Source organism: Uloborus diversus, unplaced genomic scaffold, assembly GCF_026930045.1.
Source record: "Uloborus diversus isolate 005 unplaced genomic scaffold, Udiv.v.3.1 scaffold_13, whole genome shotgun sequence".
NCBI lineage: Eukaryota > Metazoa > Arthropoda > Arachnida > Araneae > Uloboridae > Uloborus > Uloborus diversus.
Genome location: NW_026557987.1, coordinates 2,192,382 through 2,264,470, shown reverse-complemented (window position 1 = coordinate 2,264,470; position 72,089 = coordinate 2,192,382).

The window sequence follows — 72,089 nt, the reverse complement described above, 5'->3', positions numbered from 1 at the left end:
TCGTTTATCAAACTTCAAAAACTTCAGTTTTACAACAGAAAAATACTTTAAACTTTCGCTTAATTTTTTTAAATTGAAGTTTTGCTTCAAAGGGTTTCATTTCCTCAAAACACGATGCCAACATTGGTCCTTAGATGCGTGGGACATGGACGTCCTTTCACTAATAAGAACTTCCTCCCGAACGAAATTCCACACAAAGTGATAATTAGATGCTTCACTTGCCAAATCGATTAACTCCATAAAACAAAAAGTCGAGAAAAGTGGTGAAGAAGATGGTGTTATCTTTAGGAGTGAATGGGCCCTCGTGTTACATTTTTTGCCATTGGAGGATCAGAAATGTACTGAACCAAAAGTTTAATATTAATTCACATTCTACATTGATTAAGCACTATTAAGGCAGAAATGAGGATTTTTTTAAAAAAAGTTGAGTTAATCCATTTGGCAACTGAGGTATCCAATTATATCGCCTCATTTCATAATGGATTTCAGTACTTGTTGGGTTGTGAAAAAAAAAAAAAAAACGAGCTGATGTGTGCATCACATGACTTCCTTTTACTCCAATTTAATGTCATTTCCCCATTACTGGCATTTTTAATGTGATTCAATAGTCTGCTCTCTAAATATCACCAACAGTGGCCAAATTGAAACAGATAAAAAGAAGAAGCATGGCCGAATTTGTCGCCAAGTTGGCGACAAAACTTGGCGACCAAAAGACTGGCGATATATTGCAAAGTGTCCGCCAAATTATAACACCACTTGAGTTTACATCGAAATTAACAATCATTTTCCCCCAAAAAGGGACAAAAGAACCCTTGAGAAACACCCGAATGTAACCAAAAGGGGAGGTGCACAAGTAGACCCCACTACGAGTCTATGTACAAAATTTCAACTTTCTAGGACATACCGTTCTTGAGTTATGCGACATACATACGCACGTACATACAGACGCCACGAGAAAATTCGTTGTAATTAACTCGGGAATCGTCATTATGGTTATTTCGCGTGTCTATACGTTCTTAGACACTTATCCACGTGTGGTCGAGTGGAAAAAAAAACTCAACATTCATTCGAGGACGAGCAAAATGGAAATGAAGGCCGATTTTTGGGTGAAAATTTTTTCGCGAATACTATACTTCCTTTTTTGTAAAAGGAAGTAAAAATGACATTTGGACGCTTCATTTGGCAAATCGATTAACTCCATAAAACAAAAAGTCGAGTAAATTGATGAAGAAGATAGTGCTATCTATAGGAGTGATTGGGCCCTCGTGTTACATTTTCTGCCATCGCAGGATCAGAAATGTACTGAACCAAAAGTTTAATATAAATTCACATTCTAAGCATTGATTAAGCACTACTAAGGCAGAAATAAGGATTTTTTAGCCTACTTTCCCAGTAAAAGTCAGAAAAAGAAGAAAAAAAGCATGAAAGAAGGCTTAATGCATCTTAAGCAAAAAAAAGTCAAAAATAAATAAAATAATAAAATAACTATTGAAAAATTAAAAATTGGAAAATAGGGTATTGAGATGGGGAAAAATGTCTGTCGGTCTGTCTGTCGGTCTGTCCCCCCCCCCCCTAATAACTTTTGAATGAATAGTCCGATTCGAAAAAACTTTGTTTTTGTTCGTAAGATCTCAGCGAGGACACCTCATTCCAATATTTTACTTTTTGATTTGAACTATTTTTTGTTAAATTTTGAACAGTTCAAAAAAACTTAACATTAGCACCTACGGGGAAATTCAAGGAAATTCTGAACTGTGAGGCGAATTTGCTTCAAACAAACTTTGTAGGAAAAAGCGTTTGATGAAATACTTGTATATAAAATATCTTTTCGATTTGAACAATTTTCCGTTCAATTTTGAACAGTTCAAATCCCTTAACATTAGCGCCTACGAGGAAACTGAAAGTCAATGTAGATTCCGTACTTGAAGGCGGATTTACTTCAAACAAATTTTGTTGGGAATAACTCTTGACGCCAAGTCCAGATATGTGAATGGGCGCTCGTGTCTACCATCGCAGGATCAGAAACGTACTGAACCAAAAGTTTAATATAAATCCACATTATAATCATTGATTAAGCACTATTAAGGCAGATATGATGATTTTTTTTAAAAAAAAAAGTGGAGTTAATCGATTTGGCAACTGAGGCATCCAATTACAAGTTTTGGATGAAGTTAGGGAAAGACTTACGAGTATTGTCGTAACGAGTTTACTCGTATTCTTGTTATACTACATTTATTTGGACTGGAAAGGGGGGTAGCTCACTTTCGGATCTGTCTATACTGGTGTGACATTTTTACCCTTTTCATCTTAATCCGGGAATTTTAAACTTCTGCTTTTAATTGTGATATATCCTCATATATTTAATAGCGAATGATCACGTAACGCTGACGACATCATCAATGAAACTCGCGCCATGCAATGATAATTTGATAATATTTTTTGGTAGTATTTGAGATGGCAGGGAAATGCTTTATTTTGACAGGGCGGAACTGGATCTTTTAACTTGACCATTTTACTGGTAATACTGTCATTTTAGGATAATGAAAAACGTAAAAAAATGGTCAACAATAAATGCTATCTACTGGAGTTTAGGGTTCATTCACTGGAGTTAGGGTTAAAATTTCAAAATATCACCAAACAGGCAACGGCTTCGCTCAAATATAGAAGCAATTTTCATCCGTCATATTTTGACGAGCGATTTTCTAGTTGTAATATAAAAAAAAATTACGAATCATAATATTAAGTATCAACTTTCTGAAAAAAAAAATTTTGCTTGAAAATTAATGATTTGTACGAATTGTGGGCGTGAATGAAGTTAAATTCTGGTTCCGCTAGCAGGAAGTTAAAAATCGTCTAAATTTTCTCAGAAGGACGGAAGGGGAAGACGTAGAAGTGTATAAATATTGTGAGAAAACTTTTTTCGTGCTTGAAAATCAATGATTTGTACGAATTGTGGGTGTGACCGAAGGTAAATTTCAGCCCCGCTAGTGCCTGGCGAGAAGTTGAAAATCCTCTGAATTTTCTCAGAACTACGGAAAGCGCACACGTAGAAGTGTATAAACATTGTGAAAGAAGAAAAAACTTTTTGAAATAAGGATTAAAATAAATACTAATTACAGTAGTGTCTCGAAAATCCGAGTCCCAAAAATCCGAGGTTCCACTTATTTTGAGGTGCTTTGTTGATATTTTTAAGGTAATGCTTTTTACAAACAAAAAATGTTTTAATCTGAAAATTGAAATATTTTTCTATGCAGAGCGTCCCTAACAACATACAATAAGGTAATAAAAAGATATTGAAATTTTTTTTGTCAATAACACTTGCCAAGAAGCATGAAATACTCATTGACTGTGAGAGATGGATAAGAGATGAGTTTTAAAAAGTTAGAAGTAAGTTGATGCAAAAAAAAAAAAAAAAATAATAATAATAATAATTCGAACTTTGACATCTTGAATTCAAATTATGTTTTTCGCAATCATGAGTGTGTTTGTGTGTGTGTATGTAGGCGTGTGTGTTGTATGAGTATGTGTGTGTGAAGGCGTGTGTGTGTGGGTAGATGTGTGTTTGTGTGTGTGGGGGTATGTGTATGTGTGGGTAGTTGTGTGTATGTGTAGGTGTGTGTGTATGTCTTTGTGTGTGTAGGTGTATGTGTGTATGTATATGTTTAAGTGTAGGCAAGTAAGTGACGCAACCTGGAGACTTTTCTCGCTAGAGGAGCAGCATCGTGAGGCGTCCGGTCGACGGTGGTGCTGCAGAGGGAGGCGGCGGGAAAATAAAATCATAGGACATCAAAACAGTCAAGTGAGAACAATAAGCAATCGTGATTGCTCAAAAAAAAAACTTTGAAATTAAAACGATTTTTGTCTCAAAGAACGAACAAGCAGCCGTTTTGGAACGTCCGATTGCAATTAAAAAGGGAAGTGCAAAACTTGACGCTGTACGAAGCGTATATATGAAACTTTATCCTTCTATGACAAACGTTTTTGTGTTGTGTGAGGTACATATGTACGCTCACACATAGACACACATTTCCCGACAAAACTCATCAAAACTTATTCGAGGACGATCGAAGGGCATTTTTTGCTTACTTGCAAGCTTACACACAAGCACGTGCAGACATCAAGGAAAAAGAAACAATCAAAACTCATTTAGGGTTAATTAAAACATAAATTTATGTTGATTGAGTGATACATTTTTCGGGGAGATGAAGTACAGTAGAATCTCATAGGGGATTCAGGTTGTCCGAACTAAAGAAAATACGGATTAAACAAAATAACCTATGAACTAAGCCAAGGTACACAAGCAAACTAAGGCACACAATAAAAATTGCGTTTTGAATTCAAGAAAATGAACTTCAGACCCAAATAAGAGAAAACTAAATGCAATATGCACGTGCATAATTTTACTTACAACGAACATCAGTTAGACTAGTTAGACTAGACACTAGTTAGACATATTTATACAGCATGTGTAAATGGCTGTCCGAATTAAGCGAAGTCCGGTTTAATAGGGTCCGGAATGATGAGGGTTTAGAGTAGTTTTTATTCAATAAATATTCTTTCTAGTGCATGCCTTTATAAACCCTCTAGTTTTGCCAAATCGATGAAGATTCTGTGCTTCCGTAAGAAAAAAACTTCGACATTACATAATTTATTTCCAGCACACTGTTATTAAGGAACAAAAACGCTTTTGGGGTTCCTGAATCTTATACAACAATTACGCAAAGGAAATTATGCAGGAAGGCAACTTCTCTGACAGAGAAATCAAAAGATATTTTAAACGTGTGTTTTAGTAAGTGTAGAAAACCAATCAAGCGCAAGTCATTTTTCGGCACTCTAGGAAGAACTATCTTTCGGGATTTTTGCCTGAAAGACAGGGAATTTTTCAGTTGTAGTTCTCCAACTTTTATGAAGTTTTTTATGTAAATGTTAATGGCCGGATAAACAAGGTCCTTTTGCTAAAAAACAGGACAGCTCTTTTGTTTCATTTTTTATTTGAAATTTTGAACTAAATTTGTCATATCTTTCATAAATGTATAGTTAAATATGTTATGAATTACTATTTTCATTATAAAATAATAAAGGAAACGGGTAATAAATAAAATTCAGCTTCTGTCAAAACGTTCCAACTCATCTACTTGCTTTTTAATTTGATTTTGTGTAGCGTTTAAAAAAAGTAAACAATGAAGACGATAAAAAATTAAATTAATAGCAAATAAAGATAAAGAATTGCCGAATATAAACAAATTATTATATAGCAGTAAAAATAACTGTTTGAGATGAAGAAACTTTATTTTACTTTATTCGATATTGCGTTGATCTGTAACTTCATTTTTTTCTGCAGATATGCTGTATTTGTACATGGACATTTTGAATGCATTATACATTGGTTAAATTTAAAACGATGCGTGCCGAAAAAATTCTCTACTCAATAAACTATAAGAGGCGCTGCTGTCTCTGGCCAATGGCTGATGAAAACGATAAGCCAGACAAGATAAGCTAGAAGATAAATTCACTTAGACTTGCCCAATAAGAAAACTGCTTTGGCCACGCCAAATCGCATTGTTTTACCTTTTTGGCTGATTTCTTAAATTACCACGAGGTGGCGTGTCCAAGCTTTAAAACTGCGAGTTGTCTAAGATCCCATATTTTCGTTACGTTAATTTTGTCAAATAGCTTGTAAGAAGATCTAAGAAAAATGATTTGATTACATCTTTACAAAGATAATGGTTAAAGATCTCCAGATAATTTAAGGAAAAAAAAAGTAAAAGAAAATTAATGATAAACTATACGTACAGCGTAAACACTTTTGATCTTGACCTACACCTCTTTCGCATAATGCATCACTTAGCGTAGGGCACCAAATTTGAATAAACGAAACTTAATTTTATTTGTTTAACTCCAAAACTACTTACTAAATCACATTGAACTAATTTTTCAGTGATCAAGGCTTTATACGCTCTTTATTTTTAAACAAATAGGATAACATTTAGATAGCAGGTATTTAAATTGTCTTTATTTGTTCACAAGTAGTTGTAAAAAAAAAAGGAACCTATTTGTTAACTACCCATATGTCTCACAATTTCTCTCTCGGTAAATCTAAGTTTAGAGCCTTTGAATATATTTATTCATTCTAATTGTCGTCTGCCGAATGGAATGAACGGTTCTTTAACATAGTTTTTAAAGAACGAGCATTTTTAACTGGTATGTAACCTTGTTTATTTACGTTGCTGCTTATTTACGTTGCTATACTTCTGATGTCATTGAATAAAATTACATTTTTATATAACATACAGTTCACTCAATTTTCTTGTTCTGCTAACGTGCCATTAACCGAAACTAGTCATCTATATACTTAACATTTTTTAACACGCTTTTATTAGCTTCACCTGTATGTATGTATGTATGTATGTATCTTGTAACTTAATCTTGCAGCTCAAATTTCGCCCACTTCCAGCGATCGCATTCTTTTGAAATTTGGTACGCAACCTCAGACCCGATGACAATGCAACATTAAATAATTAAATTAATTAATTAACTCTTTTAATTGTTAGTTTCCTCCAATTTTAATCAATATTTTGGCCTAAATCCAACAATGTGAAAAAGGAAAAATTTAAAAAAATACATTAAAAAATGCTCGCAAAAATTATTTCAAAATATATACAAAAACCTTTAATTTTTCTGCATCAGACAAAATTTGTTCCAATGTTCCAAGGTAATTAGAACATGAAATATAATTGTTTTTAACTCATTTCATGCCAAAATTTAGGTGAGCCTTCCATTGGAAATTCATTGCTGATCAGACCATTGTTGAACAAAACTTTTATTAAAATGCATCTCAAATTTTCAAAATAATGTAGATATGATTTCCGCACATATACTTCCATATTTTTTCGTAAAACAAGATAAATTAAAAAGAAGAAAATAAAATAATAGTTTAAAAAACTAAAAAAAACACGCTTTCGTAACAAAATGAACTAAAAAGTGAAAAATAATCTTTGGATGATAGTAGTTGACCAATCAATTAATTTTAATGTAATACAAAAAAGCGTGGGGGGCTTCTTATCACTTGTCTTGAATTTCTTCCTTTTGTTGTCCAAGCAAAAATGTAAATAGACAGCACCCCACGATTTTCCGTATTACATTAAAATTAAGTGATTGATCAACTACTATCATCCAAAGATTATTTTTCACTTTTTAGTTCATTTTGCTACGAAAGCGTGTTTTTTTAGTTTTTTAAACTATTATTTTATTTCCGTTTAACTCCTTGATTTCTAGTCCTGCGATTTCCATGGGAAATGTAAATGCAACAAAATTTACTCATTCCCACGTCTTCTACTTGCATTATTGCGCATATTCAAAACCTTAACCGCAGTTTTTCGTTTTGATGTCATAAATTCATTTTCTGACGCGTTTATATTGACAGCGCGTCCTTTTCCAAGGCCCATACCTTCTTATTCAATCACGGAAAAACTTTGAACACATTGTGATGTTTGTTGTTAAAAATAAACAAATTAATTAATAAATGAAACCAATGAACAAATAAATTATAACATGAAAAAAAATGTATTTAATGCTCAGAAAGCCAAGTAAGACTTTGTCTTAAACCTTGTTTTAACTTATTACATTAACTAGGGGTTCCCACACGGCTTTGCCCGCAGTAGAAAATTAAAAGGTCATTTGGTTTGCCTGTATGTTTACAAATAATGGATGATGAATTTCTCGCCAATTGGTTACGTATATTCGCTCTCCCATTCCACGTCATGATAATTTTCGTAATTTACTCGTTCATCTTATGATAATTTTGCTCCGGAAAAGTTCTTAAAATTGAAATAGAAAAAGAACAAAATCGAATTTTCGAAAAATCGCTTCGAGGTGCACACCCACATGCTACAAACTAACTTTGTGCCAAATTTCATGAAAATCGCCCGAACGGTCTTGGCGCTATGAGCGTCACGGAGATCCAGACATCCTCCAGACATCCAGACAGAGAGACTTTCAGTTTTATTATTAGTAAAGATTATAATTCTGCTTCTAACATAATTTGAGTAAATACTGTATTTATTATAAGCAGGGTACGTGCATTAAAAACATAAAAATACATACACTATATGACCAAAATATTGGGACACTGTCAAAAATTCATTTTTTTCGGATTTCTCAAGAAATAAAAGACCAATTTCTCTGCAATTGCTTTCACATAAAAGGTATTCCACATTTATCATTTTCCAATAAAAATTAAGTCTACTATTCATTTAAGGGACCAGCAACAAATTGAGGAAAAAAAGGGTTTTAACAATTTTTCATTGTAAACAGCTGGGAATGAGCTATAAGTTTCAGAAAGAAGTTAAAAAACTATCAAGAATTTATTTTTATATTTCTGTGAAAGTATCTCGTACACCCATGGATAAAAATAAGCATTTCTTTCAAAAATGCAGTTTTCCTTGAAGGTTTTTGGCTCATATCACGCAGAGTTTTCCGTCAAACGTTACTAAACTTTCAGAATATTTGACAGCATATTAGAAAAACATAATAATGTAACTTGATGTTAAAATATTGAAAGTTTAATGTAATATGAACGTTTAAAGCAATTAAATTTTTACTGCGCATGCTCGAAAGATAGTAATTTATAACTTTCATAATCCAAAGCTCAAATATATCCTACAACTCAAAAAAAAATCCACCTAAATATATTTAAAATTTAAAACGTTATCAGCCACCTAATGAGCCGAATTTTATAATTCTTGGACAAGCAACAAATGGTAAGGGGTCGTTCACAAACAGGCAACACTTTCCTGTCATCGTTGCAGAGTGATCCATGATAAGAACGGATTATTTGCAAACGATCCCTCACGGTTCGTCGTCTAGCCAAGAATTATTAAAACTCGACTCATTAGATCGCTGATAACTTTTTACATTTTAATGATATCAAGGTGCAATTTTTTTAATGAGTTGTAGGTTATATCCATTGAGAAGGAATAGATGGAGAGAGTGCAACCCTATTATCCCGATACGGCAACAGTACCATGTGACTTGGTGAGCAATTTCGAGTTGACCGTAACCGCTGAAGAAGTTTTCATTAGCTGAAACCATGCATGATAACAACCTTTAACTGTAGAAGGGAAAAATTAGATTTATAGTAATAGTGCAGTATTCTAGCATTGAAACTGTGAGGAAAAAGCCACACCTGGAGAACCAGTAACTTTTCCCTAACATGTACGAATGTTTTTTACTTCTAAATAAAGAAAAAATAACATTTATATGCATTCAACGAGTACATATTCCACAGTTGCCTATAATTTTTAAATTATTCTACTTATTTTACCTATAAAAGTTATAAAACATTGTATATCTTGAGTGCAAATAACATTTTAGTTCCATAAAAACACTTTTTACTTAACTAGTAATTATTTTAACGGCTCTTAAGCATTTTGTGTGCATTTGCTTTGTTGGCGAGTTATCTTCTCGCCAAGCTCCTGTAAACAGCAGATGCGCAAAAATAAAGATTTGCTATTTTTATGCTTCAATTTAAATACTAGTATGCCTGCGTATGAAATCATTTCAAAACATTGATTACAATACATATGAATCCATAAATTTTCAGTCAATAACAGAACACTTTAAACTATTTGTACATGCCGGTCATTTCAGGGAATAAACATCAAAATACGTGAAAAATGCAGTTACATTATATTTTAAAATCGAGAAAGAAGTGGGTAGAGGGAGTTTGAATGATAGGCCTGTATTTGTACACTGTTAAAAATTCAGGAAGATTTTCTGGTAATTGTTACTGCAAAATTGCATCGCCGACGCATCGCCGATTTTTACGGTAATTTATACCGGAGAAATAAGCGATCCCAGCGCCAATTGGTTGCTGCGGCCTACCGAGGATACCGTAAAATTTTACAGTAACATTTGATTTTTACGGTAATAGTTACTGGCAACATGGATGCCAGTAACAATTACCGTAAATTTTCCGGAAAATTTTTAACAGTGTATCCGTTATTTATTTATTATTATGCGGTAAACGAGTTGGAGTCAGAGTTGCTCTGATTTGTAGCTCCGACTTCATAATAAGCGCCGTCGCGTAGTCTGAAAAATATTTAATGCCAAAACGCGACAACTTCCCAGCCAAACAAGTCACCTGACCTGGGAAACATTGGGTCTCAAGCTTATTTCACTGAGACATTTGCTATGGCTCCCTCCATTAGTATTCCTTCTCAATGGTTATATCTGGTCTTTCAATTATGAAAGTCTTTTTATTGCTATCTTTCGCGCATGCGCGTTCAAAAATTAATTGACTTAAACGTTCACATTTCACTAAATTTTCAATATTTTGACTTCAAACTTTTGTGTATTAGGTTTCTCTAATGGGTCATTCTTCAAAAAGTAACTTTTCTGTCACACGCCTTTCACACTAAAAACGTTAAAGAACAATTCATTTAACAATTATCATTAATTTCATCAAAAATATATCTATTTGAACCGTGCCAACAATTTTTTAATAATAATTTTTATTTCAGCATATTTTTGGTTCACAATATGTGAGTTCTCACCTACGTGGCATATCACGCACCTTGTGTGACTGTTTATGTTGCTTAATAACTTATTTAATTAAAAGTATATACTTATTTCTTCATTATTCTTTTTACAAGTGTCTTAAATACTAATTGTGTAAGTATATTTTATGTTTTAATATTGTGTTTTAACTCGTTTTAGTTGGACAAGGATTCATGTCACACAATAAATTCTCACCTCCGTTACCTAAACACAAAATGCCATTCCTCAATAACAAGTGGCAGTAATGACATCAAACTTTATTTACCACTAGTGGCACCCTCACGGCCTTGCCCGTAGTAGAAAAATTAAAAACTCTTCTGGTTCGCTTGTATATTTACAAATAATTTATGGTGAATTTCTCGCGAATTGGCTTGTGCCCATGTTACGGTTCCACGTTATGATAATTTCGTAATTTACTCGTCCATCATTTTGTTCTTAAAATTGGAATAAAAAAAGAACCACATCGAATTTTCGAAAAATCGCTTCGAGGTGCACACCCCCATGCTACAAACTAATTCTGTACCAAATTTCATGAAAATCGGCCGAACGGTCGAGGCGCTATGCGCGTCACAGACATCCATCAGACATCCTCCGGACAGAGAGACTTTCAGCTTTATTATTAGTAAAGATGGCCACACACTTTACTTACAGGCCTCGTATATGCAACCAGATTCAGCCTCACCATAAATTACATACTCCAAAATGTTGAATACATTGTCTTCCACCGAAAGTGAAAAGCCAGAGGCTCTGGTACGTGCCACAAATATGAAACTAAGATTTCTCAAGATTCGATTAAAGCTCACAGCTCCTCAATAATTTAATAGACGAGATCCTAAAAATAATATCATCCGCTCGCACTGTATCAATCTTTTCTACTTTGCGTGGAGATAGAAAAAAAAATCATCACCGAAACCTCATCAGCCGTTAGAGGAGAGGGGATGAACGGCTCACCCAGTACTAGAGATAATGTATTCTAAATTTCGAGATAAAACTTCAGGTAAAATCATACTTTTTTTTTGTTATCAGTTATAGATCTTTGGTTAACTACTGAAGTCGGTGAAGAACATTTACACAGGCTGCAGCATTAGTTATAGTTGATACATAGTTCATATAGGTTGTACTCAAAAATTTAAATATTATCTCACACTAACTGTGAGTTGTTTTGATAATAATCAATCAGTATTTTAAAACGTACGTTTAGCATCTAAATACATTTTCTAAGTTTTTAGTTAAAATTTTGCATTATAAAGCTCAAACAATATAATATCAATGACATGAAATACAAATCTCAATTAAATAAAAAAAAAAAATTAATTTGAATTTTGACATTTTGAATTCAAATTATGTTTTTCGCAATCACGAGTGTGTGTGTGTAGGCGTGTGTGTTTGTGTGTGGGGGGTATGTGTGTTTGTGTGTGGAGGGTATGTGTGTTTGTTGTTTAGGGGGTATGTGTATGTGTGTGTAGATATGTGTGTTTGTGTGTAGGGGGTATGTGTATGTGTGTGTAGATATGTGTGTTTGTGTGTAGGGGGTATGTGTATGTGTTTGTAGATATGTGTGTTTGTGTCTGTGTGCAGGGCATGAGTGTGTAGGTGTTAGTGTTTGTGTATGTGTGTGTGGGTTGTTGTGTGCATGTGAGTGTGTAGGTGTTAGTGTTTGTGTATGTGAGTAGGTGTATGTATGTGTTTATATGTGTTTGTTTGTACGTGCGTGTATGTATGCGCGTGTGTGTAGGATGGATGCAATCAGGAGACGGTTTTCGCTAGAGCAGCAGCATCGTGAGGACCCGATCGACGGTGATGCTGCAGAAGGTGCAGGAGGGGAAAATAAAATGATAGCACATCAAAACAGTCAAGTGAGAACAATAAGCAATCGTGATTGCTCAAAAAAAAATGATATAAATAAATGAATAAGTGTTGGTTTTCGTTATAAGGTGGATAACCTTGTATCGCACACATTTTTTGCTTCTACTGAAATGTTTGCATTTTTAGCTAAGGGGTTATTTTTCTAAGCAATGAAACACGTCGTATATTTGTTACGACTTCTGCTCCCCATCAAAAAGCTCACTTTATAAGCAAAGGTATTTGATAAAGAGGTTTCTTGACGCTCCGAAATAAGTGTTGTGTACGAAATATGCTTTGTGATTTTTGCTCTTCCAAATTGGTTTACTCATAGATTGGCTTCACATAAAACACATTTTTTCTTCTTAATCTAATGATGGGGGTGGATAATTATTATTATTGTTATCATTATTATTATTATTTTGTTATTGTTTTTTTTATTATTTTTATTTATTACTTGTATAGCTCATACGCATGGAATCTGCTTTATTCACTTGTTTCTGAAATCTTATCTTTTTACTTCCTTTTACAAAAAAGGAAGTATTGTATTCGCGAAAAAATTTTCATTCAAAAATCGGCCTTAATTTCCATTTTTATCGCCCCCGAATGAATGTTGAGTTTTTTTTTTTTTTTCGACCCGACCACACGTGGATATATGCCTAGGAACCTACAGACACCCGAAATATCCATTTTGACGACCCCCGAGTTAATTACAGCGAATTTTCTCGTGACGTCTGTATGTACGTATCTATGTTCGTATGTGTGTATGTATGTCCCATAACTCAAGAACGGTATGTCTAGAAAGTTGAAATTTGGTACGTAGACTCCTAGTGGGGCCTGGTTGTGCACCTTCCCTTTTGGTTGCATTCGAATGTTCCTAAGGGGGTCTTTTGCCTCTTTTTGGGGGGGGAAATCATTGTTACTTTCGATTTAAACTCAAGTGATGTTATAATTTGTCGGACACTTGGCGATATATCGCCAGTATTTTGGTCGCCAAGTTTTGTCGCTAACTTGGTGACTAATTTGGCGACTTTTTTTTTAATTTTAAATTTTGTTTCAATTTGGCAACTGTTGGTGATATTTAGAGGGTAAACTATTGAATCATATTAAAATTGCCAGTAACGGGGAAATGACATTAAATTGGAGTAAAAGGAAGTCATGTGATGCACACATCAGCTCGTTTGTAAAAGGAAGTAAAAAGTGTTGATAGTTTCGGAAAAAAACATTCTGTAAAGTTATATATGTGAATTCAAAATCCCCGTGCTCCAACTTACTTAATAGTGTGGAGAAGCGGTTGATGATATATGATGCAGTTTCAGGACCGCACTGTTGGGAATGTAATACCACTTAGAGACGTAAAAAAACAACATTTTTAAGCAATGAAAACAAACTTGAAACTCAGAGTAACATTGAGAATATTAGGAGTTATCAAATCCTTTTATTCTTGATATTTTTCCTCCTACATAATTATGTAAGGTAATTTTCAGACGATATCCTTTCTAAAAACTATTGAATGATCTCAGTTAAAAGCTGTTTCTAAAGTAAAATGTAACAAAATCTGAAATTACATTTGGTGAAGATGACACTTGGCAATATTTCTGTATGAGTTTTCTACAACATATGATTTTCTCAAAGAAACTAGTGCACACTATATTTTTTTCCGTCCCATTAAAGATAGAATCTCGGTGATCTCATTTTATAGTTGTTCATTCCAAAATGAAAGATATCATTATACATACGATATGCTTTCATTTCAAAAACACGACAGGAGCAAAATTGTGATGGATAATATTTTGAATTCCTATTGTTCTATAGCTACAGGGTAACTAGAAAAAAGCGCCCCAAAAGTTAAATGAAACGATGACCAAAAAATAAATAAATAAAATAAATAAATAAATAATGAAAAAAAAAAAATAAAATAAAAAATTAATTTGAATTTTCTCATCTTGAATTCAAATTATGTTTTCCGCAATCACGAGTGTGTGTGTAAATGTAGGCGTGTGTGTTTGTGTGTGGGGAATATGTGTGTTTGTGTGTGGGGGATATGTGTGTTTGTGTGTGGGGGATATGTGTGTTTGTGTGTAGGGGTTTGTGCGTGTAGGCATGTATGTTTGTGTCTGTGTGCAGGTATGAATGTGTGGGTAGTTGTGTGTGTGTATGTGTAGGTGTCTGTATGTGTTTGTGTGTAGGTGTATGTGTGTAGGTGTGTGTGCATGTGTTTGTGTGTGCGTGGGTGTAGTTGTGCATGTATGTGCGTGTGTGTAGTTGTGTATGTATACACGTGTGTGTAGTTGTGTATGTATGCACGTTTGTGTAGTTGTGTATGTATGCGTGTAGGATATTGACGTAACCTGGAGACGGTTTTCGCTAGAGGAGCAGCATCGTGAGGAGCCGGTCGACGCCGACGGTGATGCTGCAGAGGGTGGCGGGGGGAAAAATGATAGCACATCAAAACAGTCAAGTGAGAACAATAAGCAATCGTGATTGCTCAAAAAAAAAAAAAAGTGCATATTATATAAAGAAGTTTTCGTTCTAACGTCCTCTGAAGCACAAAGAAACTAACTAGAAACAAAGACGAACTAAGAACATTCTAAGTCAAAACCCTTCTTCTTCAGCAATATATACCCGCTCTAGTTCTAAATATCAAACATTTAATGGAACCTGTTCGTCTTACAAGCAAGATCCATTTTTCCCCGCAACTAATGTCATTTCATTTTGCTCGGCGATACTACGTTTCCCATTCTCTGTTTTACGCCATTTTACTTAACTACTTTTCCGCCAGCGTTTGAATGTGTCAAATTTAGAGTTATGATGCATATTCTTCAGAAATAAGGCTGCGGTTGTGATGAACGGCTCACCATTTTAAAAAACTAGATCGAATTTTCGAGAACGTAATGGATTTTCTCTCATTTTTGAAAGCAGTTTTTCATGTTAACGAAATAACGAATCGCTTTTTCCATTCGAAATGAGTTATTTGCGTTTATGGTGAATCGCTAGTGTTCTCATAGTTTGTTTGTGGTTAAATTTTTGAAATGGAGATTGCTGCCATATTTTTACTTCCTTTTACAAAAAAGGGGAAGTATAGTATTCGCGAAATAATTTTCACTCAAAAATCGACCCTAATTTCCATTTTGCTCACCCCCGAAAGAATGTTGAGTTTTTTTTTTTTCGACCCGACCACCCGTGAATATATGCCTAGGAACCTATAGGCACTCGAAATATCCATTTTGACGACCCCCGAGTTAATTACAACGAATTTTCTCGTGACGTCCGTATGTATGTATGTGCGTATGATTTCAAACTCAAAAACGGTATGTCCTAGAAAGCTGAAATTTGGTACGTAGACTCCTAGTGGGGCCTAGTTGTGCACCTTTCCTTTTGGTTGAATTCGAATGTTCCTAAGGTAGTCTTTTGCCGCTTTTTAGGGGGAAATCATTGAGTTTTTTTTTTTTAACCTGACCACACGTGCATATATACCTAAGAACGTAGACACGTCCGAAATATCTATTTTGATATTTCCCGAGTTAATTACAACGAGTTTTCTCGAGACATCTGTATGTGCGTATGTATGTCGTATAACTCAAGAACGGTATGTCCTAGAAAGTTGAAATTTGGTACGTAGACTCCTAGTGGGGTCTTGTTGTGCACCTCCCCTTTTGGTTGCATTCGGGTGTTTCTAAAGGGGTCTTTTGCCCCTTTTTGGGGGAAATCATTGTTAATTTCGATGTAAACTTAAGTGGTGTTATAATTTGGCGGACACTTGGCGATATATCGATAGTCTTTTGGTCGCCAAGTATTGTTGCCACATTGACGACAAATTTGACAAATTCTTGATGTTTTTTGAGCAATCACGATTGCTTATTGTTCTCACTTGACTGTTTTGATGTCCTATCATTTTATTTTCTCACCAGCACCCTCTGCAGCATCACCGTCGACCGGCTCCTCACGATGCTGCTCCTCTAGCGAAAGCCGTCTCCAGGTTGCATCCATGTCCTACACACACGCGCATACATACACAACCACACACACACATACACACGCACACACATACGCACCACACCACAACTCACACACAAACACATACACACACATACACCTACACACATACACAAACACATACACAAACGCATACATACCGACACCTACACACACAACTACCCACACATTCATGCCTGCACACAGACACAAACACATATGCCTACACACATATACACATACCCCCCACACACACATTCATACACACCACTACCCACACACTCATGCCAGCACACAGACACAAACACAGATGCCTACACACACATACAAATACCCCTACACACAAACACACATACCCCTACACACAAACACACATACCCCCCACACACAAACACACTCGCCTACATACACACACTCGTGATTGCGAAAAACATAATTTGAATTCAAGGTGTCAAAATTCAAATTAATATATATTTTTTTAAAATCTGGTTTCAATTTTGTCACTTTTGATGATATTTAGTAAACTATTGAATCACATTAAAATTGCAATAATCTTTACTAATAATAAAGCAGAAAGTCTCTCTGTCCGGAGGATGTCTGGATGTCTGTAGGATGTTTGTGACGCGCATAGCGCCTAAATCGTTCGGCCGATTTTCATGAAATTTGGCACAAAGTTAGTATGTAGCATGGGGGTGTGCACCTCGAAGCGATTTTTCGAAAATTCGATGTGGTTCTTTTTTTATTCCAATTTTAAGAAAAAAACTATCATAAATTACGAAATCATCATAACGTGGAACCGTAACATGGGCACAAGCCAATTGGCGAGATACGAAATTATCATAGCGTGGAACCGTAACGTCGGTACAAACCAATTGGCGAGAAAATTCACCATACATTATTTGTAAATATACAGGCAAACCAAAAGACCTTTAATTTTTCTATTACGGGCGAAGCCGTGCGGGTGCCACTAGTGGAGAAATAACACTAAATTGGTATAAAAGGAAGTGATGTGATGCACACATCAGCACGTTTTTTTATCCGCTCTAATTGGAAGTGGACGAAATATAAGCAACTGCAAATGTTTTGCATCAGACGTCTCAAATGTTTTGTATTAGGCATCGCAAATGCTTTGAATCCACTAACGATGAATAGAAATCCAATATACGAAATGCCGAAAAAAGTAGGAAAATTTTCTTGCGTGGTTAATTTTTTTCTCAGGCATTTGTAACTTGTTGTAAACAAGTATATGGAATTTTTATCTCAAATTTGGAACAAACAGCATACCAACTGATTGAACATTTCTATTTATACATTTTTAGTGGAGGTAAACTATGAATATTCGAAACTAAAAATTTGGAGCTAAATCGATAGAGTTGATAACACTATTAATCATTGAATATAATCATTATATATTCAATTATCATTGAATTAATCATTGGATAAAATCATTGAATTTCTTAAATTTTAAATTCAAAATCAAGCAGTTCATTTTTTTTTTGTCCTTAACTTACCAGCAACACTTTGTTCTGTACGTTTTTTTAGATGCGTAACATTTCCTTTAGTTCAGGCATTATTTGTTTAGCTTGAAATTTCGAACATGGTACTTAATTCATGCCATATTTTTTAATCACAAATTGGCTTAACCTATTATGTATAGGTCAATAAATGTTTAAGTTGAAACCTTTTGAGCATAGTTTGATAAAATGTGGTTGCGTATCTGTAATAAAACTATTGCGATTGTTAAACTGAGTTACGATCAAGTTTTCTACACCAGCAGTTCACAACTTGGGGGGGGGAGGGGGGAGCGTGTCCCTTAGACGGGGGTAGAAAATTTTCAAGGGAGACTTCAGTGTATGAAAGATAAAGCAAAACTAAGCAATAACGTATTGAATTTTATGGTGACATGTGAATATTAGGTAGCAGTGTCATCACTCTTAATAATGTGGGGAAAATGACTGGGGGTAGGGGGGAGGGGAGGTAGCACTCCAACTTAACCCCGATAACCCCTCCTCGAGATCACCTACAAAAAATGTATTTATTTTTTTGCTTCTTGCAAATAATATTCGAAAAATGATACGTTCCAAAATAAAGTTTTCTATGTGAATTTCATCCTGAATTTTTACCTTGAAGCCAATTTCATTTATCCTATTCGGCTTCAGTTTCTTATTTTACTACTTGTATTCCCAACATATTGTTAGGAGGGGGGGGATCCCTCATGTCAGTTTTCAAAAGGGGTCGTGTAGAGCCTGAAAGGTTGAAAACCCCTGCTCTGCACTAAAGCCATCGATAAGTAGGTCGTGTTATTAATATTTTGTCATCACAAGTACAGTAAACTCCGGATTATCGGCGTTCGGATTATCCGCGGGTCTTTTAACATTTTTTTTCCTTCAAACGGTGGTGACTTATGATTATGTTATTGTTTGTTTTTAGCTTTTTCATTCATTTTTACTTCCTTTTTACAAAGAGGACGTATTGTATTCGCGAAAAAATTTTCATTCAAAAATCGACCTTAAAATTTCCATTTTACTCACCCCGAATGAATATTGAGTTTTTTTTTTTCGACTCGACCACACGTGGATAAGTGCCTAAGAACGTATAGACAAGCGAAATATCCATTTTGACCATTCCCGAGTTAATTACAACGAGTTTTCTCGTGACGTCTGTATGTACGTATGTATGTGCGTATGTGCGTATGTATGTCGCATAACTCAAGAACGGTAAGTCCTAGAAAGTTGAAATTTGATACGTAGACTCCTAGAGGGATCTTGTTGTGCACCTCCCCTTTTGGTTGCATTCGGGTGTTTCTAAAGGGGTCTTTTGCCCCTTTTGGGGGGAAATCATTGTTAATTTCGATGTAAACTCAAGTGGTGTTATTATTTGGCGGGCACTTGGCGATATATCACAGACTGGAGATATATCGCCAAGTGCCGGGTGTGATGTGGCGCTTGGCGATATATCACCAGTATTTTGGTCGCCAAGTTTTGTCGCCAACTTGGCGACAAATGTGGCGATTTTTTTATATTTTTTCTAATTTTTTTCAATTTGGCCACTGTTGGTGATATTTAGAGAGTAAACTATTGAATCACATTAAAATTTCCAGTAATGGGGAAATGACATTAAATTGGAGCAAAAGGAAGTCATGTGATGCACACATCTGCTCGTTTACTATCAATATTATTTGTTTAGCTATAACTTTTCTGTATGTGTGAGTTTTATTCGTATTTTTTAGCTATTGTGTACACAAGTATCGTTTTTTCCCTATAATTCGGATTATCCGCGGTTTAGCTTATCAGCGGTTAACGTGCAACCGTAATCCGCGGATAATCGGGAGTTTACTGTATATTTAAAGTTCACTCGAGTTTCATCTCAATCGCTTTACTACTTAAATTCGATTAAAATTTGGGGAAAAAAGACATCGATAAGAGCTGGTTATCGTTGACACAAATACCTCCACTAATTACGGTGACGAGAATAAAGCGAGGAGAGGGAAGGGAGCAGGAAGTATCCATTAGAAGAGTAAAACATCCATTCTAATGATTTCATTTAGCTACAAGAATGCGTCTCAACGTTCGCGGGGAAAACGGTTCGACCAAGTGGCAGTTTCATTTTAATCGACTTCAGAGTTTTCCTTCCAAAAATGGACAACTCCCCCGAGGTCTACGGGCGTGGAATATTTTAGTGGAAACAAAACGGGGGAAGAGTTTATGGAATGTGGTGTTTTCTTCCCGACATTCTATTTTTGATGAGCATAGAGCGGGTGATTAGGAGACGGAAGAAACGAGAGGATTAGTGAATAGCTTTCAGTTGATCTCATATCTATAGGAAAGTAGAAGAAATGGTATTAGTTTTGTTATACTTCATTGCTGAAATCATCTTGATTGCTCACATTTTGGGAACTTTTATTACTCTATTTTTAACTGACCCACTAATAGTTTAAAAGTATTGCAGTTGATCCTCGGTTAACTGAAACACGCTTAAAACGCATAACGAGGTAAGATGAACTATATTTGCGGCGCCCATGCTATTTTTTTTTTTTTTTTTGATACTTGTATTTCCCACGGTTAAGGATAATTCATTTTAAAGGTCTTTTTGACTATGTTACATCTCTTGGCATAAAAATAAAAGAAAAAACTCCTAAAATATTGCATAGTCATTCAAAACTGAGACATGAAAATTTTAAACAGACCTTACAGTTGAAACTCGACAAACATAGTTCGTCTTAAAGTAAGAAAAAACAACGTCAAGAAAAGCACAAATTGCCAATTACAGCAGACACGTGTTTCGGCGTTACAGGAAACGCCTTTTTCAATGCAAAAAGTAATGAGCTTATGGATGAAAAGACATCCGATTAAAGCCAAGAGCAGATAAGCGTGCAGCTTAAAAGATAAAAATAGCCAAACACCAATGAGAAAATTATAAACCGATAAGGAACCAATAGGAATGCAAGCAAAGGCCAAGGGCTTTCTCTGAGGTACAGTAAACCCAGAAAAAAAGAATTCAATTAGGCAAAGATTAAGCCGAAGCTTAAACAAAAAGAAAATGTCAGTAACAGTGAACTGCAAGAAAGAAAAAGCTGAATGGGGAAAAAAAATCGGAAAAAGGAAAAAATAAAGATAAATAGAAGAAAAAAAAAGGGGGGGGGGGTGTCAACCAAGACAAAAAAGGTAAAAATAAACAAAGCAAGATAGATAATGAATGGAAAAAAATATGCAAAATAGAAAAAAATGGATGGGGAAAGGACAGTATTAAAGATATGGGAGCCAAATGTTGGAAAAATATGGAACTCCTTTAAGATCATTAACTTCAGCACAAAGGTATTTATTTATCTTATAGTTTGTCTTATGCGAAAAAAAAAAAAAAAATCGGCAACAATCAAGAGCACGGAGATTGCAAATGTAGTTCGTCTTAGTAGCAATTCGTTTTAAGCGTGTTCAAGTAAACGAGGTTCGACTGAACTATCCTTATTCAAATATTTCCTGCTACTTCAGGTCATTTTTAATGGTGTCAGAAATATGAGATAGAAGTGGTTATTGAGTCAAATCATCTTCAGTATTCATCCAGAAAACTTTTGATTCACGATTTCTCTATTTTTAACTATCCCACTGACATTTTAATATCAGTATAGCAATTGATTATATGAAAACTACACTACTGGACGAAAGCATTGTATGTTTGCGAAGGATATTTTTAAGCAAGATTTTTTGTTTTTTTGCCATTTATCTGATACTTTTTGCAAATGTCAAAATGTTTAGAGTTTACTAAAACAAGATATGATTCAGTGATTAAAAATAAGTAATAACTTAGTTTCATAAAAAATATGATATGCAAAAAAATGATCCGGATATTAAAAATTGAAATCCATTTCGACTCTCCTGAAATAAAACGAAATTATAACACAATCTCAAATTACTCTGAGCAGGAAAAATAATGAGTTAGTATAACTTAACCGGAAAATATAATGTTTTGGGCTCTTCCCCTAACGTTTCTTCTAACTTCGTTTCTGAATTTGACTTCAAATAGCATAATTTTTTAAGAAAATACTAAGCAGTTTTCGTAATGCACTCAAAAGGACAAATAAAATTTTCTGTGTCAGAAAGGACAATTTAAGAATTCCTGTAGTTTTCGAAAAGTCCAAGAAAGTGACAAAACAAACGAAGAAAAGTGCGGCTCAAGTCATGAAGAGAATTTCTTATCATTATCTAGCTTTCAATCATAACTTTGAGTGTTGAAGCATGCACATTTTTCTTATTGGGAAAGTTTGGTTTGAAATGACGAGAACCGCACTTTTCTTCGTTTGTGGTGTCATTTTCTTGGAATTTTCGAAAACTACAGGATTTTTTAAATTGTCCTTTCTGACCCAGGAAAGTTATTTTGTCCTTTTGAGTGCATTACGAAAAGTGCTTAGTATTTTTTTTTTAAATCTGCTATTTTATCTTTTTTAGTGTAAATATATTTCAGAAATAGAATAATTTTACCCTCATGAAACTTCCCCCTTCTTTTTTTATATAAATGCTCGGTTCTAAAAGAGAAAAAACCTATATACCTATCTAAAACTTTAAGCAGTTGGCACTAAAATTGAATCCTTGTTCCTCTCTAGGATTTATGCTTGCTCATTTCATGCCTGCTTCAGAGAAGCCTTGATTCAAAATTTTCATTATGATTGCTTTTAACGTTACTGTTGCAAGGCAACAAAATGTGTAACAATGGGTTTTATATTTAAACATTCAATAGGGAAATGACATGAAATTTGCTGGTTTCCATCCCAACTGAAATAATAATTTTATTCTAGAATTCTAATTTTTTAGCGCTAAGTTGTACCTTAAGATCAAGCAAATCATTTAGTAAAATCCCGAAGTCTCTAAGTGGTCTAGTTGCAGAGATATAAGCAAAACTAGGCCTCAGATTTCTCCGTGACAATCAGGCCAAGTATAATAAAAGTGCTTAAAAATCAGTTTAATTTCAAAAATAGGGTAGACCGTAGCACGTTTACGATGTGCCCCTTTTTGCAAAACGAATTGTAACTGGAGAGCTAACAGTCATAACAGATTGATGCTACTTCCTAGCAAATATTCTCAGAAATTTTTGAGCATTAGTTGAGCTTCGGTCCAGCATGCAGAAAGAATAACCTTTTTTTTACCAAGTTGAGTAAATCTTGTGTTGATCGTTTTGAAACTAATTGTGAATACATAATGCTAAGTAAAAAAAAGCAAAAAACAAATGTATAAAAATGAGCAGAGTTTTATCCTTTTTTTGAGAATTGTATTTGTATGAACGAAATGGTATTAATTTTTTTTTGCACGTTAAAAATAAATCCAAACTTAGCGACGGGGCAAGTTTACGCGTTGAACGTCGGAGAACTTATACGATCGTTCGTTCTGCGTTTTACTTAAACGTGCAAATGACACTTTTTTCGCGCCAAACTGTCTCAAAGATTTTTAGTATTTTTCGGCTATTTAAATTTTAAAATTACCATTTAACTATTAATCAGGTTACACATGCGTATCTTATAGCTTACAATCATATAATGTTGTCTTCATGCCCCTTCGGCTTCCACTTTATACACTACTAGTGTGTTGCCCGGCTTTGCCCGGCCCACCTTGAAAATAAAAATTGTGCCAAGTGACGTATATTGAACTATCAAGCGTAAAAAATAAATAAAAAAACCTCATGTTTTCCCTTCCAAACAATGACGACAGATATTAAAATACTTTTAAGAAATTAAATCCGGAAAGATGGATTTAAAATGCGTAACCATGGAAACACAAAATAAAATAAGTTTAAGGAATTAAAATGCGAAAGAAAATGGTTCACAATTTGAATGGAATCGAGATTTCTCAGACTTGATTTAAAAAGGCTTGTAACTTTTTTTCCTATCGAGATAAAAGCTTATCTTTTCGACCACAGGTCGGGTTAGATCTAGAGTAAAAAAGGTCGCTTTTTCGAATGGCGTCAAAAAGAAAGCTGTGGGACAATTCCTTCACTTTTTATTGATTTACTTAATGAAAAAAGTACTGTCTAAATTTCAGCTAAGCCTAAAAAAATCGAGCTAAAAACGCAAATGACTCCTGCCGTAATAAAGTTAGAGCATTGAAACAAATTGCGTAGAACGCGGAAAATTCTACCCTTTCTAACGATATGTAACATTAATATGTGCAAGTAATTTTTCACCCCCATATTTGAGAATTTATGTGAAAATTGGACGTAAATTTGAATAAAAAAAGAACTATTCATTGAATTGTTTTCGCAATCGGCCGGGTAGTTCTCGAGTTTTGCGAGTTCAAACACACAGACGCTTTTTGGGGACTTCATTTTATACTATGTAGAGATTCAGTCTGTAATAAATTTGCTTTATTTCAGCGATGGTAAGGCATGTTCAAAACCATAACTGAACCACGCTAGGTGTCAAAATAAATGTGCGTAAACGTGCCCCATGTTCGGGGCAACTTTACGCTCGGACTCAAAAAATATTTTTTAACGGTTAAAACCACAAGCTGAGCAACAACTGAATATACCGGTTTTGGCTCCATTAACTGCTTCATAAAACCTCAATGTCTTAAAATGTCCTAAGTTAAAGCATAAACATTAGAAAATTCATTGAAAAAAATCCGTGTAAACGTGCTCCGGTCTACCCTACTTTTTTTTGGTGTCTTATTTTGAAATTTAAGTGAGAACAAAAGAGGGTTCAGACACCCCTATTACCCTCAATTTCTTTTTTGTCTATAATCGTATTGATATGGTAGTAATCTCTACACGTGCACCGGTAATTCCACGGGACAGCAAAATAAAAAAAAAGCTTTCATTACTTGTATTTCATACTAGTGGTACCCGTACGGCTTTGCTCGTAGTAGAAAATGAAAAGGTCATTTGGTTCGCCTGTATATTTACAAACTATGGATGATGAATTTCTCGCCAATTTGCTATTTGCTCGCCCATGTTACGGTTCTACGTTATGATCATTTGGTAATTTACTCGTCCACGTTGTGATAATTTGCTCGGTAAAATGCTCTTAAACTTAGAACATAAAAAAAAAACAAAATCGAATTTTCAAAAAATCGCTTTGAGATGCACACCACATGCTACAAACTAATTTTGTGTCAAATTTCTTGAAAATCGGCCGAATGGTTTACGCGCTGTGCACGTCACAGAGATCCATACAAAGAGAGATCCAGACATCCAGACTTTGAGCTTTATTATTAGTAAAGATAGCTGTACACATGACTAGGTAACGCGGATATTCCTTGGATGCAACGTAGATACAATTAGATTTTTAATGATAGAATATGCTTTGTAAACTACCCTGTAAAATTAAGTAATATTCTGGAAGAGATGGAAGATTCTCGGTCTACTGAAAAATGGTTTGCATTTTTTTTTTTTTTTTTTTTTTTGAATCATCAAAAAAGTAAAACATAAATAGTCGAATAGTTTTTTTCATTATTATTATTATTAATATTATTGACAAGTTTCTTACATAATTCGTCAATATATTTGAAATAAAAATGACTTAAAAACTGAAGATATTTTATCGATGGACTCGTACAGTTTTGGCAAAGCGTTTTAAAATGAAAAATGGCCCAAAACTTAGAAGAAAAGCTTACTCTATTTCTTAAAACTTAAACATTATTCTAATTAACACTATTTTAAACCTTGGAAATAGAACTTTTAGTTCATTTTGCTACGACAGCGTGTTTTTTTAGTTTTTTAAACTATTATTTTATTTTTCTGTTTTTTAGTCTTATGTTGGAGAATTATCAGGCGACGAAATTATTTATAAACCGAGTGCGAGGTAATATCTTAAAGTTAAGACAAGGGCACCCCGATGGGAAACTACTATGAGTCATCGATGTATGTTTGCGGAAATTATATCATTTGAAAATTTGAGATGCATTTGAATAAAAGTTTTGTTCAACAATGGTCTAATCAGCAATGAATTTCCAATTGAAGGCTCATATGAATTTCGGCGTGAAATTAGATAAAAACAATTATATTCCATGATCTAATTACCTTGGAACATTGGAACAAATTTTGTCTGATGCAGAAAAATGAAAGGTTTTTGTAGATATTTTAAAATAATTTTTGCAAACATTTTTTAATGTATTTTTTTCCTTTTTCACATTGTTGGATTTATGCCAAAATATTGATTAAAACTGGAGGAAACTAACAATTAAAAGAGTTAAAATTAACCTGATTATAGAATATTGCATTGTCATCGGGTCTGAGGTCGCGCGCCAAATTTCAAAAGAATCCGATGGCAGGAAGTGGGCGAAATTTGAGCTGCAAGTTTCCGTTACAAGATACATACATACATACAGGTGAAGCTAATAAAAGCGTGTTAAAAGTGCTACATATTATAATATACATTTGTAATCTGCATATGCATTGCAATAAAATAATTATTTGTAAAAAAAACCAGCTGGGGAAATGATGTTTCTAAATATGTGACATTTTTCTATGCTAGAGCTAATGTTAAATGAAGGGGTCATTGAGCACCCTCTTAAAATTTGAGTAAGAAGCTGAACATTTTACAGCATAATACTATTAGTAAGTCTAAAAAAAATAGGGGATGTCCTGGACTCTGGCTGAAAAAAAGTTTTTTTTGAACCACTCGACTACATAAGCATTGACAGGGTTGCGGACTTTGAGGAAAAATGATCGACGCCGACACTTGGAGTTTTAACCCTTCAACTCCCGACTCTGACTCCTTTTCCCCAACATCAGTTCGACTCCGATTCCCCGAATCCCTGCTAGAAATAAAGTCCTCAAATCGCTTTTCTGTTACATGACATCTTTATGGCAGACAATGTTTATCAAATCGATTAACGCAAAGTTTAATTCAATAACATTTACGTATTGTAATTACGCAAATATGAAATCTTCGGTGATCATACTAGCGAGCTAGAGCGAACATTGCATGTCATGGTGCTTTATGCTGATTATTTCGTATCTGAAGAACGAATATATTTAAAACTTCCAGAGGTAAAACTTTCTCCATATCTTGATTCAAACCGTTTTATGTGAACTTGCGTCTTTCACCAATTATCCTCGCATATGTGATGACGTTACGAAAGAATTCTGAAATGACGTGTCTTCAATTCAGCTATCCACATTTCAATAATAAAGAGTGGGAAGATCTCGGGATGATTTCCGATTTAGAAACAATAGAAAATATATATTAACCGACGATTTAAGGTTAAAATCTAATTTTGTGTTTCTGTTTTGTTTTAACGTCTGAATGATCAAGCTACATGTAGCATCAATATCAAATTATTCAACAGGTATTTTTCTTTCAATATCTGTCATTTATTCTTATCTAGAAAGCTCTGCATTAAAGCAACCGTTTTCTCGTCAAGTAAGGGGGCATTCATTAATTACGTAAGAGTACCGAGAGGTAGGGGGGTTGGAAAAATCTCTACATACCCATACTTTGGGGAGGGGGGAGGCAAACACATTCTTATGTAATATTTTCCAAGTCGATATTTTACATTAGAAATCGCGCGGTCAAGTGGTTTGGCAGAGGTCATATTTCATTTGCGTCTTTAAGGTAAAAAACGTATAAGGATGAGCTGTTTTTTATTTGTGTTACAAAGAATGAATAGCGTAAAATACAGGGTGTCCGAGAAGTCTTTGACACATTTCAAAAATTCGGTAAAAAAAATAAATAAACGAGATAGAAAATAAAATTAAATTACATTTATTACCTCATATAGTAAAGTTTTTTTTAAAAGCAAAAATGGCCGCAAAATTGCAATGCAAAATTGGGTGCGGGAATTTTTAAATCGAGAATTGGTCGATGAAACAGGTGGATCGGACGAGATGGTCCAATCCAGTCAGTGTTGCCAGATGGTCAAATCCAGATTTCCCCAATTTCCTTCCAACTTTTCCCCAAAAAGCGATGTTTTACGTCAAAATTCCCCAAATTCAAAAATTATTTTTCCACTAACATTTTCATAAAATGAATCGACTTCTTCTGATATTTTTGTCTCTTGAAAAGTTTTTTTTTTTACCCAAATAGCCAAATTTTCTTATAAAATTCCCAAACTTTTTTTTCTTCCCATTTCCGCTTTTTTTTTGCCTTCTTTATCTTTATTCTTTTTTTTTTATCTTTACTAATAATAAAGCTGAAAGTCTCTCTGTCCGGATCTCTCTCTCTCTGTCAGGATCCTGTCTGTCAGGATCTCAGTGACGCGCATAGCACCTAGACCGTTCGACTGATTTTCATGAAGTTTGGCAAAGAATCAGTTTGTAGCATGAGGGTGTGCACTTTTAAGCGATTTTTCGAAAATTCGATTTTGTTCTTTTTCTATTCCAATTTTAAGATCATTTTCCCGAGCAAAATTATTATAAGATGGATGACTAAATTACCAAGTTATCATAATGTGGAACCGTAGCATAATATTCCACATAATGCGAAATGCAAATTCCATAATGTTGAGCCTCAACCAACGCTGTTTGATACAATCAATGTAACTACCAGATGACAAGACGCGAATTTCAATGCAATTTTTTTCCCCGAGGTTTTTTCCCCCCAGGTTTTCCCCAAGAAATTTTTTTTCCCCAAATAATTCCCCTCAAAACCCATTTCCCCAAAATTTCCCCCAATCTGGCAACACTGTATCCAGTGGCCCCTGCTTTCTTTCTTCGGGGATTCGTCAAAGACGCTTTGTATTCACACCAACATTGTGTGTCAGTACACCAAAATGCACAACATTTCAGATCTTAAACATCGCATTACAGCTGAAATCTCACAAGTTACAGAATCAATGCTACAACGAAATTGGTCAGAAATTGATTATAGGATGGATATTCTTCGTGCGACGAAAAGGGTATCGATACGTTTAAAAAAACTTTACTATATGAGGTAAGAAATGTAATTTAATTTTACTTTCTATCTCATTTATTTATTTTTTTTTACCGAATTTTTGAAATGTGTCAAATACTTCTCGGACACCCTGTATAATAAAAGAATCGCACTATATATGGCTTGTTTCAGTTTTAATTAGTATCGCATCATATACAAAAAAATGTCGGAAGAACATTCAGTCTAGATTCCAACTTTTTTGTAAATATTTCTTAACCCAAAAAGATTTAATTTAATCATAGTGAATTTAATAACGATTCCAGTGATCTAAGATTCGTTATTTTATTATTTTAAAAACGAAATGGGATCTTACGTAAGAATAGGGAGGGGAGGGGTTTGAAAAATCTTATGCACCCTTACACGGGGGAAGGGCCATGCCAAAAATTGCCAAAATCGTCCTTATGTAATTAATGAATGGCTCCAAACGGAGCAACTAGGACAGGCTGTTTTCCGTGCGCTGACACTACTTTTGCAGAGAAACATCCTTTACGGTTCTGGCAATGAAGCAATTTCAAGTTTTTGTCACAAATCCTAAGTTAGACATCGCGCCTAAGTTGCCATCTTTGGCGGGCTGCATCTCGGGTAAGAATTTTTCCTTGAAAAAAAAAAGGCCTGTCACTTATTTATTATCTTTTGAAAATTCAAAAATATTCGAGAGCATAAAGATAACCTTCCTACTTACAGCTAAATGTCTCCAATGGACTAAACGCTAACAAGCCTTTAACTACATGAAATTCACCACCAGCTCAGTCAATTCCAGCCGAGGACTGCAGTTTCGTGCTTATTAGCACTCATCAGCCCGGCATAGGAGTGACAACGTATTTCACGTATTTCTGTATAGGGCGGTAACTTACTGAATATACCAGCCTAGCCTTCAATCTTCGAGTTGAACCGAACCATTGCTTCCGTCAGTCGTCTGGTCAGTGCTAATTCTGTATTAGCTACCAGTTTGTTTGGCACTCTTGGCTTCCTTAAGAGGTTTTCATCTCCAGCTCAGTCACTCCTATGCCGGGCTGACGAGTGCTAATAAGCACGAAACTGCAGTTCTCGGCTGGAATGACTGAGCTGGCGGTGTAATTTCACGTATTTCTGCTTTAGCCCTGGCTATATGGCGGTAACTTACTGAATATCTTTTACGTAATTCATTCATTTTCATCGGGAATTTACACCAAAGGGTTTCTTCGACTTAAACTAGATTAAATCGCGATTTAGTACTATTGCTCCCTCGCCAGAGAATATTGGGTATAGATATAAAGGTACTTATAAGTTACAGCTTCTGCATTCGGCATTTTTAATCTTGGTGGTTATTTTCCCATTTTATTTATTGCCGCTATTTTGATCAAAGTTTAATAAAAGCTCCTTGTTTGGAGAGATATACTAATGTTGTGCTTATAATGGACTTTTAAACCAAACAAGTTTCTAAAGGAAACTAAGAGCTTCATTTAAAGGAAAAATAATCTTTAGATTGAGTAAATAAAACCATTAAGAAGTAAAATAATCCTCAAGCAAAAAAAAAAAGAAAAAAATAAAGTAATGAAAAAATAAGTCATTAAAGTTTTCATGAAAATAATCGACTAACAAAATAAAACAGTAAGAAAGGCTCCAGTAATATGCAAAATAAAAAGACAAGAAAATATAACACGATCTTAAGTAAAAGTAACATTAAATTTTAAAAATTTACGCTACTAAATATTTACAAGACCTTAAGTAACAATAAAAGTTCCATTAAAATGCAAAATTAAGACACAACGAAAAAATATGACAGTAAAATAAGAGATATTTTTCTGCTGATGCAGAAAAACTTGGTCAACTTGGAAAGTAAACAAGTCGCCAAACGTAATTAAAACAATTTCAGTGCCTCTTTGATTTTAAAGTATCGAGACAAATACCGCACAGGAAGCTCTTGCTTAAAAGCTATTTAAAATTTCGAGATTTTTAATGTTAGAAGCAGATTTAGTACAACTTTTTTGAAATTGCAAACTTAGTGATTTCTTTTCTTGCCGCTGCAATGAAATTTCAAGATAACGAATAAATTGTTCATTTTTTTTTTTGAAGCACAGGATTACATAATAAGTTAAACCCTTGCCTTTTGGCAGAAAAATCTTATACATATAAAATCTGAGTATCTATCTATCTATCTATGTCCAAGCTTCTTCTCCCGAAGGACAGTGAACTGACCATCGAACCAGGTATCGATGGATTCGTAATCCTCCCGTCTTCATGTTTGGCTATTTAACATAATTCTCCGATAATAATTAGCGGAGATATCAATTGAAAACTTTTAATTATGACTCTTAGATTTCAAAATCAAATCACTATTTTTCGTAGGCTTTCCTCCATTCAAATTATTATTCAGTGCTTCATCTCAACTTTCCATAACAATGCTTTTATTAAAATGTATAGCGGGTGAAGAAAATCATTGAGATGAAAGATCTGTTGCCATTTTTTTTCTCGAATATGAACAGGTAAAATTCTTGTTTTTATTTTGAGGCTTTTCCTGTAATCAGGGGATTTAAATTGTTTACTTTTTTGGGGGGTTTTCCGCAATCTGCCGCAAAACTACACTGACTTTTTTTTTTTTTTGGTTCAAGCCTGAGTGTTGAACTCGCGTCACTTGACATAACTTTTATTTTTGAGGTGGACCGTGCAAAGCCGGGCGACGCAGCTAGTCTTATACATATAAAGTCTGAGTATCTATCTATCTATGTCCAAGCTTCTTCTCCCGAACGACAGTGAACTGACCATCGAACCAGGTATCGATGGATTCGTCATCTTCCCGTCTTCATGTTTGGCTATTTAACATAATCCTCCGATAATAATTAGCGGAGATATCAATTAAAAATTATTAATTATGACTCTTAGATTTCAAAATAAAATCCCTATTTTTCGAAGGCTTTCCTCCATTCAAATTATTATTCAGTGCTTCAACTCAACTTTCCGGATGAACGCTTTTAGTAAAATTTACAGCGTGAAGAAAATCATTGAGATGAAAGATCTGTTGCCATTTCTTTTTCTCGAATATGCTCAGGTAAAATTCTTGTTTTTGTTTTGAGGCTTTTCCTGTAATCAGGGGATTTAAAATGTTTACTTTATGGGGGTTTTCCGCAATCTGCCGCAAAATTTCACTGACTTTTTTTTTTTTTGGTTCAAGCCTGAGTGTTGAACTCGCGTCACTTGACATAACTTTTATTTTCGAGGTGGACCGTGCAAAGCCGGGCGACGCAGCTAGTAACTTAAAAAAAACTGAATGTCAAAACTATTTCACTACTTAAAACATATTTTGTACTTCAGAATTTTTTTTATCTTCCATCGATTAACAGTATAAGGATTTTTTTTTTGAGCAATCACGATTGCTATTGCTTTTATTTGACTGTTTTTGGCGTGCTATCATTTTATTTTCCCGCCGCCACCCTCCGCATCATCACCGTCGACCGGCTCCTCACGATGCTGCTCCTATAGCGAAAGCCGTCTCCAGGTTGCATCCATGTTCTACACACACGCGCATACATACACAACTACACACACACGCATACAAACACATACACACACACGCATACAAACACATACACACGCGCACAAACACATACTCACACATACAAACACATACACACACACATACACCTACACACACAAACACCCACATACACATACACACACGCATACATACAGACACCTACACATACACACACACACCACAACATACACACAACTACCCACACATTCATGCCTGCACACAGACACGAACACATATGCCTACATACACATACCCCCCCACACACACCACAACATACACACACATACACACAACTACCCACACATTCATGCCTGCACACAGACACAAACACATATGCCTACAAACACATACACATTCCTCCCCCACACACAAACACTCATACACACAACTACCTACTTCTTATACCAGCACACAGACACAAACACACATGCCTACACACATACACATACCCCTTACACACAAGCACACATACCCCCCCCCTCACAAACACACACGCCTACATACACACACTCCCGATTGCGAAAAAATATAATTTGAATTCAAGATATCAAAATTCAAATTAATGTTTCTTTTTTTTTTCTTTTTTTTTTGGATCTCATCTTAGCTCTGAATTAGTAGCTGAGTTAAGTTGCGACCTCATCATAGCAACGACTAACAATGTAGGTTTCTTTAAATGCCTCATCTTAACTCGGATTCAGTTTTTAATGTTTTTACTTCCTTTTACAAAAAAGTATTGTATTCGCGAAAAAATTTTCACTCAAAAATCGACCTTAATCTCCATTTTACTCACCCTCGAATGAATGTTGAGTTTTTTTTCCAAACCGACCACACGTGGATATATGCCTAGGAACGGAACGTACAGAAGCCTGAAATATCCATTTTGACGATCCCCGAGTTAATTACAACGAGTTTTCTCGTGACATCTGTATGTACGTATTTATGTGCGTATGTGTGTATGTATGTCGCATAACTCAAGAACGGAATGTCCTGGAAATTTGAAATTTAGTACGTAGACTCCTAGTGGGGCCTAATTGTGCACCTCCCTGTTTGGCTGCATTCGGATGCTCCAAAGGGGGTCTTTTGCCTTTTTTTGGGGGGAGGGGGAAATCATTGTTAATTTCGATGTAAACGCAAGTGGTGTTATAATTTGACGGACACTTGGCGATATATCGCCAGTCTTTTGGTCGCCAAGTTTTGTCGCCAACTTGGTGACAAATTTGGCGATTTAGAGAAAAAAAATAAATCTGGTTTCAATTTGGCCATTGTTGTTGATATTTAGAGAGTAAGCTATTGAATCGCATTAAAAGTGCCACTAATGAGAAAATGACATTAAATTGGAGTAAATGGCAGTCATTTGATGTACACATCAGTTCGTTTCACTTCTATTCTTTTAGAAGGTTGTTTTTATCATTTGTATATGTTAACAAAAAAATTATCCGTACTTTGCTAAAATGTTTAAGAGGAGGACCTGAATCGTTTTGAAATACAAAAATGTCACCGCTTGTGTGCTAGTAATTCTTTTAAAATTAGTATAGTGTTAAATTTAATGAAAAAGTTGTGCAACCAATATTAACAATTCTTATTTTTGCTCCAGAGAGATACTTTAAAAAATTGAGTTTGTTTTCCTTCAGAGAAAGTTGAGCTTGTGAACTGTATAAATAAATGCATGTTTTAGCTACTAATTTAGTACGTTTAAGTCAGTTGATTTTGCTTTAGTTGGCTGAAAAACTTTCTGGTCATATGAGCTTAAGAAACGTTGCATCATCATGGCTTCTCGTCGAAAGTTGATATTTTTTTGAACATATGTATGCTTAGTGGTTTCATGACAGATTAGTTGCATTGCACAATATTGAACGGTCTACTTCGAAAATAAAAATTGCGTCAAGCGACGTACGTTCAGCAATCAAACTTAAATGAAATGAAAGTAGAATAGTGTAAAAATTCCAGTCATCGTGTAGCAAAGAGCGATTTCGTCACTAAAAATGAATAGTGTAAAATTGCGTATATAACGCAGAAAAAATTTGCCCTTTCAACGATATTTAACATTAATATGTGCGGGGAATTTTTTGCCCGTATATACAGGAGTTGATGGGAAAATTAGGTCTTAAATTATAATAAAGAGAAGCACCGTTTGAAATTTTTTCGAACTGATCTCTAAAACTTTCCGTTGTAACTGCTTCTTTTATTTTAACAATTTAAGCAAAATCGGCTGGGTAATTCTTGAACATTGCGCGTTCAAACGGACACTTTTTAGAGGCTTCATTTTATACTATGTAGAGATTTATACGACTCTGAAGTTGGAGCAAACATAAGCTGGAAACACTGTGAAGGTTACGCAGAGCCGAATCACAGCATTACGGTGCTGCCAAGTTAATTTTCCCTCATCATACCGCTCAAATAAATGCATTTTTGGCCGAAATCTGCAGCCTTATATACTTTTCCATGTAACAGAAAATTAATTTTTTCTAAATGCAAAAACGCTTTGAAATACATTTGTACCCAAGGGATTAATCTCTTATATAATTAAAAAGTGAGCGTATCTATGTATGTCCAAACTTCTTCTCCCGAACACAGCCATCTTAACACAAGGCCTGCGCGCTCATTCAACATGGCCGCCAGTGAAGGCGGTTTGTTTACATTTCATAATAGCTCTACCGTGAATAAAAATTTAGATTTTTTTATAATCCATTAAAAAAAAGGTAATTTTTACATGAAATACTCCGATACATCTCTAAATTAAAAATTTATATCGTTCGAGTTTTAATATCGACACAAATAGTTCTTAAATAGTAAACTAAATTAAAATTCATGCATGACACATTACATATTATATTCGTAATAAATATATAGATAATGAATAAAAATGAAAATTTTAATGGGTAAAAAGAAAATACACTTCAACTTCAAATCATAATGCAAAAGAAAGTACGAAATAAATTTTGCTTAATGTAAATTGTAAAATGATTAAGACAGACGGGGAAGATAAACGGGAAGTGCATATTTCTTATTCATAAACTAATAAATATTTTGCATTTTTCACACGAATGATTTACAGTAGTATTGATTTCCTTTGACAAAAATACAGACAAATGAAAAAAAAAATAAGATGGAATAAAATAAACCAATATTTAGCCATATTTCTAACTGTTACAAACAAAAGAAACAGTATACATTTTTGAGAGAAAAATCACTCCAATACCCAATAATAATTACAAAACATCTGAACAATTGAAACAAACTAAACAATTGGTATAAAGGACAATACTGATGCATATATTTCAGAGTAAAAAATATAATTAGATTTATCATGAGTTATCTGTGAGATTTTTTTTTTTTTTTTGGAGAAGTTATTTAACAGTATGTTATAAATCGTTTGCATAATATTTCTCAAAATCAAGAAAATGGTGTGAGAGCTAAGCTTGTAATGGTCATGTACCACATTTCTAATGCATGACTCGCTAATAGTTGTTAAAAGCTTTAATTCATTTTCATTTGCTATGAATTCCTCAAAAAAAAAAAAAAAAAAAATCCACAACATTTTAAAATACATTTATACAAATAGAAGCTGCGTTTAAAAGAAAAAGTTGGTGTTTTCAAAAGTCACGATTTCATGTATCTATTAAACTGCACTCTTCAGAGAATTCATATTAAAAAGCTCCTTGAAATTTTAGTTACAAAAAATAATCATTTACCAAAGTGAGGGCAAAAAGCTTCGTCATTAAAATCGAAAGTAATAAATGTGTATTACATGAAAAAAAACATAAATAAAAATGTGTACCTTTCAATAATAGAGTACAGTACCTTACAGAAATAGAAACTGCTTTAAAAGTTAAAACAGTTGCTCTTTTTAATGAACCGCGATCTAATGTATATATTAAACAGCACTCTTCAGCCAGTTCATGTTAAAAAGTTCCTTGAAACAATAGTTACAAAAAATAATCATTACACAAATTGAGGGCAAAAAAGCTTCGTCATTAAAATCGAAAGTGATAAAAATATGTAGCATGAAAAAACATACATAAAAATTCGTCCCTTACAAGTAAAAAATCCATAAAATATTATTTAACAAGTACAGTAAAACTCCTCTAATACGGACACTAACAAGACAAAATTTTTTGTTCGCAATAGAGGGGTGTCCGCATGACAAAGGTTTAATACCTTTTAATTTTACCTTAGAATCGAGGAATTAAATACTGTCCACATAGGAGGGGTATCCGTTAGGAGGGATTTTACTGTATTTATTTTTATTATCAATTCTCCTTAAAAATAACCATTGGTAACCACACTTACCTTCTTAACATTTTTTAATCCAACAATAGTAACTTCAAACATATTTGGAGATGTTAAACATTTGGTACGTTAAATTTTCACCACCAAAGTATCCCAACGGCTTATAATGTAAACTTGACGAAACATAACGGTTTAGCACAGTCAAATACAAAGAGCAAAAAAGAAAACATCATTTCAAGTCTCCATAAAGACAGTTGATAACGTATTCACACATTTGGAATAAATATTACTTTGCTATTTGATACTAAAGTTGTAAGATGAAATACAATATTGCATCCGCAACGAGCAGCTACTTGAAGTCCACAACACTGTTTGAACTAAAGGGGTTTTCTCGCTCAAAGCCTCCTTGAGGTCACGTGACATCGATTGCGCAATACAGCGCGTAGGCACAGCCTTCTATATATCAGGCCTACGCGCTGTATTGCGCAATCGATGTCACGTGACCTCAAGGAGGCTTTGAGCGAGAAAACCCCTTTAGTTCAAACAGTGTTGTGGACTTCAAGTAGCTGCTCGTTGCGGATGCAATATTGTATTTCATCTTACAACTTTAGTATCAAATAGCAAAGTAATATTTATTCCAAATGTGTGAATACGTTATCAACTGTCTTTATGGAGACTTGAAATGATGTTTTCTTTTTTGCTCTTTGTATTTGACTGTGCTAAACCGTTATGTTTCGTCAAGTTTACATTATAAGCCGTTGGGATACTTTGGTGGTGAAAATTTAACGTACCAAATGTTTAACATCTCCAAATATGTTTGAAGTTACTATTGTTGGATTAAAAAATGTTAAGAAGGTAAGTGTGGTTACCAATGGTTATTTTTAAGGAGAATTGATAATAAAAATAAATACAGTAAAATCCCTCCTAACGGATACCCCTCCTATGTGGACAGTATTTAATTCCTCGATTCTAAGGTAAAATTAAAAGGTATTAAACCTTTGTCATGCGGACACCCCTCTATTGCGAACAAAAAATTTTGTCTTGTTAGTGTCCGTATTAGAGGAGTTTTACTGTACTTGTTAAATAATATTTTATGGATTTTTTACTTGTAAGGGACGAATTTTTATGTATGTTTTTTCATGCTACATATTTTTATCACTTTCGATTTTAATGACGAAGCTTTTTTGCCCTCAATTTGTGTAATGATTATTTTTTGTAACTATTGTTTCAAGGAACTTTTTAACATGAACTGGCTGAAGAGTGCTGTTTAATATATACATTAGATCGCGGTTCATTAAAAAGAGCAACTGTTTTAACTTTTAAAGCAGTTTCTATTTCTGTAAGGTACTGTACTCTATTATTGAAAGGTACACATTTTTATTTATGTTTTTTTTCATGTAATACACATTTATTACTTTCGATTTTAATGACGAAGCTTTTTGCCCTCACTTTGGTAAATGATTATTTTTTGTAACTAAAATTTCAAGGAGCTTTTTAATATGAATTCTCTGAAGAGTGCAGTTTAATAGATACATGAAATCGTGACTTTTGAAAACACCAACTTTTTCTTTTAAACGCAGCTTCTATTTGTATAAATGTATTTTAAAATGTTGTGGATTTTTTTTTTTTTTTTTTTGAGGAATTCATAGCAAATGAAAATGAATTAAAGCTTTTAACAACTATTAGCGAGTCATGCATTAGAAATGTGGTACATGACCATTACAAGCTTAGCTCTCACACCATTTTCTTGATTTTGAGAAATATTATGCAAACGATTTATAACATACTGTTAAATAACTTCTCCAAAAAAAAAAAAAAAATCTCACAGATAACTCATGATAAATCTAATTATATTTTTTACTCTGAAATATATGCATCAGTATTGTCCTTTATACCAATTGTTTAGTTTGTTTCAATTGTTCAGATGTTTTGTAATTATTATTGGGTATTGGAGTGATTTTTCTCTCAAAAATGTATACTGTTTCTTTTGTTTGTAACAGTTAGAAATATGGCTAAATATTGGTTTATTTTATTCCATCTTATTTTTTTTTTCATTTGTCTGTATTTTTGTCAAAGGAAATCAATACTACTGTAAATCATTCGTGTGAAAAATGCAAAATATTTATTAGTTTATGAATAAGAAATATGCACTTCCCGTTTATCTTCCCCGTCTGTCTTAATCATTTTACAATTTACATTAAGCAAAATTTATTTCGTACTTTCTTTTGCATTATGATTTGAAGTTGAAGTGTATTTTCTTTTTACCCATTAAAATTTTCATTTTTATTCATTATCTATATATTTATTACGAATATAATATGTAATGTGTCATGCATGAATTTTAATTTAGTTTACTATTTAAGAACTATTTGTGTCGATATTAAAACTCGAACGATATAAATTTTTAATTTAGAGATGTATCGGAGTATTTCATGTAAAAATTACCTTTTTTTTAATGGATTATAAAAAAATCTAAATTTTTATTCACGGTAGAGCTATTATGAAATGTAAACAAACCGCCTTCACTGGCGGCCATGTTGAATGAGCGCGCAGGCCTTGTGTTAAGATGGCTGTGTCCCGAACGACAGTGAACTGACCATCGAACCAGGTATCGATGGACTCGTAATCTTCCCGTCTTCATGTTTGGCTATTTAACATAATCCTCCGATAATAATTAGCGGAGATATCAATTAAAAACTATTAATTATGACTCTTGGAGTCCAAAATCAAATCCCTATTTTTCGAGGGCTTTCCTCCATTCAAATTATTATTCAGTGCTTCATCTCAACTTTCCGCAACAACGCTTTTATTAAAATGTATAGCGGGTGAAGAAAATCATTGTTGCCATTTTTTTCTCGAATATGAACAGGTAAAATTCTTGTTTTTGTTTTGAGGCTTTTCCTGTAATCACACACACACACACACACACACACACAGGGAATTTAAATTGTTTACTTTTTGGGGTATTTCCACAATCTGCCGCAAAATTTCACTGACTTTTTTTTTGGTTCAAGCCTGAATGTTGAACTCGCGTCACTTGACATAACTTTTATTTTCGAGGTGGACCGTGCAAAGCCGGGCGACGCAACTAGTCGAAAAATTAATAAGCAATTGCCACAGCAGTTTAAGGAGTTTTCTGTCGAAATAGTTTGGGAACGAAGAAGTCTTGCACTAGGCAACATTTTTTAAACCAAAAGCATTGTTCCCCGCCCCCACTGTCCAAACCTTTTCCCGTCTTCTGCTGAGAAAAATATTCTGGGATATACTATCATCTTTAAAGAGTTCATTTATTGGAAACACTTTCATCAACATTTTCATGACGCTTTCTTTTAATCGCAGCTTCATTAAAATTCAGCAATGGCATCAACTCGAAATATCCCTTTTTCAAGCCCTGCCACTCTAATTACGAAGTTTAAAGCAAGTGGTTGCACTCGAAGTATCCGTGATGGGGCCATTTGGCTACCAAGAAGATTCTAATCACCGTGCCATTTTTATATCGAGTACTGCGTCACCAAATGAAGTAATTCATAAAAACGGGAATTGTTTGAACTAGGCTCGAAACTGATTTATGGATAGCTAATTAAATTGAAACTTTTGACTTTTAATGATATGATAGCAGTTTCCCTAAGGTCAAAGAAAAAAGCGTCACTTACTGCTTTGCAAGTGGATAAAGTTCAAATCTTAAGAGCTCGTTCCCAGTTTTTTTGGCCTTTAGATGCATTTTTGAAAGGAAATAATTCTGTTGCATGTATATAAAACTGAATTCTTAACGTTAAGTTTTAAAGCGTAAAATAATGGATTATACTGCGCTGGTAACAAAATATTTTATAAATATCATTATTTTAGTACTAACTAATGGAATTCAACTCTAGGAGAAAACCGCTTTATGTTCATTTTCTTCTTTATCCTATAACCCTCTTAAATTAGCCGATTAACGATTTAAGTTATTCATTACATGTAACAAGTCCAAGCTTTAAAAAAAAACCCATCGGATGTACGAGTAGTTTTCAGTTGACGGAAGTAACTAAGTATTTTGATTGGACAACCACCATAAATTCACAAATTTATAGCATTTAATGCAATATTTTAGATCAGTAAGCGATTTAATTTTTAGTACTGATGATTATCAAATTCTAAAACCTTTTGTTTACATTCTCAAATTAAAAGTTTTTTTGTGCATTGTTTATAAACGATTATAAAGTAGACACTAATTGTCTACTTTACTAGAAAATGAAAAGTATTTCTTTTAATTTTCTTAAACCGCGAAAAATGAACCCGCGTAAAACAAGGGTCTACTGTAATGTATTTCATTAAAAACGCTCGCTAGTTGTGAAATTTTGAACTGTAAAAACAGTTAATTCGCTTAAACAAATTCCCATCCTTTCATTATGTTTACACACACATTTTCGTTGATTTCTGAGCAATAGCTTCACCATTAGACAACTTAGTAGGGTCAATCAATTATAAACACCCTATACACTCTTTTTAATGCATTAAGCTTATAAGTTCCATATTTAAGCTGAATTCAGGCTTACAGTTTTTTTTTTAAATTTAACAAAAAACATGCAATAAGTGACGAAACAGTACCTCGTGCTCAAACGTGTTTCATGGTTTATATTTTAAGACTTTATTTCCAAAGCAAAAGAATGGAAAAACAGCAGAAGATGCTAGACTTCGAAAACGAAATTTTGAAAGTTTTATGAAATATTTTCTTTAAAGAATATGAGTTTACTTCCGTGGAATGCTTTCTGTGTCGGATAGAAATATTTCGTTTGACGCTAGGAGACTTACACAGCGCAAATGCATTTCTCCCTTGAACTTTCTTGTTGCGTTTGAGGCTCTCGAAGATGGCTGATATCTATTTACACACGATATTGATTAAGGTTTGCATAATAGTTTGCATTAATGATAATATTTTTCAGTTTTACTATTTTACAATGGACTTTCAGTTTTAATAATGTAATCCACAGTGACTATATCAATCAATGTTTAAAACGAATTTCAGTGAAAGGCATTTTTAACCATTTATTAGTTAATTAATTAAACTTGATTATGATGGTTTTAGCAGTATTTTTGTCCTTCCCAATGAGTTTTGAGAAACATTTTTAGGTATGAGAAAGTTTACTCGATATTTTGACTTCTTGTTTCTAATGTGATCTTTCTAAGTCACATTTTTTTCATGAAGAAAATCTAAACGTATGAATGTTTTGTAGAAATTCGGTCGAAAGCATTTTTAGTGTTGTGTGTTATATACTTTATTGTTATTCTACTAAAATAATAGTGATATAGATGAAAATTGATCAAAAGACCTTTGTGCGAAAATTTGATTGAAGTGATCAACGAAAATAAAGCACGAATTATCAAGAAAATACAGCCAATAGCTATTTTGAGGCCACAATAGAGTCAAACTACAATCTGTGCAGAAAGCTCAATATACAAAAGAACAAAACGTCAATCACGTGGACACCGGTATATATAAAAATGGGTCAAACAAAAATAGTGATATACTCCTTTATTCATTAATTAATTATTATTATTAATATTTTTTGTAATCGATGCTTATACAAATTGAATATTAGCTAAAACAATGATTCTTCAGTAACTGCAAAAAGGGAAGAAATTGGCTGTCAAATTTTGTGATTTTTAAATGCATACATTACTTTTTGAAACAATAAATATGCTTCGTATTATCTAATCTAGAAAATCACCAGCATATAGTATGACGAGATATTATCCATATTATAATATGATGAGAGCGAATTTCTTCTCCTCTTTAATTCTATTATATTTGTAGAAAAAAGAAACCCAACGAATAGAGCCCTACCGAAATGATGAAAAACACAATACACAATCCGAATTCAAGACATCAAAATTAAATAAATGCCAGGGGCTGATTTTTTTTTTTTGCATTTTCTTTACTAATAATAAAGGTGAAAGTCTCTCTGTCTGGATCTCTCTCTGGTTATCTGGATCTCTGTCTGGATGTCTGGATCTCGGTGACACGCATAGCGCCTAGACCGTTCGGCCGATTTTCATGAAATTTGGCACAAAGTTAGTTTGTAGCAATAGGGGTGTGCACCTCGAAAATATATTTCGAAAATTTGATTTAGTTCTTTTTCCATTTTACCTGGAAAATTATCATAACATGGACGAGTAAATTACGAAATTATCATAATGTGGAACCGTAACATGGGCAAGCAAATGAATATAGCAAATTGGCGAGAAAATCATCACCCAATATTTGTAAATATAGAGGCGAACCAAATGACTTTTAAATTTTCTGCTACGGTCAGAGCCGTGAGGGTACAACTAGTAGTTAAATAAAGCGCAAGCGTTACTAATTCTTGTACCTTTTGCGTCTATGCAGTAATTATTTCCTGGCACAAATACAAACGGCGAATTTCCTCTTTGTGCTTCAATAACATTAATAACTTCCTTAACTATAACCTCAGAACTATAAATTTTCAAAATTTAATCTATTCAGATTGTTTACCAGAAAATGTTTACAGCTCTCGTATAATTTATTTACAACATTTAAATCATCTTCTCCGCCACTGCGTGGAGCGAGTTGAAAATATGATAAAATGTCCGTCCTCGAAAGAAAGATGGTGAAATCTTGTCTCATTTAATTTCTACTCAAAAACGAGCCATTCCGAAAGCATATTTCACCGCCGTCAAGACAAGGAGGGGGGAAGAGACATCTCCCAACGCAGGAAGCAATGAATATTAGTTTCTTGCCTCAAGAAAAATGCGAAATATTCTCCTGAGTCAGGTGACAGGTTGAAATAGAGTCCCTCTGAAAGTTCGAGCTAGTTTTGTTTTTCTCTGGGATTTTAAATTTGAGCTGAAACGAATAAGAATGTGCGGCGAAGTTGTAAATTTAGTGTGCTATAGTGAATCATTGTTGCTTTAAAGCTATCGGGATGGGCTATTGGTAGTAGAGGGTGAGTCAAAAATCAAGAGATTTTTCAAAACCATTTTCATCAGGAGACTTTTCAAATTCCTTCTCTGTGACGCGCATAACGTACAGACCTTTCTGCTATTTCATGAAATTTGGCACAGAATTATTTTATAGTAGAGTTGGGCAAATTTTAATTGCATGAACAATTAAAGATTAACAATTGATTAATTGGTAAGCGTAACCGCAACTAACAATTGATTAATTGTAATTGTGGAAAATTACAATTAACGATTAATTAATTGTTAATTGTAGTTAATACAGTTAACAATTAATAAATTGTTAATTGTAGTTTGCTACAATTAACAATTGTCAATTGTTTTGTGAATTTTAATTAAAAGAAACTCTTAAAAAATTACTGGTTTGTATAATATACTGTACAGGTGACAGGTCTACCTGGGATGTGAACGCTGGAACGCCTCAGAAATGGTATATTTCAATAAAAATTCAAAAACATTTTTTTCTCTTTTTTTTACTAATAAAAGTCTAAATAACATCTGAGAGAAATTTCAGAAATGTATCTTAATTATGTACATGTTTAAATTTAAAAAAAAAATAAAAGAGAGCGGTCTCTGAGACCTGACGTTCCTTGTTATATCCTTCTTTCTCACCTCCCCCGTTATGGGTTAAACTAAAACAATGATTTACACAAACTTAAAACACTTAATTAAAACACAAACATTTACGTGTGGAAAAAGTTTGCCTAGACGAGACTAGTTCACGCATCGAGCAAGCAATCAGCACTGAACGAAAATACGAAATTGAATAATACTTTGGACTCTGTACCTTGCGCTGTGCCTATTGATACATAAAGTTAATAGTTAGTTTTAATTGTTTCATAAAAAATTAAAAAAATAATTGCAATTATTTTAATTGTGAGAAACGATTAACGTACATTAATCCAATTAAATTAATTGCAAAGTGCAATTAATAGTTTAATTGCAATTAATGTAATTTCAGTTGATTTAATTGCAATTACTTTTTCAATCAATTAACAAGGCAATTGAAAAAATAATTGAATCATATCCAACACTGGTTTATAGCATATGGATGTGCACCTCCAAGCGATTTTTCGAAAATTCGATTTTGTTCTTTTTCTATTCCAATTTTAAGAAAATTTTGACGAGGAAATTATCAAACCGTGAGCGATTTAATAACCAAATTATCCTAACGTGGAACAATAACATGGGCAAACAAATGAACATAGCAAATTAGCGAGAAATCATTTGTAAATATACAGATGAACCAAATGACTTTTTCAGTTTCAACTATGGGCAAAGTCGTGCGGGTATCAATAGTTATCAATAAAAATGCTTAACTATAATAGTTATTTAATGTATTTTCAATCATATACGTATTAAAGCCATTAGATGATGCAAAGCTCTCCGCACAGCACTAAAAGGCTTCTCGGAGGATATAATTCCCACATGGTCGCGTGTATAGCTTTTAACTTTGTCAAAGAAGTAGACCTCTCTCTTTACACACGTGACTTTAAATAGTCCAGCAACCAAAGGTTACAAGATATATCAGCTGGAGACATTGCTGGTAATTCTTGCGGATAATTTATTTTTGTAAATGTTTTACTAATAAAGATTCCTTTCTATTTAAAACACTAGCACCATCTTTTAGTCAAAAATGTAACTGGTACAAAACACTTTTTCTTCATGATAAACAAAAATCCTCCGCGTTTCCGAGCATTTGTTCAAAATTCATCGTGTTACTGCAACTAGCGCAATGATTTTTTTGTTTTTGGAAAGTCTACTGACTTTTGGATCGCTATGTAATTGTAGAAAAATTCAGAGAAAGTATTTTTTGTTTGGAAGATTTCTTAATTGAGAATATCTAGTAGAGTTAAACTGAAATCGATGAATGTATCAGACTATATGCAGAAACTATACAAAAAATGAAATAATATGTTTTTTGTCATTTTGAATTCAAATTATGTTTTTCGCAATCACGAGTGTGTGTGTGTGTGTGTGTGTGTGTGTGTATGTAGGCGTGTGTGGGGTATGTGTGTTTGTGGGTAGGGGGGTATGTGTGTGTAGGCATGTGTGTTTGTGTCCGTGTGCAGGCATGAATGTGTGGGTAGTTGTGTGTATGTGAGTGTGTGTGTGTGTGTTTGTAGGTAGGGGGTATGTGTGTGTAGGCATGTGTGTTTGTGAATGTGTGCAGGCATGAGTGTGTGGGTAGTTGTGTGTATGTGAGTGTGGGTGTGTGTGTGTGTATGTGTATGTTGTGTGTGCAGGTGCGTGTATGTATGCGCGTGTGTGTAGGACATGGATGCAACCTGGAGACGGCTTTCACTATAGGAGCAGCATCGTGAGGAGCCAGTCGACGGTGATGCTGCAGAGGGTGCTGGCGGGAAAATAAAATGATAGCCCATCAAAACAGTCAAGTGAGAAAAATAAGCAATCGTGATTGCTCAAAAAAACATCATGATCAATTTGCAATTTCTCTTGTTTTTAACAGAGACATCACTCTTTTACAACTCTTATAAGAATGCCTACTGTTTCCGGGTAACAGTTTCGTTTATTGCTAAACTACTTCCAATAGATTATTTAGTGACAACATTTCATTTTAGACACACACTCCGTAGAATTTAATTGAAATATTGCAGTCTTGTTACTTTTATTTTTAATATTATTTTATCGGCAAAAAAATTTCTTTTTGATAAATGCTTTCCTCAAAGCTTTACAAAAACTTAAACATTTTCAATCAGTCAAAATAAACAAATACTTTTTAACTCCAATGATTTTGATGTCATTAATAAAGTTACAGAATGCAAAAATGCAGCGTCAAAATCTAATACAATGCTTCACAATCAAGTAAAGTTCAATGTCATCACTGAGTATAGGAAGTTTCCTTGTCTTCTTTTAAATCAAATTGATGCTGGAAGTTATTAACTGGAGTGGATCTTTAAACTAATATACTCATTAGGAAGGATGGTGTAGTGAAACCAATGTCCACAAGAAATACTTTTTATTTCCCTGTAGGAGACTAAGAAAGAACATTAGGACCTCTTTTATCCAGCTCTCGTTTTTCCGGATTTCTAGTTTACCGGAATAAGTTTGTAAAAGTTTAAAAAAAAAATTATCCTCATATATATAATAGTCAAAGCCAATGATCGGGCAACGCTCCTGATGTCATCAACAATGAAACTCGGCCAAGACATGACAATTTGATATTATGTTTTGGTAATGTTTGACATGGAGGGAACGGCTTTATTGTGACAAGGCTGAACTCGATCCGATCACTGTTTCACTGGTAAGACTGTGTCATTTCAGGGGAATGAAGGAAGGAAAAAGGCTGCCTACTGGAGTTTCGGGTTCAGCCATTGGAGTTAGGGTTTAAATTTCCACAATCAAAATATCACCAAACAGGTAATGGCTTCGTTCAAATGTAGAATCAATTTTCACGCGTCACATCTTGACGGAAATTTTTCTAGTGTTAATAATAATTCGAAATAGACATAGCAAGATTGAAACTACGAGGGTCAGTCAGAAAGTTAGTTGCACTGCTCAAGAAAACAAAAAAAGGATTGATATTTTACAAAATTTTTATTGTTATTGAGCAATCACGATTGCTTATTGCTTTCATTTGACTGTTTTTGGCGTCCTATCATTTTATTTTCCCACCGCCACCCTCCGCACCATCACCGTCGACCGGCTGGCTCCTCACGATGCTGCTCCTATACCGAAAGCCGTCTCCAGGTTGCATCCATGTCCTACACACACGCGCATACATACACAACTACATACACACATACACCTATATACACATACACCTACACACACAAACACATACACACACGCATGCATACATACACACACACCTATACACACATACACCTACACACACAAACACATACACACACTCATGCATACATACACACACATACACACAACTACCCACACATTCCTACCTGCACACAGACACATATGCCTACACACACATACACATATCCCCCCACACATACACATACCCCCCACACACACATTCATACACACAATTACCCACACACTTATGCCAGCACACAGACAAACACACATACACATAACCCGTACACACAAACACCCCCCCCCCCACACACACACACAAACACACATGCCTACATACACACACTCGTGATTGCGAAAAACATAATTTGAATTCAAGATGTCAAAATTCAAATTAATTTAACTGTTTTTTTTTTTTTAAGTTCCTTTCAAAATCTACTTTGTAACGTAACCATATCCGTTATTTAAGCATTTGTCGATGCATGGTACACGGTTTTCGATGCATTCTGCAAAGAAATCCCGTCCACTATCCGATAACCATTGTTGGGTTGCAGCTTTCACTTCATCATCCGAATGGTATCATCGCTTTGAAAGTTCTTGTTTTATGGGATCAAAAATATCGAAGTCAGGAGGTGAAAGGTTAGGGTGGCTTGGGAAGGTGATCCCACACACCCCACCTAAATGTAATCTTCCCTCGCGTTCAGAGTCATCAATATCTGTAAGTCCATTCTCAAACATGTTGCACCATTTCACGATAGCTTGACGTGATATTGCATTTTCACCATGAACTTTATCGCTGCAGCTGTACTAGAAATGGTTAAGTATTTGCGAGAAACGTTACTTTGCAATTTTGTTACAAATCATTTTTTTTTTTGAGCAACCACGATTGCTTATTGCTTTCATTTGACTCCTATCATTTTATTTTCCCGCCAGCACCCTCTGCAGCATCACCGTCGACCGGCCGCCTCACGATGCTGCTCCTATAGCGAAAACCATTTCCAGGTTGCGTCAATATCCTATACTTATACGCATACATACACGCACGTACACAGACATACATACATCTAAACACACATACACAAACACATACACACATACAAACACACACAAACACATACACGCACATACAAACACACACACATACAAACACACACACCTACACATAACTACCCACACACTCATGCCTGCACACAGACAGAAACACATATGCCTACACACACATACACATTCCCCAGTAGGGAGAAAAGGCCGGTTCAACGCCAGCCGGCGGCTCTCCGGCTCATAGCCGCCGTCCATTGCCCCTGTAACCTTGGGTTGAGCCGCCTCCCAGGGCCGCCGCGAGAACCCGTAGAAGGTGACGAGGGTTTTTCCCGCGTTTTAGATATTTTTCCCGCGTATTCGGACTTAGAATATTTTGAACTTGTTGTCATGGTATCCACAAAGTTTTTACTTTTTGGATGGCAACACTTGTTTGAGTTTCGGTTTTGGAATGGCAACACTTGTTGTCATGACAACCAGAGTTTTTAGTTTTCGGTTGGCAACACTTGTTGCTATGTTTTAACTTATGCTATGTTTAACGTCGGTGGCGCCATCTATTGAGAGGTTGATTTTTTATTTCCGGACTTTGAATATTTCTGCGAATTTAATTATTTTTATTTTTACAGAGTGTTGAAGTTGGGAATCGAACACCCAAACTTTGAGTTAGCAAAAACGTATGCTAACCACTATGCTATATTTTTCATTACTCTTTCAGTCTTAATGTGAATCTGTACCATGACAACGAATATTACAATTAAATTAATTTTAAAACCATCAGTTAATTTACTCTTTAGTACTAATCATGGCATATCATTAACTGAATTTCAGCTCATAATTGAAACTATCATCATTATTATTATTTTTCATAATAACAAAGTTTTCACTTAAGTAAAGATTTATTTAAATACAACCCATTCGAGATTTTAGATTTGGTTCAATGCTTTGTGGACTTGAAATATATTTTAAACTTTGATTTTCTTTTTCATGCATTTCAAACTTTATCATTTTTATTTTTTCTAACTTGTTAAATTTTCTTAACTAATTTCATTTTTCTTTGTCAAATTTACAAATATTTTTTCTAACTTGTAAAAATTTCGAAGAAATAATTTTCTTAACTAATTTTTTTTGACTTTCATACAACAAAATATTTTTTCTTACTTGTTAAATTTTCAAAGAAATAATTAACTTAAATATTCTTTCACACATTTTGAACTTTAACGTTTTTTCCTGTCATTTAGCACTTTGATTTTTTTTTTTTTTTTTTTCACTATTTTAGCGTTTTTCAATTATTTTCAGTCTTTAACTATTTTCTTAACTTTTTAGTCTTTAACTAATTTCAAGCATTTCAGACTTAGATTATTTTTTCGTGATTTCGATTTTTTTTTTTTAGTATATTTTAGAGTTTGATCATTTTCTCGCTTGTTTTTACTTTATCGTTTTTTTTTTTCCCGATATTTTTAAACTTAGAAATTTTTCACAAGTAGTGACAGGAATCGAACCTTCAAATTTTTCAAAACGTTATCATGTCTTCAATTTTTGCAATCATGTCAAACTTGCAATCAATTTACTCGTAGTAGTAATTAACACTTATCATTAACAAATTTTCTCAGATTTTAAAAAAATCAACTTAATTAAATTTTTCCAGTAAGCAAATTGCGCACTCAAGTTACATTCCAACACTGCATATATGTTTCAAGAGTTTCATTGAATTTATCACATTCCATTTAATTAACTCTAATAATTACTTTTTCATTAATACTTAACTTAATCATTTTATCATACATTTATTCCAGTTACAAAATTATGCTTAAAAGTTATTTATTTTTCTTAGCACAAGAGATTTTAACATGTTCCTACTAAAATGCTTTTCACTCTAGTTTGAGTTTACTAAAAAAGCAACTCATTTACGATTTAGATTCATTTAATCGTCTTTGATTCTTTTTTCATTGTTAATATTTTAAATTATCACATACGTTATTATTTTTATACATTTATCCATTTAATTTTCGAAAATCTACAATCAATTTACTTTTCGTATTAATTAACACTTATCACTATCAAATATTTTCATGAATTTTAAAAAATTATCTTCTTAAATAATTTTTTACTGTAGCCAAATTTCCCACTCAAGTTATATTTTATCACTACATATGCTTTTCATGAGTTTCACTTAATTTATCGCATTTCATTTAATTAACTCTAATAATTATTTTTTATCATCGATATTTAAGTTAATCATATTTTCCTTTCTTTATTTTTTTTTCATGCAAACACTCTTGATGGAATAAAACAAAATTTTCAACTTTCATGAATTAAATCCCCTCTGAATATTTTATTTTACTTTACCATACTTTACTATTTTACTTACTGCGTTTTACTATTTATCATTCATTACAGCTTTTCCAAAATATTACTTTACAACCAACCAATTTCATTAACAGAATTTTCATTACAATTTATAAATTTCACTTTTATTTAATTATTTTTACCTACGGTAAAATAAAACACATAACACAAAAATGTTAAACATCAATGAAGTACCCAAGAAATGTTAAAATTATAAGTCGAGTATCAAAACTTCATGTCAGCAAATTTTAAAAATAGACTTACCGAAAAATAACTTCTACTGAAATTCATTTCAAAACTTGGAATCAATTTACTCTTAGCATTAATAAACACTTATCATTAAGAAATTTTCATGGATTTTAAAAATCAACTTATTTAATTTTTTTCCAGTAAGCAAATTTCGCACTCAAGTTACATTTCATCACTTTATATGCTTTTCAAGAGTTTCATTTAATTTATCACATTTTATTTAATCAACTCTATTAATTATTTTTTTGATTAGTATTTAACTTAGTCATTTTATCGCATAGTGTTTTACTTTATTATTTTTTTTTTCATACAAGCACTCTTGTTAGAATAAAACAAAATTTTCAACCTTCATGAATTAGAATCACTTTGGCTATTTCATTTTCCCAATAATATTTTACTTTAACAACTAATTTCTTTAACAAAATCGATATCATTTATTTTAGTCTTTATCCTTTTCGAACGATACATTCAAATGGACAGCTATACGTTAAATTAAGAAACTTAATCTAAATTTTGACAAATTAAGTTATAGCTAAATACTGACTAAAATTAAGTACAAAAGACTAACCTTTTTGGGGTGAAATCCCTCAAGTACCAGCTATCGCGAAGTTATTTAAAAACAGTGAATGAAATTGTAATAAGTGGATTGTTAATTATAACTCAATCTCACAAAATTACAATTACATGCATGTTTTATTTGAAATCGCTGCATACGGCTGGCTGCCCATCGTCGATTTGCAGAACGCATGCCGTGATATCGCAAATCAACTCGGCTGTTGAAAGAAACTACCGTAATCCCACAGCACTTCGGATCGTCCACACACACGCATCGAGGCGAATTGAGAAAATGACTTTATCAATATTGCTATCTACCCCTTTACCGATAACAGATAACAAACCCCACGTGCTAGTATTATTCACCACCTGGCCTACGTCTTTCAAGTGATGTCACTGTTTCTGACCAATTAAAATTAGTTCACGTTTCTCAAATATCAAGCACATAGATCGGCAATAGCCTGATGTCAGGTTTTTCCAAACAAAATTTTAGATTTTAATTCGTAGTTTCGAATTAATTTCTTTTTCATTTCAAACTTATAAAAAAAAATTTCCAGCTTGTAAGAATATTTCTTTCAAAAACAGATTTTTGATTCAAAACAGTATTTTTTCAAACTTGTAATATTTTTCTACTTAGAAAATGAAATCAAAAATTTTTGTTTTCTTTAATCATATAAAATGTTTTTAAGAAATAATTTCTCAAACTTGTAATATTTTTCCACTAATTAAAAAAAAATCAATTTTTTTTTTCAATCATATAAAAATAAATTTTTAATCTTACAACAGTAAATTTTTCCGCAAAAATATTTTTTTCAAATCAAAATAATAATAATATTTTTGTAACATATTGTTTTTTTTCCTTTCAATCTTTTTTTTTTTTTTTTCAAAAATTTTCAAACTTACGAAATAAAATTTTTTCAACTGAATCTTCAAACGAAATGCTTTAATTAAATTTAAAACTCAATATCACTTTACTCGTAGTATTAATAACCAATAGCACTTAACCATTTACTCTTTGCACTCTAAGTATTAATTAACACACACGCATTAGAAATAATAATAATAATGTTTAAGATACTTACAAATCACTTACTCAAGCTTTCAAATATCCATCTAGCATGTTATTGTTCATTCGTGTGAGGGAACTTGTAATAAAACTTTACTTATCAACCGAAATTATAAGCGAAAATATCGCATTTTTTAGCACTTAATATAATCCTACAATTAACAAATTGGTTTTAACTTTGAATTTAAGAAAAATAAAAACTATTACACACTTAGTAACATATCTATCGATGTATATTATTTCATGACAAATCACAAATAGGTGAGGATCTTTTATCGATCATGTGACCAACTAAGTTAAGAAAGAGCGTTCTTATCTCATATGAGAATTTATAAGTCTTTAATATTTCTCTTTAATGTAAGTGTATTGATACGTACGAGTTTGTGTATGTGAATATAACTGTGTATTGTTTTCAAACCATTGTCATGTTTAAGCTTTACGGTTCTAATTTTGACTTTCCACTTAGCATTATTTGAAGTCCTTCGCATGCATTAAACTATAGAAATATTACAAAAATTATATTTTCATTCAGTCTTAATTACAAAACCATACAATAAGATGAAGACAACACCGATAGTATAAAGATTACTTACAATAAAGTGCATATAAAAAATATATGTAAGAGTGATTTCAAAGTATAATCCATCAACCATATTCAACAACTCAATCAAAACACAAGTCTCTTTTAAAATGATAAACACAATTTATTCACACACACAGTAAAAGACAATTAAAAAAACTTTCATCTTTAAGTAAAACTCTTCAAAACTTTCAAGCGTATTTTTAACATCGATTGCATCAAATAAATCAGACACATGACATTTTAAACATGGACTATCAACATTCAAAGCAACGAAGTCACGAGTCAAGTTTTCCCAATTAACATTAAAAAGAGCCCGTTCGAAAAAAAGTGTCGAACTTTCGACCCCTTGTTAATGATTCACATTCATGCACTCTCATGTAAAAAATGAATCCATTTTTACAATCCACACATTCTTTTTTAGAAAGGTAGTTTATGTTGCATATGAGCTCATCAAATAGTCACTTACGTAGAGAATCAGCCAGTTTACGAACTTCTTGTGATGTATATGTGCTGATTTTATCACATCGACAATCACAGGGATATTTTTTCTCAATTTCCGAAAGGATGTACTCTTTTAGAGTATAAGTCATAAGTTTGTCTTTGACACTACGTGAGATACAAGGGGATGCGTAGCACAATTTGTCAATCTGGCTTTCCAAAAGTAGAACTCTATCAGGCATCAACTGGAACACTTCTCGTTTCAGTTTGAACAATCTTTGCACACTAACACAGATGTTACCATTCGCACTCGACTCTCCTTTTTTATAACAAAAGCGAAATCACGGTCTTCGATTAATTTTTGATTTACATTTTTACGTAGGCTTGAAATAAGTGATCTCCACACATCTGGTTCTAAGGAAATACCATCCATAGTTGGTCGAAAAATACCATCTTTCCCACACGTATATCTTCTAATATGCACGCATGTACGTTTCCGAAAAGTATTCACCTAAAGTGAAAATACAATCACCCAAGTGTATCATATCATCAGGCTGTGGAGAAGCCTCAATGTTCATTTTCATGTTCGTTGCATCCCATCTGTTCATCTTCAGGCTTCAAAGTTTCAGAATGATTTTCACCAGCGTTAGTCATTCTGAACTCTCATAGGATTAGGAGTCACAATACTAAAACAACTTCCTGTGAACTTAAAAAATAAATCAAACTAGGTTTTAACACTAGCTGGTGAAGAAAAATCCTAAGTACATAGAATAAAATTTCACGATCTCTTTCAAAGCTCAGAATCACCCTGAAAATGATTCTCCAAACATCCACTATAAACCAATGAATATTCACTTTAACCAATGAGAAGTGTACATAAATCTCTTGCTACTGACGTCATAGAATATCACATGAACTTTTGAGCAGAATTGAGTTGTTTTACACAGTATTCAGATTTTTAGAAAATGCCAACACTTTGACTTCCAAATTCATCCTGACCTACTACGAGTAATTTTAAGATGGTAGCAGGTTTTCACATCACATCGAATGCCGATGACGTTTTCGCATCTCACGCATGACATGATCAATCACGTGTAATTGATCATGTCATGCATGAGATGCGAAACCGTCATCGGCATTCGATGTGATGTGAAAACCTGCTACCATCTTAAAATTACTCGTAGTAGGTCAGGATGAATTTGGAAGTCAAAGTGTTGGCATTTTCTAAAAATCTGAATACTGTGTAAAACAACTCAATTCTGCTCAAAAGTTCATGTGATATTCTATGACGTCAGTAGCAAGAGATTTATGTACACTTCTCATTGGTTAAAGTGAATATTCATTGGTTTATAGTGGATGTTTGGAGAATCATTTTCAGGGTGATTCTGAGCTTTGAAAGAGATCGTGAAATTTTATTCTATGTACTTAGGATTTTTCTTCACCAGCTAGTGTTAAAACCTAGTTTGATTTATTTTTTAAGTTCACAGGAAGTTGTTTTAGTATTGTGACTCCTAATCCTATGAGAGTTAAGAATGACTAACGCTGGTGAAAATCATTCTGAAACTTTGAAGCCTGAAGATGAACAGATGGGATGCAACGAACATGAAAATGAACATTGAGGCTTCTCCACAGCCTGATGATATGATACACTTGGGTGATTGTATTTTCACTTTTGGTGAATACTTTTCGGAAACGTACACGCGTGCATATTAGAAGATATACGTGTGGGAAAGATGGTATTTTTCGACCAACTATGGATGGTATTTCCTTAGAACCAGATGTGTGGAGATCACTTATTTCAAGCCTACGTAAAAATATAAATCAAAAATTAATCGAAGACCGTGATTTCGCTTTTGTTATAAAAAAGGAGAGTCGAGTGCGAATGGTAACATCTGTGTTAGTGTGCAAAGATTGTTCAAACTGAAACGAGAAGTGTTCCAGTTGATGCCTGATAGAGTTCTACTTTTGGAAAGCCAGATTGACAAATTGTGCTACGCATCCCCTTGTATCTCACGTAGTGTCAAAGACAAACTTATGACTTATACTCTAAAAGAGTACATCCTTTCGGAAATTGAGAAAAAATATCCCTGTGATTGTCGATGTGATAAAATCAGCACATATACATCACAAGAAGTTCGTAAACTGGCTGATTCTCTACGTAAGTGACTATTTGATGAGCTCATATGCAACATAAACTACCTTTCTAAAAAAGAATGTGTGGATTGTAAAAATGGATTCATTTTTTACATGAGAGTGCATGAATGTGAATCATTAACAAGGGGTCGAAAGTTCGACACTTTTTTTCGAACGGGCTCTTTTTAATGTTAATTGGGAAAACTTGACTCGTGACTTCGTTGCTTTGAATGTTGATAGTCCATGTTTAAAATGTCATGTGTCTGATTTATTTGATGCAATCGATGTTAAAAATACGCTTGAAAGTTTTGAAGAGTTTTACTTAAAGATGAAAGTTTTTTTAATTGTCTTTTACTGTGTGTGTGAATAAATTGTGTTTATCATTTTAAAAGAGACTTGTGTTTTGATTGAGTTGTTGAATATGGTTGATGGATTATACTTTGAAATCACTCTTACATATATTTTTTATATGCACTTTATTGTAAGTAATCTTTATACTATCGGTGTTGTCTTCATCTTATTGTATGGTTTTGTAATTAAGACTGAATGAAAATATAATTTTTGTAATATTTCTATAGTTTAATGCATGCGAAGGACTTCAAATAATGCTAAGTGGAAAGTCAAAATTAGAACCGTAAAGCTTAAACATGACAATGGTTTGAAAACAATACACAGTTATATTCACATACACAAACTCGTACGTATCAATACACTTACATTAAAGAGAAATATTAAAGACTTATAAATTCTCATATGAGATAAGAACGCTCTTTCTTAACTTAGTTGGTCACATGATCGATAAAAGATCCTCACCTATTTGTGATTTGTCATGAAATAATATACATCGATAGATATGTTACTAAGTGTGTAATAGTTTTTATTTTTCTTAAATTCAAAGTTAAAACCAATTTGTTAATTGTAGGATTATATTAAGTGCTAAAAAATGCGATATTTTCGCTTATAATTTCGGTTGATAAGTAAAGTTTTATTACAAGTTCCCTCACACGAATGAACAATAACATGCTAGATGGATATTTGAAAGCTTGAGTAAGTGATTTGTAAGTATCTTAAACATTATTATTATTATTTCTAATGCGTGTGTGTTAATTAATACTTAGAGTACAAAGAGTAAATGGTTAAGTGCTATTGGTTATTAATACTAAGAGTAAAGTGATATTGAGTTTTAAATTTAATTAAAGCATTTCGTTTGAAGATTCAGTTGAAAAAATTTTATTTCGTAAGTTTGAAAATTTTTGAAAAAAAAAAAAAAAAGATTGAAAGGAAAAAAAAACAATATGTTACAAAAATATTATTATTATTTTGATTTGAAAAAAATATTTTTGCGGAAAAATTTACTGTTGTAAGATTAAAAATTTATTTTTATATGATTGAAAAAAAAAAATTGATTTTTTTTTAATTAGTGGAAAAATATTACAAGTTTGAGAAATTATTTCTTAAAAACATTTTATATGATTAAAGAAAACAAAAATTTTTGATTTCATTTTCTAAGTAGAAAAATATTACAAGTTTGAAAAAATACTGTTTTGAATCAAAAATCTGTTTTTGAAAGAAATATTCTTACAAGCTGGAAATTTTTTTTTATAAGTTTGAAATGAAAAAGAAATTAATTCGAAACTACGAATTAAAATCTAAAATTTTGTTTGGAAAAACCTGACATCAGGCTATTGCCGATCTATGTGCTTGATATTTGAGAAACGTGAACTAATTTTAATTGGTCAGAAACAGTGACATCACTTGAAAGACGTAGGCCAGGTGGTGAATAATACTAGCACGTGGGGTTTGTTATCTGTTATCGGTAAAGGGGTAGATAGCAATATTGATAAAGTCATTTTCTCAATTCGCCTCGATGCGTGTGTGTGGACGATCCGAAGTGCTGTGGGATTACGGTAGTTTCTTTCAACAGCCGAGTTGATTTGCGATATCACGGCATGCGTTCTGCAAATCGACGATGGGCAGCCAGCCGTATGCAGCGATTTCAAATAAAACATGCATGTAATTGTAATTTTGTGAGATTGAGTTATAATTAACAATCCACTTATTACAATTTCATTCACTGTTTTTAAATAACTTCGCGATAGCTGGTACTTGAGGGATTTCACCCCAAAAAGGTTAGTCTTTTGTACTTAATTTTAGTCAGTATTTAGCTATAACTTAATTTGTCAAAATTTAGATTAAGTTTCTTAATTTAACGTATAGCTGTCCATTTGAATGTATCGTTCGAAAAGGATAAAGACTAAAATAAATGATATCGATTTTGTTAAAGAAATTAGTTGTTAAAGTAAAATATTATTGGGAAAATGAAATAGCCAAAGTGATTCTAATTCATGAAGGTTGAAAATTTTGTTTTATTCTAACAAGAGTGCTTGTATGAAAAAAAAAAAATAATAAAGTAAAACACTATGCGATAAAATGACTAAGTTAAATACTAATCAAAAAAATAATTAATAGAGTTGATTAAATAAAATGTGATAAATTAAATGAAACTCTTGAAAAGCATATAAAGTGATGAAATGTAACTTGAGTGCGAAATTTGCTTACTGGAAAAAAATTAAATAAGTTGATTTTTAAAATCCATGAAAATTTCTTAATGATAAGTGTTTATTAATGCTAAGAGTAAATTGATTCCAAGTTTTGAAATGAATTTCAGTAGAAGTTATTTTTCGGTAAGTCTATTTTTAAAATTTGCTGACATGAAGTTTTGATACTCGACTTATAATTTTAACATTTCTTGGGTACTTCATTGATGTTTAACATTTTTGTGTTATGTGTTTTATTTTACCGTAGGTAAAAATAATTAAATAAAAGTGAAATTTATAAATTGTAATGAAAATTCTGTTAATGAAATTGGTTGGTTGTAAAGTAATATTTTGGAAAAGCTGTAATGAATGATAAATAGTAAAACGCAGTAAGTAAAATAGTAAAGTATGGTAAAGTAAAATAAAATATTCAGAGGGGATTTAATTCATGAAAGTTGAAAATTTTGTTTTATTCCATCAAGAGTGTTTGCATGAAAAAAAAATAAAGAAAGGAAAATATGATTAACTTAAATATCGATGATAAAAAATAATTATTAGAGTTAATTAAATGAAATGCGATAAATTAAGTGAAACTCATGAAAAGCATATGTAGTGATAAAATATAACTTGAGTGGGAAATTTGGTTACAGTAAAAAATTATTTAAGAAGATAATTTTTTAAAATTCATGAAAATATTTGATAGTGATAAGTGTTAATTAATACGAAAAGTAAATTGATTGTAGATTTTCGAAAATTAAATGGATAAATGTATAAAAATAATAACGTATGTGATAATTTAAAATATTAACAATGAAAAAAGAATCAAAGACGATTAAATGAATCTAAATCGTAAATGAGTTGCTATTTTAGTAAACTCAAACTAGAGTGAAAAGCATTTTAGTAGGAACATGTTAAAATCTCTTGTGCTAAGAAAAATAAATAACTTTTAAGCATAATTTTGTAACTGGAATAAATGTATGATAAAGTGATTAAGTTAAGTATTAATGAAAAAGTAATTATTAGAGTTAATTAAATGGAATGTGATAAATTCAATGAAACTCTTGAAACATATATGCAGTGTTGGAATGTAACTTGAGTGCGCAATTTGCTTACTGGAAAAAATTAATTAAGTTGATTTTTTTAAAATCTGAGAAAATTTGTTAATGATAAGTGTTAATTACTACTACGAGTAAATTGATTGCAAGTTTGACATGATTGCAAAAATTGAAGACATGATAACGTTTTGAAAAATTTGAAGGTTCGATTCCTGTCACTACTTGTGAAAAATTTCTAAGTTTAAAAATATCGGGAAAAAAAAAAAAAAAAACGATAAAGTAAAAACAAGCGAGAAAATGATCAAACTCTAAAATATACTAAAAAAAAAAAAATCGAAATCACGAAAAAATAATCTAAGTCTGAAATGCTTGAAATTAGTTAAAGACTAAAAAGTTAAGAAAATAGTTAAAGACTGAAAATAATTGAAAAAACGCTAAAATAGTGAAAAAAAAAAAAAATCAAAGTGCTAAATGACAGGAAAAAACGTTAAAGTTCAAAATGTGTGAAAGAATATTTAAGTTAATTATTTCTTTGAAAATTTAACAAGTAAGAAAAAATATTTTGTTGTATGAAAGTCAAAAAAAATTAGTTAAGAAAATTATTTCTTCGAAATTTTTACAAGTTAGAAAAAATATTTGTAAATTTGACAAAGAAAAATGAAATTAGTTAAGAAAATTTAACAAGTTAGAAAAAATAAAAATGATAAAGTTTGAAATGCATGAAAAAGAAAATCAAAGTTTAAAATATATTTCAAGTCCACAAAGCATTGAACCAAATCTAAAATCTCGAATGGGTTGTATTTAAATAAATCTTTACTTAAGTGAAAACTTTGTTATTATGAAAAATAATAATAATGATGATAGTTTCAATTATGAGCTGAAATTCAGTTAATGATATGCCATGATTAGTACTAAAGAGTAAATTAACTGATGGTTTTAAAATTAATTTAATTGTAATATTCGTTGTCATGGTACAGATTCACATTAAGACTGAAAGAGTAATGAAAAATATAGCATAGTGGTTAGCATACGTTTTTGCTAACTCAAAGTTTGGGTGTTCGATTCCCAACTTCAACACTCTGTAAAAATAAAAATAATTAAATTCGCAGAAATATTCAAAGTCCGGAAATAAAAAATCAACCTCTCAATAGATGGCGCCACCGACGTTAAACATAGCATAAGTTAAAACATAGCAACAAGTGTTGCCAACCGAAAACTAAAAACTCTGGTTGTCATGACAACAAGTGTTGCCATTCCAAAACCGAAACTCAAACAAGTGTTGCCATCCAAAAAGTAAAAACTTTGTGGATACCATGACAACAAGTTCAAAATATTCTAAGTCCGAAAACGCGGGAAAAATATCTAAAACGCGGGAAAAAACCCTCGTCACCTTCTACGGGTTCTCGCGGCGGCCCTGGGAGGCGGCTCAACCCAAGGTTACAGGGGCAATGGACGGCGGCTATGAGCCGGAGAGCCGCCGGCTGGCGTTGAACCGGCCTTTTCTCCCTACTTTCCCCCCCCCCCCCCACACACAAATACTCATAAACACAACTACCCACAAACTCATATCTGCACACAGACGCAAACACGTATGCCTACACACACCACCCTACACACAAACACACATACCCCACACACACGCCTACATACACACACTCGTGATTGCGAAAAACATAATTTGAATTCAAGAAGTCAAAATTCAAATTAATTTTTTTTACTTTTATTATTTTTTTTTTTTTTTAATTTTTTTTTTTGCTGTTGTGAAAGATAAGTCTGATTATTTAAGAATGCATTCAGCTTATTACTTGGATTATCTGAATTTTTATTTATCGAAATTGCCTTTTCACATAGTTAATCCGGACACAAGAGGTGTTGTTTTCCAGAAAAAATGCTTGCTTTAAATTTCAATCTTAATTTAAATTTCCAAAAGACCCATCGAATACGGGGCGGATTATCCGCGACTTTTCAACCTTTCAAAAGGAAAAAAAAACATTATTATTTTTCTCGGCAATAGTTAACTGAATGTAGATAAATGCACATTTTAACTTAACAAGTACAAAATTTATTTTTAGAGATTTCTATTGCTTTCTTCCTACTCCCTTCCAGTGACAGCTAAACTTTTAAGATCACTGAAGCCTGACTAATTGAATTCTAAACTACTTACTAACTTAGAACTTCACTACTTACTTATTTTTATATCCACACCAGTTACGTGAATAAATGAGCGATTGGACAAATCTTGAAACAATTCTTTTTTCCCTCCCCATTACGATTTCGGTGTAACCTAGATTGACCTGTTGCGCTTAATTTGCTTGTACGATTTACTAGCGTATGTGTGTAGTTCGTTTGCTTTTGAAATGTCTACTGACTTTTGGATTGCCTTATGTAATAATAGAAAGATCTAGAGAAAGTATTCTTTGTTTGGAAGGTTTCCTAATTGAGTATATTAAGTACAGTTAAACTGAAAAACAATAAACATAAACTTATCAGCAGTTGAAAGTGTATTAATGATTTTCGGTCTAACAGGCGAGGCGGTTCGGTTCGGTCAATGATAAATTTGAGGAATTTTCAGACTATATGCGGAAACTAGACAAAAAAAAAAAAAAAGAAAAAAAAGAGCCTTTTCCAGCTTATACATGCATTTTTACACACACCTGTTGTCGTTTTATCAATAGTTATAATGTATAGCAGGTGTTATTAATCCTTTTAAGCCATTGCAAGAATTGAATCGTTTTTATCTAATTTGCGGATTAGCCGCAAATTTGCTCATCCGCGACTTCCGTGCCACCCTATTCCATGGAGAATCGTGTGTGTCTGTGTGTGTGTGTTTTTTTTTTTTTTTTCATTTTTCATTTACCTCCTAGTCTTTGATGCAAATAAAATGCTCTAGGGTAAAAAGAAAAAAATATGATTTCATTCACTAACAAACAGAAAACAAAAGTCTAATTGTTCGTACCCAGATACTCTCAGAGAGTAGTTTCGATCACAATGTAGAAAAACTTGCATCTCAGATCATCCAAAGAAAAGGGAAGGCTATGAAGTCGAAGCATTGAAGTTATGTTGCAGTTTACCGGGACAGACCCTACGTTCAAACTAATAGCAGTGGCGTCGCTTCGGAAGAACGAGGGGGACGGTCCGACCCGGGTGTCACCTGTCTAGAGGGTGACACACCCAAAATGGAGTTGCAAGTTCTTGAAAAATATGAAGCAAAAACGGAGTTTTAAGACTTCAAATTTAAAAACTTTTCGGGAGGTAAACCCTCGGACCACACCCACATTGCTCTTTTTTCCTTTTGCGTTTGTAGGGAGGAGGGGTGACACGACAAATTACCGCACCTGGTTTCACCAGGTACACTACTGCTAATAGGTAAACAAAAAAAAAACCCTTTTGACCATCTCCTACTCTGTATGGCCTTGTTACGTATGTACATGTACGAGTATGTCGCACAGATGAGAAACGATAGGCCGTACAGTAATGCAGGAAACGAAGATGGGTTGTCCAGAGAAGCGAGCAGGGATAAGAGCCCACTAGTCAAGTAAAACATATTGCGAGTCGATGACTTTTATCTCGAAGCTCACAATTCTTGACTTGATAAAGGAATTTCTTATGACATCGGAACACGACTGTACAAATTGTTTTACAATTTCATCCGTCAGAACAGTCTTCATATTTTCTGTCACTTTAAAAAATTGTTTTTCCAAGCGGAGAAAATGCATTGTGTTATGAAATAGTTTCGCAAACAAAATAACGTAAAGTTATATATATATATATATATATATATATATATATATATATATATATATATATATATATATATATATATATATATATATATATATATATATATATATATATATATATATATATTGTACAAGGGTTTAAAACTTTGAAGTCAGTAATATCTCTATTCATAAAAGTTTCTGTCAATGGATTGTTTTTTAATGTTACGATTTTTAAAATAGGAATACACCAATCGTAATGTCATTGAAGAGCTTCTTGTTATATAGTTTATGTTGTGACGGTTTTTTAACAAACATTAGAATATCAATTTTTGCCGATGCTGAAAAGGTTTTACAGTTAGAGGAACTTCATGTGCCTGGGGTTTCAAAAGGTTGATCTCGAAATTTATGTCGTTGCTTAAGGACAGAACGGGGGTATTTCTACATCACTTTAGTGATCAGAATCTATTTTTAATTCATTTAAACACGTGAGAAATAGGCTCGAAACTGAACTCAAAGCAGAACTAGAAACAAAAGTTGGTTCAGAAAAAACAAACAGTCTCTCAAGTAGATAAACCTCTCCTTACTTTTTAAACTGAATTAGTTCTTACATGGACTTTTTTTTTTTTTTTGTAAGAAGTTTGTAACATGATAGAAAAATTTTATAGTTAAATACATTCTAATCATAATGTTCTTAATATACTGTAAGCAGAAAGTAAATGATTTCTGTTGGTGCTATTACTCATTTTTGCATTTTCGGAAACGGTGTCTAGTAGCGATCAACCTCCATTTTTTTCAAGAACGGAAAATGATAGCTCTAGAGAAGTTTTACATGCGTATGTCATATCTTTGTAAATTGATTTAGCAAGTTAGAGTGAGGAAATGATGAAGGGTATTTCAGCGAGAACAAATTGTGTCGATGATTATGTAATCATGCGCTGTTAAACTTTTCCGGAAGTTTGAGCCTGTTTTAAGTAAGTTTGTAGAATTAAATGTTTTAAATTGTTCGGTAAATGCTCAGAATTAATACAAAAAAAAAAAAAAAACTATGTTTCAAAATTTACTTTTTCATCCTTTTATGCAGAGAGACGTTCACATGTTTCTTGTTTAGGCTTCGTGTCTTTTTCAGTTATATCTCTTTCACCGTTACGTTTTTTGTCCCATTTATACGTCAAATATAATCGCAACCCATTTCTATTTATTTTGACCAAAATAATCTTTCTCTTTATCTTTCGCATACCTTCATTTGTATGTAAAAGAGAATATTACAACGGCCAATGGCACAAATTTGCATCTAACCGCATACACGTGTTTCGGGGTTACAAGGAACTAATGTTTCAACGCAAAAGAGATAATTTTTATCCGATGTCTTTTAGTCTATAGTTCAAATCTTTTGAATTGAAAAAGACAATTTTATGAAAATTTGAGCGATTTGACTTCGTAATATTTTTTTTAAATTTCAACATTTTGGCATTTTTAAAATTTTTTATTTCTACTCTTAAATTGCTGTTTTTTTTTTTTTTTTGACTTACTGCTGGATTTACAGTCCTGCTGTGCCATTTTGAATATTGTTCTAAAAGTAGGCAGAGAAAGACACGATACATCGATACATAACATTCTGATATATATATATATATATATATATATATATATATATATATATACATATAAATTTTATTATGCGTGTGTGTAGCATGAAAGTAGCAGTTTTTTTTTAAGCTCAGGAAACAGAAAACGCCTTTAAAAATATCCTGGAAAAGGTTGAAACGTAACTTTTCTTCAAATTCATAGTTAGACTATGATCATTTTATACGGATGTATTTTTAGTTAAGATGAAATTAAAGTATCAATACGCAACGACATTTTACAAGTAACGTGCCTCATAAAAGTTAGCTTATAGCCCAAGTTTGTAACTAGTTTAAAGAAATGCATTATTATTACTATTTTTTATTTATTTTTATGAGTCTTTTTTTGGTGCTAAGTTTCAGAAAATGTAGAACAATTATTCTTAGTTTTTAACAGATGCCCGTCGTTCATAAATATTGCATACCACGTCAATAGCATGGGTTCAAAAAACTTTTAAATAAAGTATAAAACATGTTTTTATTTTATTATTTTTTTTTAACTAGAGGCGATTTCTATCAGCTTGGTTCGCACAAAGAAGTAGGCAATAATATAAGTAAATGACATTTCGATTACAACACTCAAAAATATCAGTTATTTTTAATATTATTATATTTAGAACTAGTGGCATCCGCACGGCTTTGCCCGTAGTAGAAAAACTAAAAGGTCATTTGGTTCGCCTGTATATTAATAAATAATGGATGATGAATTTCTCGCCAATTTGCTATGTTGAATGGCTCGCCTATGTTACGATTCCACGTTATGATGATGTCGTAATTTACTATTCCACGTTGTGATCATTTGCTGGGAAAAATGTTCTTAAAATTAGTATAGAAAAAGAAAAAAATCGAATTTTCGAAAAATCGCTTCGAGGTGCACACCCCCATGCTACAAACTAACTTTGTGTCAAATTTCATGAAAATCAGCCGAACGATCTAGGCGCTATGCGAGTCACAGAGATCATGACAGACAGAGAGAGATCCGGACAGAGAGACTTCAGCTTTATTATTAGTAAAGATAAATATAATAATACTAAAAATAGCTATAATAATCAAATATAAAAAAGAGCTAATAGTAATTTAAAGCAACGAATAAAATTTAAAGTAAAAATTTGAGAGAAAAAATAGGCAGTATAAAGCTTTGTACCGAATGGCTTTATACTATACCACCCACATTTCTTCTCTCAATTCTTTTATTTAAATTTTATTGGTTGCTTAAGAATTAACCTAAAAAGAAATAAGAGTTTGACTGTAGTTTTTGAGTGTTGCAACCAAGAAATCAAATTCATATTTTATTTCATGGTTTTCTGTCCGAAACAATCTTTTAGAAATGTCTTTAGAGTTTAAAAAAAAAATAAATTTTATTTTAAAATACTTTCGTTTTAAAATTTATTTGAGATTAAGGTTTTTGAAATTTAAGACACATTTGCCTGTTACCTATCCTTATTGAAAAAAAAGATGCATTGACTTTCACAATCTAAATGTATTGTAATTTAAAAGCAAATTTAAGCAAGTATATACTGTAAAAAAGCTCTTAAAAACGCTTTTAAACTGATGACTTAAATAAATAAATCATGAATCAAAAGAAGCTACAAAAACTTGCAATATTTGAAAAGTTTGAGTTGCCCATAATCTACAAATATACGGTTGCCTAAGTTCAGCCTCGAAATTTGAACCAGAATTAACTTCATAGTTATTACTAGTGGCACCCGCATGGTTTTGCCCGTAGTAGAAAATTAAAAGATCTTTTGGTTCACCCGTATATTTACAAATAATGTATGGTGAATTTCTCGCCGATTGGCTTGTCCATGTTACGGTTCCGCGTTATGATAACTTGGTAATTTATTCGTCTATCTTATGATAATTTTTCTCGGGAAAATGTTCTTAAAATTGGAACAGAAAAAGAACAAAATGGAATTTTCGAAAAATCGCTTCGAGGTGCACACCCCCATGCTACAAACTAATTCTGTGCCAAATTTCATGAAAATTGGCCGAGCGGTCTAGGCGCTATGCGCGTCACAGAGATCCTGACAGACAGAGATCCGGACAGATATCCAGACAGAGATACTTTCAGCTTCATTATTAGTAAAGATTATTTTTCATTGCTTTTGGCCAGAAAAGTAAAACGTAGGCATTATGATAGAGGAAAGTAAGTTGAGAAAATAGTATTTAAACAAAAATACATGGTCTTAGTCTAAAAAACATTTGTTTCCTGTTGAAATCAAACTAACAAAAAAGAAAAAGAAAACGAAAAAAAAAAAAAAAAGAGACGACTTTAAAAAAAATATTGGGATAAAAACTAATATAGAAAGTGTTGCAACAAGTTCGGTTTAGTTCTCCCCTTTCTCTCTCTATGTATAGTTAAATATATTAACTAATTAATTGAAACGTAATAAAATATTTTTATGAACACTAACCTGTAGTTGGAAACGAATTGCGCTAACGCCAGTGGGCGGCTTCCCAGGCTAGTTTTCTCTTTTTTGGATGTTTTTGACGAAGATGAACTTCGCGTGAATGTACTGGAGCAATTCTAGAGCGCTTGTTCTTATACTCTTAAGGGCGCACTCTTACGCCCCAAACCGAAAGAGCGAAACGTGCGCGAAAACTCTGCGGGCCGCCCTTTCCTACCCACGCCGGCACTCCTGATTGGTTTCCACGAGCACGCATGCGCAGCTCTTTCCGCCCCGGCTGTTTTTCTCGTGATTTTTTTTTTTTTTCTTGGATTTTATCAACACGTGAAGTAGTTAATTAAAGATGTAGGAGAAAAACTATTTATTTGAAATCAAAGACCTTTCGGGGAAGAAAATATTGTTTCGCATGAGTGATTTTCACACATTTTATTGTCAGATAAGGGGGGATAATCCTTCATTATGGTGAAAAACCTCACTTTAATTAATGCAAACTTTTTATTCGTTAGTAGGAAAAAAATAAAAGCAAGACAACTTTCAATCGAATGTTACAAAAACTGTTTTAAAAGTCATTCCTAAAATGCAGGGGAAGGTTAATTTTTTTTGACTGTACTGTATTTTTTGTATCAAGTTAAAACTGTTATAGTCCATGCGCTATTTTTTTTTTTTTTTTTTTTGGTATAAGTAGTGTAAAAAATATCGAAAGATTAAGAATCCAGTCCCTGGCACTAATTTTAATTTTTACGTCTTGAATTCAAACTATGTTTTCCGCAGTTATGATTGTTACAGGAGCCATTTATAGAAACAAGAAACCCAACGAGCCAAGTTCCATAGCAATTCGTGATTGTGAAAAATCTAATTGAATTCATGATGTCAAAATTCAACTTATTGCCAGGGGCTGGATTTCTAATCTTTCATTTTTTTTTTTTTTTTTTTGACAATGCTTGTACAGAAATTATTTTAGCCCATAGAGCTTTAATTTTGACATCTTAAATTAAAATTCTATTTTTTACAATCACGAATTAAGATAGGACACTATTCGTTGGGTTACTTGTTGCAACAAATGGCCTTAAAATGACAAAAAAACCTACTTATTTTAAGCATTTAGTGTCTGAAAAATATTAATTTTTATGTTGGCGTTCTGGAAAATTTCCCTATAAACAAAACGCTCTATTCTAATGAATAAAAGTTGAATTTACGATTAATTACTTCATTATATAAGTGAATTTTATAAATAACAGCTACATTAATAAAGTTTCTTCAAATTTTGCTGCTGTAATATTTCCTTTTGATTTGTTATCAATTGCTTGATGTTAAAATTTACTCTGTCACGAAAAAAAAGTTTTGGTTCTAGTAACTTACACTTAAATGCTTGAGAACCTCCTGTAGTTTTTTCGCATATTTTTGCTATTTTGTCTTATTTTACTTTGTAGAAAAAAAACTTCATAATGGAGTTTCCCCCCCCCCCCCTGGTTTACCGACGGCAGCAAATTTGAAATGATACAATAATTTCTTCAATTAGAAAAATTAATTTAATGCCACTTTTTGGCTCTAAAATTATGAATCGACACAGCTTGTAGCTTTTTTAACTTTCAAAAAAAAAAAAAAAAAAAATCTGTAATATTTTTCTGGTACAAAATATATACTTGCCAAATTTGGTGAAGATCTGACGTGAACTGTGGATTTTCATACAAAACGTAAACACTCACACAAACAGTCATACATGATTGTACTTTATATATTTATTTATCTATATACACTCAAGCATAATTTTTTGTGTATATTATTATTGTTGTTAGTATTAGCACCGTTCAGTATCATAATTACAGCTACGATTTCGCAGTCTTCGCTACTACAATATTTTGCTAAGAAATAAGTATTTATCTACTTTATAATGGAAATCATTGCAATATTTTGTATAAAATGTTGTTAAACAACGATTCAATCTATGTATAATTATTTTGAAAGTAAGTACTAAATTTTCTTTCCTAAAAGTAAACATCTAATTTTCTTACCTACAGTTTAAAAAAAATTATTTGTGCTTTGCCTGCCATGAGAACCATAACGGGTAAGATTGAAAGCACGCTCAATAGAAAGAAACACTGAACATAGCTGATCGAATTTCTACTGCAAGCAAGGCTAGTTGAAGTAAAAAAAAAAAAAAACTCTGTAAAAGTGGCTTTTAAATAAGAGTAGTGTGAATGAAAAAAAAAAACTTCTTTAGTTTTTTCGTAAGGCTATCCATAAATATCACTTTTTTTCAGGGCTGCGGAGTCGGAAGGAAAATGGCCGACTCCGACCCCGACTCCGACTCCTGGATTTTGAAATGCCCGACTCCGACTCCAACTCCGACTCCGACTCCGGATTTCTTTTATTATTTTTTTTTAATTGTATTTTTTCAACTCCCTCTCTCCCTTCAGGGGAAGGGTTGAAACCTCTAAACAGAGATTTAAATATTAATTCCTTTTTATGAAAATTTCGCATTTTGTTTTTTATTGTAAACCCAAGACGCATACAACGTTAGAAATTCAATTTAAAAATCAAATTTTCCAATAGTTACGAGTTAAAAAGTGAGATAACTTAAAAATCCCTTTTAAAAAATTTGAAAAGGATTATCTGTAATTTGCCCCCCTTTAATGTTTAACAAATTGATATTGATCAAATCGTGTGCTTTCAATTTTTGAAAGCTGTAACTTGAGAGAAAAAATGCTTTTTTTCTAAATCCACTTCTTGAAAGGGGGTGGTTGCTCCGGGTGACACCCATCTGGTAGATGACACCAAAAGTTAATTTCAGAGTTTATAAAAAAATAGAAATATTTTAATTCTGAAAATTTTCGCGAATATATTTTAAATTATATTTCATCAATAAAATTTCAGCGAAAATAGGGCACATATACGTCAGGAGCTAATTTTACACAAAATGCGGGGTTATATAAATTTGTACGAATAGCTTTTGCTATACCTATATTTCTTCTTCGCTAAATTTTTAATTTAAATTTTATTGGCTGCTTTAAAATTAACCTTAATATGAAGATTTTAAGATTAACTGCAATTATTGAGTGTTGTAATCAAGAAATCATTTACACTTATTTTGTTCCATACTTTTTAGTGAGAACCAAGCTTATAGAAATAGTTTTAATAAAGAAAAAAAAAAACATTTGATTATTTCATCGCATCTTTTGGATTCGTGCTTTCGCGCCATAACTTTTTTGAATTTGCCGATCACCCTTAAACCTTTCAACCTTAGCTACGGGCCTCGACTTACTAATTTTTTTACATTTCTATTACTATTTTATAACCGAGATCGAACAAAACACTATATTTCTATTTTTATTTGAAAGTGATTACTTGAAAATGTTAGGCAACAAAATCGTTTGCTGACAGTTGCTATTAGTTAAGTTCAAAAACAAGCAAACTAGGGGACGGCTACAGAAAGTTCGGTAAGCACTCAAGCTAGCTGATTGCCATAATGGCTGTTATTTTCTCATTATTATCTTTTTATACATGTAATCGAACCAATTGGTAATCAGTTTTTAAAAAATGTAAGGAGAATCAGTGAAAAGGATAGAAAAAAAGAAGCTCGGAGTCGGAGTCGGAGTCGGCATGTTTTTGAACAACTCCGACTCCGACTCCTTTACCCCAAAATCTACCCGACTCCGACTCTTCGACTCCGACTCCGACTCCACAGCCCTGCTTTTTTTTCAGCATACATAATAGTCAGTCCTTTTTCAATTCCTTTTACATAAAAGGAAGTAGTGTATTCTCGAAAAAAAAATTCACTCAAAAATCGGCCTTAATTTCCATTTTACTCGCCCCCAAATGAATATTAAGTTTTTTATTTTTTTTTCCCACACGTGCACATGTAAGAACGTATAGATGCCCGAAATATTCATTTTGACGATTTCCGAGTTAATTACAACGAGTTTTCTCGTGACGTCCGTATGTATGTGCTTATGTGTGTATGTGCGGATGTATCTCGCATAACTAAAAGATGATATGTCGTAGAAAGTTGAAATTTGGTAAGTAGACTCCTAGTGGAGTCTACTTGGGCATCTACCCTTTTGGTTGCATTCAGATGTGTCAAAAGGGGTCTTTTACACCTATTTGGAGAGAAAACTTTGTTAATTTCGATGCAAACTCAAGTGGTGTTACAATTTGGCGGACACTTGAAGATAAATCACCAGGCTTTTGGTTGCCAAGTTTTGTCGCCAACTTTGCGACTAATGTGGCGATTTTTTTTTTAAATCTGGTTTTAATTTGGCCCCTATTAGCGATATTTAGAGACTTAAACATATGAATCACTTTAAAATTGCCATTAATGAGGAAATAAATCTGTGTAGAATATTTTTTTGCTTCCGTTGCAACAAACTAGGGGTGAAAATATTTAGCGTTTCCATGTTTACTTCAAGGATATTCAATTAAATTGGCGTAAAAGGAAGTCATGTGATGCGCGCATCAGCTCGTTCGGCATTCTTCCTCCCTCCCCCTTTGTACCAAAGTGTCACACTTCACCTGATCCCCCCTCCCTTTTTATATGTTTTATAAACATATTGGCATTGAAAAATGTGTGTCTTACTACTTGTTCCCCCTTCTTATTTCTTATCACAAACTGCCAAAATTTCTCGACTCCCCCCCCCCCTCAAAGCTTGACATCATTCTAGACGACCCCCGACGTGATTCAACAAAAACTTCTGAGCAAATAACAAAATTAAAACACAATATGAAATTTGAAAATAAAGAACTTGCACGCTCTTCCATTACCTCAGCGTTAATAGACTTCTGGCCACTGTTTTGATTTTTCATTTGCCAGAATCATTTGTAATTGTTTTTCTTTCTAAGACTTCGACGTTTGGGAAGCTTACTACTGTTCAACTACGGATTGCATGGAATTTTTATAGGTCCGGATAAGACGAATCTATGTGAATAAGGGGGAAAAGTAAACATTTGATGCGCGTATTCCACTCATTTGAATGAGACTCTGCTTCTGCAAAAGCTGACATCGGTAAAAAATAATAGATTCGTCCATTTCCGGCTGTAAAACGGATGCTTGTCTTTCCATACAATCCGTGGTCAGACAGTATGTTTGTGAAAATTCTCCTTCGCTCTTAAATTATTTTTCTAGTACTCCATTTT